Genomic DNA, 72,089 nt, shown 5'->3' with positions numbered 1-72,089 from the left:
CTAATTTTGAAAACCACCTGAACAATGGCAGAACAGGTCTTCCACAGCTAGTCATAGATGAGTCTACATCAAAAATGGTAGGACAGGTGGAAACATGGTTGAGAACCAAATACTCAGCAAAACGAATTATAATTGGGAAAGACATCACAAGCCTTAAGAAGCCAGATTATCAGACCCCATCCCAGGAACCCATGGCACTGGAGATCTGCACTGGGAAGATGTGTCCCTATAACATCTGGCTTTGAAAACAAGCAGAGTTAAATTGCAGGAACTTTAAAGGTCAGTGGGTCTAACTACAAGAGAGCTAGAAGGCAAGAGGAAACAGAGTCTACATCCTTTAAAAGACAGCATACTGGGGGCGCCTGGGTGGCTCAGTCAGTTGAGTGTCCAACTTCAGCTCAGGTCATGATCCCACAGTTCATGAGTTCAAGCCCTGGGTAGGGCTCTGTGCTGACAGCTCGGAGCCTGGAGCCTGCTTCAGATTTTGTGTCTCCCTCTCTCTCTGCCCCATCCCCACTCATGCTTTGTCTCTCTGTCTTAAAAATAAATTAAAAAAATTTAAAAAAAAGACAGCATACTGAGTAACTCAGCTGAGACACAGCACAAAATCAGCCATTCAAAAAATGCTTGGGGTACACATAAAGATTTATTGACTAATAACTAAATGTGGCAGAAGGGTTGGGATCTTCAAGAAACTTATCCAGAAACAAAAGTTCTGGTGGATGTTCTTTATCTTCCCCTCCTTCAGTCTAGATAACTGGACATTTGTGGGGGTCGGCATTAACACTCTCCATCAACCTTGCTAATAGCATATGCCCCATCCCTCTATTTCCTGGTGGACCCCCCACTTCCACTCAATATAACCAAGGCAGACATTATTTCAAAACAGATCCTGCTCCATCACATTCTGAAGATATCCCCAACCAGATCTCCACCTCTCCAAAGTGACTCTTGCAACTGGTGTGTGTGGGGAGCTGAAATAACTACACTAATGAGCAGTTCTGGCAGTGTGGTCTCTTAGCTGGCTGTTGAAGGAGCATGCTTTGTGCGTTGATGTGTCTGGAGGTATTATAGAGATGCTAAGTGCAGAAAATTAAGCTTACTGCCGGCCCCCTGCAACTGGCCTGCAGTAGCCTTAGAAATACATCACAAAGCAAAAAGAACAAACTCGGCAAAATGCACCAACAGCAGGCAAAGTGGATCCTTGCAGTTGGCTGGGCTGAAGGCAGTCATTGCTTAGCTACCTTAGAAGGGTGCACACAGCCCACACAGAAGACATCCATGGAGCACCTGGTTTTGGTGACTGGGGATATTGTGCTATAGGGCTCCACAGGACCTCTTCTACAAAAGTCTATTAATTGCAAGACCAGGAGATGTAGTTGACATACATAATACGTAGAAGCAAACACAGTGAGCTATATGAAATAAGGAAAGAGACAAATATGTCCTAAAGGAAAGAACAAGACCAAATCATAGTAAAAGAGCTAAATAAAATGGAAAAAAAAAAAAAAAAAACAATGTGTCTGATAAAGAATTCAAAATAATGATCATACATCCATTTATGTAGCAATTAGGAAAGACCTTGGGATTGAAGCTGATGTAGAGGAGATTAATTATTCTGACTTCCAATGCTTTGATAAAACTTCAGATGTGAAGCCTTCTGTCCAAGCATCTATGATTTCATATTGTTGAGCATTCATTGGATTCATGGGGATTGCAGCTTTCTATAAGTTTGCCGTGGCCAACTAAGAAAGAAGGCATATGCAGATTCCTACAGAAATTATGATTCTAAGAAACATTTTTGAGAAGATAATAAGGCTAATATATTTTAGAGTATAAAGTGATTTTGTAATATTAAGAATTACTTTGGGCTGAGTTTCATGGAAGTTTGTCACTGACTGTGCTCTTGAAAGATGAAACAATAATATTGGGTTATGGAATAGTTTCTCTTGCTAAATAAACAATTAAAAATTGCAATAGTCATAAAGATACTCACTGGAATTGAAGAAAGAGTGGACAAACTCAGTAACAACTTCAACAAAGAGATAGAAAATACAAAAAAATGTCCATTGAAAGCTGAAAATTTCAGGGGCGCCTGGGTGGCGCAGTTGGTTAAGCGTCCGACTTCAACCAGGTCACGATCTCACGGTCCATGAGTTCGAGCCCCGCGTCAGGCTCTGGGCTGATGGCTCAGAGCCTGGAGCCTGTTTCCGATTCTGTGTCTCCCTCTCTCTCTGCCCCTCGCCCGTTCATGCTCTGTCTCTCTCTGTCCCAAAAATAAATAAACGTTGAAAAAAAAAATCTTTAAAAAAAGAAAGCTGAAAATTTCAATAACTGAAAAAAATGTTTTAATGTTTATTCATTTTTGAAAGACAGAATGTGAGCAGGCAGAGACAGAAGGAAAGGGAAACACAGAAGCTGAAACAGACTCTAGGCTCTGAGCTGAAGCAGACTCCAGGCTCCAGCTCAGAGGCCGGTGTGGGGTTCGAACCCACAATCCATGAGATCATGACCTGAGTCAAAGTCAGATGCTTAGCCCACTGAACCAACGTGGTGCCCCAAATAAGAGAAATTTAAAAGTGCATAGAGGGAATAAAAAAAAAAAAAACAGATTAGAGGATGAACAAATGTGTAATATTTGAAGACAAGGTATGTAAAACAAACAACTTGAACATCAAAAAGAACAAAAAAGAATAATAAAAAATGAGAATAGGTTAAGGGAAGTCAGTGTCATCATTAAGAATAATAACAGCCATATTATAGGGATCTCAGAGGGAGAATAGAGGAGACAGAAAGCCTATTTGAAATAATAGCTGAAAACTTCCTTAATATGAGGAAGAGAACAGGTACCCAAGCCCAGAAGAACACGGAATCCCTAACAAGTTAAAGCCAAAAAGGTCCACAACAAGACACATAGTAATTAAAATGGTAAATATTACAATAATTAGATAATTTTTAAATTAACAGAGGAAAAAAAGGTTACATACAATGGAACCTCATAAGGTTATCAACCGAACTTTTTTTTTTTTTCAAAAGAAACTTTACAGTCAAGAAGATATTGGCATGATGCATTCAAAGTGCTGAAAGAAAAATACTACAACCAAAAATACTCTACCTGGCAAGGTTATCATTCACAATAGAAAGAGAGATAAATAGTTGCCATACAAACTAAAGTTAAAGGAGTTTATCAACAGTATCCCAGTCTTACAAAAAAATGTTAAAGTGATCTTTTTAGTGGAAAGAAAGTACCATAATTAGAAATGAGAAAATCATAAAAATAAAAATAATCATAGAAAAAAATCAAACATAGTCAAGGTAGGAAATTAACATTTATAAAGTCAGTATAGAGGTAAAAACACAAATGTAGTAAAATGAATTATATCTAGAAAAAAATTAGTTATGGCATTGACAAAATAAAAATGGGTAAAATAAGACATCATATGCATAAAATGGGGACAGGCAGCAAAAAATTTTGTGCTTTTAGAATGTCTTTGAACTTAAGCAACCAACTTAATATAGACTGCTATACACATAAAAATTTTTATATGAACCCAAATGCAACCACCAAAAAAACAAACCCACCCTATAATAGACACACAAAGAAAAAAAAACAATCCAAGTATAACACTATAGAAAGCCATGAAACCACAAGAGAGCAAGAATAAAAATATAATGTTGTGAAAGAGGCCAACATGGTAGAGAAGTAGTAGGTTCTCTACTTCCCGTGTCTCTCAAACAAAGAAGTGCTAAAGCCAAAGGACTTTGAACCCCAAGAGTCTGGGAGTAAAAGAGACTGAGTCAAAAAGGGAGAAACTGCTACATCCTTGATGGCTATAGGTGGGTGATTGTGAAATGAGGGAGATAAAACAGGCCATGTAGGCATGGAGGGGAGAGATCCCCTTTTGCAGAGAGACAAAGGGAAGAGGAAGAGCAGCCAGGGAAATGTAAGACTGTATCTGGACAAGAGATAAATCTTGAACTGGGACTGAGAGGGATCCCATCTCTAACTGGGGCTTTCTTCTGATTGGTACCAGCTGCCCTATTCTTGCACCTGGGGAGGAGAGGAGCCAGCCCTGGGTTCAGTGGTAGGTCAGGGACACAGTCCACAGTAGGACAAAGCAGTCCCATCCCTGGAATGCTGTGGGACAGGACAAAACCTGTCTGCCGCTGCCACCCCCAGTCTCCTCTAGGTGGTGAGGTCAGCAGCACAGTCTGAAGCAGGAAAAGGCCGTCCTTCCTGAAGTGCTATGGCACAGACAAAACCAGCAGGGAGCACATATCAGGCTGCACAGAGAGGTGTTCCCCCAGTGCCAGAGCACATGGAGGGACATTGAATCCTAGCCAAGTGGAGGATCAGGGGAGTCAGTGGAGTGAGAAGTACCACCTGTCTGTGCCCGGGGCACAGTGAGGACATCTTGAGCAGAGTGCACCAGGACCATGGAGAAGAGACTAGGGGATGGCCAATTTCCTGCCTCCCCCCCCCCCATACCACCAAGGGGGGTCCTCAGCGATGGGTCCCTGGGGGCTCATAGTGGATGTAGGACCAGCCTTCACCATTCCACGCCCCTCCACTCTGGGTAATTGCATATCTGCTGGAGCAGGATAGATGCTGTGGAAACAGATGGATCCATCATCCAGACCAGTGCTGCTGCATAACCTAGATTAATTCCAGGACAATTCTTGTTATTTAGATATATTCTCCCTTCCTTACTCTTCCCTCCTCTAGGCTGATTTATTCTGGTTGTTGGTTTGTTTAAGCAGACATATTTAACCCATTCTCTTGGTACATGTTCTACTCCTTCTGTACTTTCATTTCTCTCTCTCTCTGGAATAATCAAGCCATATAGTTTCTCCATGTGGGTATCTATTTCTTCATGTTATTTTATTTTATTTTTATTTTTTTTCTACCTCCTTTATTTTCCTTTCTCTCTCTCTGGATTAAGCCATTTAGTCTCTCTACCTGGTCAATGTTTATTTTCTCTTTGTCCCCGACCATCATTTCTCTCTTTGTATGTGCTCTTCCATCAGCACTGCCTCCACCCTGTTCTTTACTTGTAGATGGTGTTTCTGGTTTTGTGCTTTTGGATTGTTTGTGTGTGTGTGTGTGTGTGTGTGTGTGTGTGTGTGTTATTTGTCTGTGTGCTTGCATGTCTTTCTTTCCTGTTTGTTTGTCTGTTTGTTTTCCTTTCCAGGGCTACTTAAAGGAAAAATCAAAGTACACCTTGGGAGGGTCCAAAACATCATTACAAGTAGAGAAATAAAATAACCAAAATCCAACAACAGAGAGCCAGTAACACTCTCCAAAAAACACCTCCAGGAGGGCCAGGCCCTGGACAGTTAATGACTCCCATTAATATAGCAGTGCACACAGGTGCAGAGAACATAACAAGTTTTTAAAACTCATAAGGGATAGAAAACTAGCCAAAATGACAAAACAGAAGAATTCCCCTCAAAAGAAATTCCAGGAAGAAGTTATAGCTAAAGAATTGATCAAAAAAGATATAAGCAATATAACTGAACAAGAGTTTAGAATAAGAGTCATAAGATTAATCACCGGGCTTGAAAATTAAATAGAAAAACAGCAGAGAATCTATTACTGCAGAGATCGAGGAACTAAAAAATAGTCATGATGAAATAAAAAATGTTGCAAATGAGGTGTAAAATACAATGGAGGTGACCACAGCGTGGATTGAAAAGGCAGAGGGGAGATTAGGTGAATCAGAAGATAAAATTATGGAAAAAGAAGAAGTTGAGAAAAAGAGAGAGAACAAAACCAGGATCAAGAGGGGAGAATTAGAGAACTAAGTGATGCAATCAAAGGGAACAACATCCATATCATAAGAATACCAGAAGAAGAAGAGAAAGGGGCCCAAAGTGTACTTGAACAGATCATAGCTGAGAACTTCCCCCATCTGGGGAATGAAACAGACATTGAAATCCAAGACACACAGAGAACTTCCTTTAGACATAACTTGAATCGATCTTCTGCATGACATATTATAGTGAAACTGGCAAAATACAAGGATAAAGAGAGAATTCTGAAAGCAGATAGGGATAAACGGGCCTTAACGTACAAAGGTAGAAGCATGAGAGTAGTAGCAGACCTATTTAATGAAACTTGGTAGGATGAAAGGAATGGCAGGGAATCTTCAATATGATGAACAGGAAAAATATGCAGCCAAAAATCTTTTATCCACAGGTGGTCATTCAGAATATAATGAGAGATAAAATTTTCCCATAAAAACCAAAAACTGAAGGAATTCACTACCACTAAACCAGCCCTCCAGGAGATCCTAAGGGGGAGTCTGTGAGTGAAATGTGGCAAGGACCACAAAGTACCAGAGACATAACTACAAGCATGAAACCTACAGATAACAAAATGACTCTAAACCCATATATTTCAATAATAATGCTGAATTTAAATTGATTAAATGCTCCAATCAAAAGACATAGGGTATCAGAATGGAAAAAAAAAAAAAAAAAAGACCCATCTGTTTGTTGTATGTTAGAGACCTATTTCAGACATGAGGACGCCTTCAGGTTGAAAGTGAGGGAATGGAGAACTATCTATCATGCTACTGGAAGTCAAAAGAAAGCTGGAGTTGCCATACTTATATGAGACAAACTAGACTTTAAATTAAAGGCTGTAACAAGAGGTGAAGAAGGGTATTCAATAATAATTACAGCATCTGTCCATCAGGAAGAGCTAACAATTTTAAATGTCTATGCACCAGATTCAGGAGCACCCAAATTAAAAATAATAATAATAATAATAATAATAATCACCAACATAAGCAATCTTATTGGTAAGAATGTGGTGTTTGCTGGAGACTTTAATATTTCACTTACAACAATGGACAGATCATCTAGACACAAAATCAGTAAAGAAGCAATGGCCCTGAATGATACATTGGACCAGATGGACTTGACAGATATATTTTAACCCCAAATCCCAAAGCAGCAGAATATACATTCTTCTCGAGTACACATGGAACATTCTCCAAGACAGATCACATACTGGGTCACAAAAGAACACTCAAAAATATAAAAGAATTGAGATCATACCATGTGCACTTTCAGATCACAATGCTAATGAAACTTGAAATCAATCACAGGTAAAAGTCAGGAAAACCTCCAAAAGCATGGAGGTTAAAGTATATCCTATTAAAGAATGAAAGGTTGAATCAGGGAAACAGAGAAGAAATTAAAATATATACTATATACTGAAACAAATGAAAATGAGAAAAACAACAGCCCAAACACTTTGGGATACAGCAAAGGCTGTCCTAAGAGGAAAATAAATTGCAATCCAGACCTATCTCAAGTTACAAGAAAAATCTCAAATACAAAATCTAACAGCACACCTAGATAACTAGAAGCAGAATAGAAAGACACCCCAAACCCAGCAGAAGAATAGAAACAATAAAGATCAGAGCAGAAATAAGCAATACATATTCCAAAAAAACAGTAGAACAGATCAATGAAACAAGAGGGTTTTTTTTTCTTGAAAAACTAAACAAAATTGATAAGAGAGAGGACCCAAGTTGATAAAATTATGAATGAAAATGGATTTATTACAACCAATCCCTCAGAAATACAAACAATTATCAAGGAATACTGTGAAAAATTATATACCAACAAACTGGACAACTTGGAAGAAAGGGACAAATTCCTAAAAACCCATACACTACCAAAACTCAAATGGGAAGAAATAAAAAATTTGAATAGACCCATAACTAGTGAAGAAATTGAATCAGTCATCAAAAACTTCCCAAAACATGAGTCCTGGACCAGATGGCTTCACTGGGGAATTCTACCAGACATTTAAAGCCAACTTAATACCTATACCTTTCAAACTATTGCAAAAATTGAAATGGAAGGAAAACTTCCAGATCATTCTCTGAAGCCAGCATTACTTTGATTCCCAAACCAGACAGAGACCCAGCGAAAAAAAGAGAACTACAAACAATTATCCCTGATGAATATGTATGCAAAAATTCTCAAGATACTATGGAATCAAATTAACCAGCATATGAAAAGAACTATTCACCACGATCAAGTGGGATTCATTCTTGGGAGGCAGGGCTGGTTCAATGTTCGCAAATCAAGCAATGTGATACATACCATTAATACAAATAAAGGTAAGAACCATATGGTCCTGTGATAGATGGAGAAAAAGCATTTGACAAAATACAGTATCCTTTCTTGATGAAAACCCTCAAGAAAGTCTGGATAGAAGGAACATACCTAAACATCATGGAAGCCATTTATGAAAAACCCACAGCTAATATCATCCTACATAGGGAAAAACTGAGAGCTTTCCCCCTGATATCAGGAACACAACAGGGATGTCCACTCTTACCACTGTTGTATAACATAGTTTTGTAAGTTCTAGAATCAGCAATCAGACAAGAGGAAATCAAGGGCATCAAAATTGGCACTGATGAGTCAAGCTTTCACTTTTTGCAGATGACAGGATATTATACATGGAAAACCCAGTAGACTTCACCAAAAGTCTGCTAGAACTTATACATGAATTCAGCAAAGTTGCAGGATACAAAATTAATATACGGAAATCAGTAGCATTCTTATACACTAATAATGAAGCAACAGAGAGACAAATAAAGAAACTGATCCCATTCACAATGGCACCAAGAACCATAAAATACCTAGGAATAAACCTAACCAAAGATATCAAAGATCTGTCTGCTGAAAACTATAGAAAGCTTATGTAGGAAATTTAAGAAGATATAAAGAAATGGAAAACATCCCATGCTCATGGATTGGAAAAATAAATATCATTAAAAAGTCAATACTACCCAAAGCTACCTACACATTCAATGCAATCCCAATCAACCTTGCACCAGCAAGGTTCAAAGTAGAAAAAACAAGCCTAAAATTTATATGGAACCACAAAAGACCCCAAAGAGCCAAAGTAATATTGAAGAAGAAGACCAAGGCAGGCGGCATCACAACCCCAGACTTTAGCCTCTATTACAAAGCTGTAATCATCAAGACAGCATGGTATTGGCACAAAAACAGACACTTAGACCAATGGAATAACATAGACTCCAGAATGTAATAGAATAGAGACTCCAGAATTGGGCCCACAAAAGTATGGCCAACTAATCTTTCACAAAGCAAGAAAGCATATCCAATGGAAAAAAAATACAGTCTCTTTAAAAATTGGGTCCTGGGAGAACTGGACAGCAACATGCAGAAGAATGAAACTAGACCACTTTTCTTACACCATTTACAAAAAGAAACTCAAAATGGATGAAGGACCTGAATGTGAGACAGGAAACCATCAAAACCCTAGAGGGAAAAGCAGGAAAAACTTCTTTGACCTCAGCCTCAGCAATTTCTTAATTCACACATCTCCAAAGGCAAGTAAATCAAAAGCAAAAATGAACAATTGGGGCCTCATGAAGATAAAAATCTTCACTGCAAATGAAGCAATAAACAGAACTAAAAGACCACCTACAGAATGGGAAAAGATATTTGAAAAAGACATATCAGGTAAAGGGCTAGTGTCCAAAATCTATGAAGAACTCACCAAACTCCCACCTGAAAAACAGATAATCCAGTGAAGAAATGGGAAGAAGACATGAATAGACACTTTTCCAAAGAAGACATCCAGATGGCCAACAGGCACATGAAAAGATTCTCAACATCACTCATCAGTAGGGAAATACAAATCAAAACTACACTCAGATATCACCTCACACCAGTCAGAGTGGCTAAAATGAACTGATCAGGAGACTATAGATGCTGGAGAGGATGTGGAGAAACAGGAACCCTCTTGCACTGTTGGTGGGAATGAAAACTGCTGAATCCATTCTGGATAGCAGTTTGGAGGTTCCTCAAAAAATTAAAAAGAGGTCTACCCTATGACCCAGCAATAGCACTGCTAGGAATCTACCCAAAAGATACAAGAATACTGATGCATAGGGGCACATATACCACAACGTTTATAGCAGCACTTTCAACAATAGCCAAATTATGGAAAGAGTCTAAATGTCCATCAGCTGATAAATAGATAAAGAATATGTGGCTTAAATATATAATTGAATACTACTTGTCAATGAGAAAGAATAAAATCTTGCCGCTTGCAGCAACGTGGATGGAACTGGAGGGTATTATGCTAAGTGAAATAATTCAGGAAAGAAAGACAGATATCATATCTTTTCACTCATACGTGGATCTTGAGAAACTTAAAAGAAGACTATGGGGGAGGATAAGGGGAAAAATTACAGAGAGGGAGGGAGGCAAATGATAAGAGACTCTTAAGGACTGAGAACAAACTGAGGGTTGATGGGGGGTGTGGGAGAAGGGAAAGTGGGTGATGGGCATGCAGGAGGTAACTTGTTGGGATGAGAATTGGGTGTTGTATGGAAACCAATCTGACAAATTATATTAAAAAAATATAGTGTTCAGAAATAGGACAGTGTGTGGTAAACAGCAGAAAGAGTAAAGCAGGCAGCTGCTACTAGTGGTAACACTACTTCCCTTTATTTTAAGGGCAGGGAGTGGTGTAAAGGGAACCAAGAAAGCTGCCCAAATGGGTTATGGCCTTTTGTGAAGGAATGCAATCAACTCCTCAAACCCAGCCTGGTGAAGGTAGGGCCACCAATACTCTGAACTCTTCCCTCTGATCTGCCAGTGCCTCTTGTAGATCAAATTTAACAGGATGTCAGAATACAAGAGAATTGGGGTGATAAAGCCTGAGTAGGGGTCCATACTGGTCAAGAGAGGGCAGGGTCAAATATGGACTACCTAGCACAGACCCCATGACAGTGACCCATAGCATATGGGTGCTTTCTGTCCCAAGGCCACCAAAGGAGATTTGTCAATAACCTGTGAGGCTGAAGTAATATGTCTCCCTTTTGGGTCCAGAGATTTAAAACTGCATTCTTTCATTATGCATACCTTTGAGGTATTGTCAGAATTGGATTACATCTTCTTACTGATATTCTTCCACTTCTGTTCAAACTTCTACTATCTCTCACTTTAAATATTGCAATACTTTTCCAATTGGCCATAGATAATGTGCTCCTGATGCTGTCTTACTGTGTCTCCTATCACTTTTTCAATGAGTCTGGTGTCGCCTCATCAGTGTCCCTTGAACATGCTATGCCCACTTCTACACCCAAAGTCGTTTTTAAATTGTTCTTTTGTTTGAACAATATTTTCCTAAATGTACTGTCCCTCCTTTACTCATTACAGTCTCTGTTCAAATGACCTCTAATCAAAGATGCTTTACCAGGTCATACTGTATATGAAGGCATCCCATCTCTATCTTTCCTCCCTGCTTCTCTTTTCTTCATGTCACTTACCAGCATGTTACATATTGAGTATTTATTATTTCTCATATTCCACAACTAGAATTAAGTTCCATAAGAGTAGTGCTTTTCTTTTTTCCACTGCTTTAGCTCCAGTGCCTAAAATAACTCCTGCCATATAGTAGGTTCTCAAAAAATATTTCTCGGGGCGCCTGGGTGGCTCAGTCGGTTAAGAGGCGACTTCAGCTCAGGTCACGATCTCGCGGTCCGTGAGTTCGAGCCCCACGTGGGGCTCTGTGCTGACTGCTCAGAGCCTGGAGCCTGTTTCACATTCTGTGTCTCCCTCTCTCTGACCCTCCCCCATTCATGCTCTGTCTCTCTCTGTCTCAAAAATAAATAAACGTTAAAAAAATTAAAAAAAGTATTTCTCAAACAAAATGACCATAGTCTCTGATGTCATATTGACCTGAAATTTTATGAAGAAACCCTGATGTTTGTTTGTATGTCAACAAAAAGTTATTTGTCACCACAAAACTGCTCTCTTCCTTGATAATTTTCTCTTTCAAATTAGAGTTAGTGAGGCATGCTCAAAAACAATTGGAAAAAAAAAAACAAGACTTTGACCAATCACTCATGTTCTATAGTGATTTTAGTTTTCGAGATATTTCATATGTAATTTTGTATCCCTTTGACTTTTTATGTGCAAGTTGTAGAATTGGTGATTACAATCTACATATCTAATTTGTCAAGAAAGCCTCAGCTAATTTCTTGTGGTGATATGACTGATACTGCTATTTTTAATTGTCTCAAGTCAGAGAACCATTTGAAAAGTGTTTGTCTTCAAATACATCCTGCCCCCTCCCTGCTACAATTTAATGTTTATTTTCCATTTGTAGTATCTCAGAGTCTCTGTGCACCTGAGATTGTGGTCATCGTGTCCTTTTCATAAAAGTTTCATTTTCCTACATCTTAAACCCACGGAATTCAGTTTCCATATTAAAGCAATTTATTCAGTTACAAAATTTTATTTTCATAGTATATTTAGTAATGTGGTTGATTTTTAAATATTTTATTTATTTACAGAAGATATTTGAGTTGTTCCACAACAGATATATACATATAGGATATCTGTTAAAATGGAAGAAGAAAATTAAAATCATGAATATGAGAATGGGAAGAAACAAAAGAACCATGATTTAATTAGAATTGAATAATAATTCCTCTGAATAATCATGTACTTAACTACTTTATTTAATTATTTTCCCCTAAAGGATTAAGTCCTCTTGTGTAAAGGTGCTCCTCCAACAATAGTGTGTTAGAACCACATAGTTTAAAGTCCAAGATGAGTGCCTTCCAGAGATCCATCTGGAAAACTATTTGCTGTGAACTTCATATGGTTAAAATGTTCATTTATGAGTTACATATAAAAATAGAACTCTTTGTAAAAACTGTCAAACATAAATAACATGCTTTATGAACATATATGATTCACCAGAAACTCTTCAGCTAGCACTATTTCCTCATTTAAGTATTTCTCCCTTCCTTCCTAGCATCATCTTCTAAATTCAATCTTACCTGTGGATTCCCCTTAGAGTACCAGAATATTATGGCACCACCAACTGGGTAGTGACAGACCATTGTAGTACCTATTAAATGACCCACTCCTCCAATTTGAGATGAGTTAGAGATAGTTTTTATTTTATTTTATTTTTTAGAGAAGTGGTATTTTGAGTCAGTTTCAAGTGAAATTCTCAGGGTCCTTTCTTGAACCATATTCTCTCAGCCATTCCTCTAGTAATTCTGGAGGGGACTTTTTTAACATTGTTGGCACAGTTGAAATTTAACACAAATAATTTAAGTTTTTCCAAACTCAGCTTTGTAATACAATCTCTGAAATACAATGTCTAATTGATGGCTTCTGAGATATTTAAGAGAAAAATAATTAGGCTGTTAGTTCTCCTTCTGAGTGTTTCCTATTCACTAAAAAACTGTTTTCCTGTAATTTCACTCAGTCACTTCTAAAATAAAAAGGCAAGGGTGCGTGGGTGGCTTAGTCAGCTAAGTGTCTGACTCCTGATTTCAGCTCAGGCCATGGTCTCATGGTTTGTGGGATTAAGCCCCCCATTCAGCTCCACACTGTCAGCATGGAGCCTATTTGGGGTTCTTTCTCTCTCCCCCACCCTCTGTGTCCCTCCCCTGAGTGCACTGTCTCTCTCTCAAAATAAATAAAAATTAATTAATTAAGTAATTAATTAATTAATTTTTAAAAAGGAACACATGTAATAAATTCCTAGTGTTCTACCTATGTAGTATATTTTTGACATATATCAATATTTTAGAAAACTATGATGCATCCTGCTTAAAACTTCATTGTGTTATAAATATTTTCAATCATTCATATTTTATATAACAAATCTGAGTCTTGTTTACTTTCTCAACTACTGTGTGCTCAAAATATTTAAATTCTGAAGTATTCCAAACATAAAGTTCATTCTGTACTATCTTAAAAAATAACATTAGTTTTTGCCAGCCACCTTAAAGATTATTTTGCAAGATTATTTTGCAAGGTTGGTCTAGAAAAGGGGGTCAATAATTATATCAGTGACTCAAAAACTTTGGTAACCATGAAAATCACTAAAAGGTTTGCTAGTCAGATTCTTAAGCCCAATTTAACAGATTCTAGAGAGAGGGAAGATGGCGGCGTAGGAGGACGCTGGGCTCACCGCGCGTCCTGCTGATCACTTAGATTCCACCTACACCTGCCTAAATAACCCAGAAAACCACCAGAGGATTACCAGAACGGAGTCGCCGGAGCCAAGTGCAGACGAGAGGCCCACGGAAGAGGGTAGGAAGGGCGGCGAGGCGGTGCGCGCTCCACGGACTGGCGGGAGGGAGCCGGGGCGGAGGGGCGGCTCACCGGCCAAGCAGAGCCCCCGAGTCTGGCTTGCAAAAAGCGGAGGGGCCTGACGGACTGTGTTCCGACAGCAAGCGCGACTTACCGTCTGGGAGGTCATAAGTTAACAGCTCTGCTCAGAAAGCGGGAAGGCTGGAGGACAAAGGGAAGGAGAGCTGCTGAGCCCCCGGACGACAGAGCTCAGTTTGGTGGGGAACAAAGGCGCTCGCCAGCGCCATCTCCCCCGCCCATCCCCCAGCCAAAATCCCAAAGAGAACCAGTTCCTGCCAGGGAACTTGCTCGCTCCACGCAAACACCCAACTCTGCGCTTCTGCGGAGCCAAACCTCCGCCAGCGGATCTGACTCCCTCCTGCTGCCACAGGGCCCCTCCTGAAGAGGATCACCTAAGGAGAAGCAAGCTAAGCCTGCCCCTCCTGCCCCTGTGCACCTTGCCTACCCACCCCAGCTAAGACGCCAGATCCCCAGCATCACAAGCCTGGCAGTGTGCAAGTAGCCCAGACAGGCCACCCCACCCCACAGTGAATCCTGCCCATAGGAGAGGGGAAGAGAAGGCACGCACCAGTCTGACTGTGGACACAGCGGTGGGCTGGGGGCAGACATCAGGTCTGACTGCGGCTCCGCCCACCAACTCCAGTTATACACCACAGCACAGGGGAAGTGCCCTGCAGGTCCTCACCACGCCAGGGACTATCCAAAATGACCAAGCGGAAGAATTCCCCTCAGAAGAATCTCCAGGAAATAACAACAGCTAATGAGCTGATCAAAAAGGATTTAAATAATATAACAGAAAGTGAATTTAGAATAATAGTCATAAAATTAATCGCTGGGCTTGAAAACAGTATAGCGGACAGCAGAGAATCTCTTGCTACAGAGATCAAGGGACTAAGGAACAGTCACGAGGAGCTGAAAAACGCTTTAAACGAAATGCATAACAAAATGGAAACCACCACGGCTCGGATTGAAGAGGCAGAGGAGAGAATAGGTGAACTAGAAGATAAAGTTATGGAAAAAGAGGAAGCTGAGAAAAAGAGAGATAAAAAAATCCAGGAGTATGAGGGGAAAATTAGAGAACTAAGTGATACACTAAAAAGAAATAATATACGCATAATTGGTATCCCAGAGGAGGAAGAGAGAGGGAAAGGTGCTGAAGGGGTACTTGAAGAAATAATAGCTGAGAACTTCCCTGAACTGGGGAAGGAAAAAGGCATTGAAATCCAAGAGGCACAGAGAGCTCCCTTCAGACGTAACTTGAATCGATCTTCTGCACGACATATCATAGTGAAACTGGCAAAATACAAGGATAAAGAGAAAATTCTGAAAGCAGCAAGGGGTAAACATGCCCTCACATATAAAGGGAGACCTATAAGACTCGTGACTGATCTCTCTTTTGAAACTTGGCAGGCCAGAAAGAATTGGCACGAGATTTTCAGTGTGCTACACAGAAAAAATATGCAGCCGAGAATCCTTTATCCAGCAAGTCTGTCATTTAGAATAGAAGGAGAGATAAAGGACTTCCCAAACAAACAAAAACTGAAGGAATTTGTCACCACTAAACCAGCCCTACAAGAGATCCTAAGGGGGACCCTGTGAGACAAAGTACCAGAGACATCACTACAAGCATAAAACATACAGACATCACAATGACTCTAAACCCATATCTTTCTATAATAACACTGAATGTAAATGGATTAAATGCGCCAACCAAAAGACATAGGGTATCAGAATGGATAAAAAAACAAGACCCATCTATTTGCTGTCTACAAGAGACTCATTTTAGACCTGAGGACACCTTTAGATTGAGAGTGAGGGGATGGAGAACTATTTATCATGCGACTGGAAGCCAAAAGAAAGCTGGAGTAGCCATACTTATATCAGACAAACTAGACTTTAAATTAAAGGCTGTAACAAGAGATGAAGAAGGACATTATATAATAGTGACAGGGTCTATCCATCAGGAAGAGCTAACAATTATAAATGTCTATGCGCCGAATACCGGAGCGCCCAAATATATAAAACAATTACTCATAAACATAAGCAACCTTATTGATAAGAATGTGGTCATTGCAGGGGACTTTAACACCCCACTTACAGAAATGGATAGATCATCTAGACACACGGTCAATAAAGAAACAAGGGCCCTGAATGAGACATTGGATCAGATGGACTTGACAGATATATTTAGAACTCTGCATCCCAAAGCAACAGAATATACTTTCTTCTCGAGTGCACATGGAACATTCTCCAAGATAGATCATATACTGGGTCACAAAACAGCCCTTCATAAATTTACAAGAATTGATATCATACCATGCATACTTTCAGACCACAATGCTATGAAGCTTGAAATCAACCACAGAAAAAAGTCTGGAAAACGTCCAAAAGCATGGAGGTTAAAGAACACCCTACTAACGAATGAGTGGGTCAACCAGGCAATTAGAGAAGAAATTAAAAAATATATGGAAACAAACGAAAATGAAAATACAACAATCCAAACCCTCTGGGACGCAGCAAAGGCAGTCCTGAGAGGAAAATACATTGCAATCCAGGCCTATCTCAAGAAACAAGAAAAATCCCAAATACAAAATCTAACAGCACACCTAAAGGAACTAGAAGCAGAACAGCAAAGGCAGCCTAAACCCAGCAGAAGAAGAGAAATAATAAAGATCAGAGCAGAAATAAACAATATAGAATCTAAAAAAACTGTAGAGCAGATCAACGAAACCAAGAGTTGGTTTTTTGAAAAAATAAACAAAATTGACAAACCTCTAGCCAGGCTTCTCAAAAAGAAAAGGGAGATGACCCAAATAGATAAAATCATGAATGAAAATGGAATGATTACAACCAATCCCTCAGAGATACAAACAATTATCAGGGAATACTATGAAAAATTATATGCCAACAAATTGGACAACCTGGAAGAAATGGACAAATTCCTGAACACCCACACTCTTCCAAAACTCAATCAGGAGGAAATAGAAAGCTTGAACAGACCCATCACCAGCGAAGAAATTGAATCGGTTATCAAAAATCTCCCAACAAATAAGAGTCCAGGACCAGATGGCTTCCCAGGGGAGTTCTACCAGACGTTTAAAGCAGAGATAATACCTATCCTTCTCAAGCTATTCCAAGAAATAGAAAGGGAAGGAAAACTTCCAGACTCATTCTATGAAGCCAGTATTACTTTGATTCCTAAACCAGACAGAGACCCAGTAAAAAAAGAGAACTACAGGCCAATATCCCTGATGAATATGGATGCAAAAATTCTCAATAAGATACTAGCAAATCGAATTCAACGGCATATAAAAAGAATTATTCACCATGATCAAGTGGGATTCATTCCTGGGATGCAGGGCTGGTTCAACATTCGCAAATCAATCAACGTGATACATCACATTAACAAAAAAAAAGAGAAGAACCATATGATCCTGTCAATCGATGCAGAAAAGGCCTTTGACAAAATCCAGCACCCTTTCTTAATAAAAACCCTTGAGAAAGTCGGGATAGAAGGAACATACTTAAAGATCATAAAAGCCATTTATGAAAAGCCCACAGCTAACATCATCCTCAACGGGGAAAAACTGAGAGCTTTTTCCCTGAGATCAGGAACACGACAGGGATGCCCACTCTCACCGCTGTTGTTTAACATAGTGCTGGAAGTTCTAGCATCAGCAATCAGACAACAAAAGGAAATCAAAGGCGTCAAAATTGGCAAAGATGAAGTCAAGCTTTCGCTCTTTGCAGATGACATGATATTATACATGGAAAATCCGATAGACTCCACCAAAAGTCTGCTAGAACTGATACATGAATTCAGCAAAGTTGCAGGATACAAAGTCAATGTACAGAAATCAGTTGCATTCTTATACACTAACAATGAAGCAACAGAAAGACAAATAAAGAAACTGATCCCATTCACAATTGCACCAAGAAGCATAAAATACCTAGGAATAAATCTAACCAAAGATGTAAAGGATCTGTATGCTGAAAACTATAGAAAGCTTATGAAGGTAATTGAAGAAGATTTAAAGAAATGGAAAGACATTCCCTGCTCATGGATTGGAAGAATAAATATTGTCAAAATGTCAATACTACCCAAAGCTATCTACACATTCAACGCAATCCCAATCAAAATTGCACCAGCATTCTTTTCGAAACTAGAACAAGCAATCCTAAAATTCATATGGAACCACAAAAGGCCCCGAATAGCCAAAGTAATTTTGAAGAAGAAGACCAAAGCAGGAGGCATCACAATCCCAGACTTTAGCCTCTACTACAAAGCTGTCATCATCAAGACAGCATGGTATTGGCAGAAAAACAGACACATAGACCAATGGAATAGAATAGAAACCCCAGAACTAGACCCACAAACGTATGGCCAACTCATCTTTGACAAAGCAGGAAAGAACATCCAATGGAAAAAAGACAGTCTCTTTAACAAATGGTGCTGGGAGAACTGGACAGCAACATGCAGAAGGTTGAAACTAGACCACTTTCTCACACCATTCACAAAAATAAACTCAAAATGGATAAAGGACCTGAATGTGAGACAGGAAACCATCCAAACCTTAGAGGAGAAAGCAGGAAAAGACCTCTCTGACCTCAGCCGTAGCAATCTCTTACTCGACACATCCCCAAAGGCAAGGGAATTAAAAGCAAAAGTGAACTACTGGGACCTTATGAAGATCAAAAGCTTCTGCACAGCAAAGGAAACAACCAACAAAACTAAAAGGCAACCAACGGAATGGGAAAAGATATTTGCAAATGACATATCGGACAAAGGGCTAGTATCCAAAATCTATGAAGAGCTCACCAAACTCCACACCCGAAAAGCAAATAACCCAGTGAAGAAATGGGCAGAAAACATGAATAGACACTTCTCTAAAGAAGACATCCGGATGGCCAACAGGCACATGAAAAGATGTTCAGCGTCGCTCCTTATCAGGGAAATACAAATCAAAACCACACTCAGATATCACCTCACGCCAGTCAGAGTGGCCAAAATGAACAAATCAGGAGACTATAGATGCTGGAGAGGATGTGGAGAAACGGGAACCCTCTTGCACTGTTGGTGGGAATGCAAATTGGTGCAGCCGCTCTGGAAAGCAGTGTGGAGGTTCCTCAGAAAATTAAAAATAGACCTACCCTATGACCCAGCAATAGCACTGCTAGGAATTTATCCAAGGGACACAGGAGTACTGATGCATAGGGGCACTTGTACCCCAATGTTCATAGCAGCACTCTCAACAATAGCCAAATTATGGAAAGAGCCTAAATGTCCATCAACTGATGAATGGATAAAGAAATTGTGGTTTATATACACAATGGAGTACTACGTGGCAATGAGAAAAAATGAAATATGGCCTTTTGTAGCAACGTGGATGGAACTGGAGAGTGTGATGCTAAGTGAAATAAGCCATACAGAGAAAGACAGATACCATATGGTTTCACTCTTATGTGGATCCTGAGAAACTTAAAAGAAACCCATGGGGGAGGGGAACAAAAAAAAAAAAAAAAAGAGGTTAGAGTGGGAGAGAGCCAAAGCATAAGAGACTGTTGAGAACTGAGAAAAAACTAAGGGTTGATGGGGGGTGGGAGGGAGGAGAGGGTGGGTGATGGGTATTGAGGAGGGCACCTTTTGGGATGAGCACTGGGTGTTGTATGGAAACCAATTTGACAATAAATTTCATATAAAAAAAAAACAAAAAAAAAACAGATTCTAATGATGTTCATCTGAGATGGGTGCAAAATTAGCATATTTTGTGAAGTCAGCAAATGATTCTAATGCAAAAGGTCAGAAAACCACTCTTTGGAAGCACTGACATAGATTGAAGATTGTATTTTTCCAGGATTAAGAAGAATTAAAATTATGTTAGGGAGAAAAAAGAAATACTGGTAACTTTATTTGATTCCTGATGATTTATCATGGGACTCATTAATTAATTTTACCAGGGAATTATCCTGAAGCACAACCTAAATTCTAGGTGATTATTTTGCATTCTAGATATGCAGACACTGGCCTTTCTTTTATGGAATCAATATGATGCTTTGGAAATAATAAAATTCACATTACCATCAATTGTAAATCATGAAGAGAATTGATGTATACAGTCCCTTGTTCTTTATCAGCACATCATCTAGAACAATTGGACAGAAATTTTTAGATACAGGGAGGAAAAGATAAACATTTTTTTTTTCCTTCAGATAAACTCAGTAAGATTAGTTGACTTTACCAGGGTTTGAAGGGATTATTATTTAACAGACAAAATGTCCCTTTGCTGGTACATCTTTATATTGCCTACGGCTGATATTGGGATTTCTGCCATTTACCTGGAGGACTGACACTGCCCCATTAACTTTTTCAGTGCACTTAGAACTTCCTTGTTCCTGAGAAAGTAGGCAAGAGGGTTTAGGAGAAGGGTGAGGACAGTTCCAAACAGAAAAAGACCCTGATTTAACTTTGGAGTCTTGGCAGAACCAGGTCTCATGTATATGCACAAACCTGGACCAAAATAGAGACCCACCACACAGAGATGAGAGGAGCAGGTGGCCAGAGCCTTGTTCCTACCTTCTGGGGAGTTCATTCAGAGTACAGCAAGGAAGATGAGAACATAAGAAGACAAGATGAGAGATAAGGGCAGGAGCAGAACAAGGATGCTTGTTATAACCACTGCCTTCTCATAGGCTGAGATATCCTCACAGACGATCCTAAGCACAGCCATAACTTCACAGAAGTGGGGAATTTCTCTGGGGCTGCAGATATTAAAATGCAAGGTAAAAGCCGTGTGGCCCAAGGAAGTAAGTGCCCCTCCAACCCAAGACATAGCAATCATCTGTAAGCATACCCTAAGATTTATAATGGCTGGGTACCGAAGAGGATCGCATATGGCTACATAACGATCAAAACACATGAGCGTTATAAGGATGCATTCCGCAATGGCCACAGTCAGGGAGAAGAAAATTTGAGTCCCACAAGCCAAGAATGATATGCTCCGCCATCCGGAGAAGAAGTTGGTGGCCATCTTGGGGATGATGCTAGAGGTCAAAGTTAAGTCCATTAAGGAGAGCTGACTGAGCAGGAAGTACATGGGGGTGTGGAGATGGGAGTACAACCAAATGAGGAGGATCAGAAGAGTGTTGCCAGTGAAGGTTGCAATGTAGATCAGGAGAATGATGGAGACCATGGCTGAAATGTATTTAAATTCAGGGAAGAAGCCCAGGAGGATGAAATCTGTGGGTTTTGTCTCATTCCCGCTCCTCAAGGTTGTCTGTAATGCTAACAGGAAGAGAGGAGATTAAAAAAGGAAGAGAAGAGATTTTTTTTTAATATCGTAGAAATGAAGCATTTTCTTATTAAAGTTTAAGAATAATATTGTAATAACAATGGCAAATATGAAAATAATCATCCATGATCACTTGAATCAGTTTTTAATATTTCTTTCTACATTACTTATCCATGCCCTAATGTACTTCTAGAAACCAGAGTGTATGTATTATAATGCATTCCATTAATTTTATTTTATGAGACTTATTTTCATATATTAAAATAAACTTTGGATAAATGTAGTTGTTTTTTTCTTACAATTGTAAAATTTGATGATGTGTTGATAAGTCATAATTTCCAACTGCCCATTGTCCAGTTTTTCATAACTTTAGAAAATTATGCTATTTCCATTCTCATCTTCTCAGTGATTTCCTTAATATAAATTATATTTATATATAATATAAAAATATAAATATATATTATATAAATACATACAAAATATTATATATATATATATATATATATGTAGTATATTTTTGAGAGAGAGAGTGAGCACAAGAGAGGGAAGGATGGAGACAGAGACTGGGACACAGGATCCAATGTAGGCTCTGTGTTGACAGCAGAGAGCCAGATGTGGGACTTGAACTCACCAACAGTGAGATCATGACCTGAGCCAAAGTCCCACACTTAACTGACTGAGCCACCCACATGTCCCAATAATATTTTTGAGGAAAAATTATAGATTTTGTTTTCCCATGAAAAAAAATCACTGTTAATTTAATTTATAGAAGGATTTTTCAAAATTTTAAAATACTTCTACTTTAGTCAAGCCTTTTGGCTCTGGGCTCTTAGGGGACATTATAATTTAGGAGAAAATTGATCATTAGGCCTGTGCTTTGTGTTACACACATTTATGGTTATTTAAGTTTTTAATCTAATTGGTCTGATTTTCTATCCAGGGAAACTACTCATTGTATTTACATGGTTTATAGTAAATTCAGATTATGTATTAATGAGGGAGAAAGTTTTATTTCTATATGAGCTTGTAGGGTTCTTGCTCTTATAGAATTTGTACTGTCTTTAACCTCTAGCTACAGCTGTTATGCCATTGATGGGTGCAGAGAAAAACTTCAGGTCTCCTTTCTTTCAAGTTTACTAACTTTACCCTTTTTAGATTATCTTAGCTCTATTTAATCCTCTTTCTAGATATCTATAAAACACTCTAAATATCTATACAACTCTTGCTGAGTCTATAACAAAAGGGAACACACCCATCTCTTTGTATGGGACTCCTATAACCTTATTACAAAAACCTGGCGATGATAGTACAAGAAAGAGAAATTGTATTCTTGCAAAAAGTTTCCAAATTATTTTTAAAAAGAGTAAATTGACCCTAATTGTGTATTAAAAAAAAACATAATTACCTGAATTTAATGTAAGGCAAGATTAATATCAGAGTATTTCTAAAGTTAGTTCACCAATTAGAACAGATTAAATTTTAAAAAATGATATGCCTTTTGCATTAGTTACAAAAGCTTGATAGAATTTACTAAATCATGATTTAAAAACCTACCTAAGTAACGTGTAGAAAATAAGAGACTCCAATATCCTATTCTATTATCTCCTTGGAAAACTGTGACATTCATTCATGACATTCTTGAAAATATCATTTCTAAATTGTTAGGATACTCCCCTCTTCTGAAAGCTGTGTATGTATGTGTGTATGTATGTATGTATGCCAACTGTAAGAGGGAGATCCAAGTTTCCTTTGTTAATTACAAAAAGGACTAAAAGAATCTGTTGCCCGCATCCACCCAGTACCCTCTCCTTAGAAACAGTGTGTTCAAATATTAGGTCATTGATTACTTTTCTAATACTTGTGCAATTTGATTTCAATTCACTGCTTCTTTCCAGATACTTCATTTTGATTTGCTCACCAAAAATAGTAACGACTTTTGGATGCAGAAATTATGACAACAAAAATATCCAAGTCTGTTCTCCCTTTGCTCACACTAAGAGCCTCAAACTTCTTGTGAAGAATGAAAAAGCCTCTGTGGGTTGGTACTGCCAGAAATAGGCATCTGTTTTCATATATCCATACTTTATTACAGCATTCTATGTTGATCGCCTTCAAATCAATTGATCACATGCGAATCAGACCTGCCTTCTGTCACTGGGTGTTTGATTGACTTGATGAGTTAGCCTGCTTTTAGATATGGAGATAGTTTAAGATAAAAATAATAATAGTAATAATAATAATAATAATGACAAAACTTGCCATCATGCATCTTACTTTCTCCTGCCTTGGAGTGAGTCTTGGTGTAACCAGTGGGTTGTCTGTGCTTGATATAGAGTCATCAGATGGCAGGGAACTGAATCTTCAGACTGGCTAGATGTTTCAAAGTTGTCTAACTTCTCAGAAAAGCAAAGCAGCGTTCTGTGACTTCAGTGCTATGTTACACAGTTTCTGATTCCTAGCTCAAGTGCTGTTTCCTGAAGCTTTTGGGTATCCATAAGCTTGGCTAAATTCTATTATAAAATTTCCTTACAAATTCTATTCATTATAGCCTGGGCTGAAACCTAAATTTCATCATTGTCTGTGATTATATATTTTAACGTATGCCTTGTCCCTTAAACCATGAGATTTATGATGCAAGGAACTGTCTTTGCCACATTCCACCTTTTCTCTTTAGATCCTTCATGTTGCATTCAGTGAAAATGAGTTAAATACATCATCAGCTTAGGGATGGAATACTAGATATTGTGCATGGACCAAGTAAATGTTTTTAGCACAAACATTTTTCTACCAGAAATTATTGCTTTATTTTGACTTATGATCCCTTATAGGCTTTAAAGCACTTTCCAGCATTTTATTTTGTTGGAATATATAGAAGGGGGTGTCCACTTGAGAAATGATATAAAGTACCAGGTCACAGTCAAATAACACTGTCCTATTTCTGAGCAAATTATCCATTTCCCAAGTTGAGCCTTACAAACACTATTGATAAATATGTGTTAGCATAAACCTATTTTCACAATCCAGAAAAATTGAGTTACTTCCTCTATCAAGGTGCTTACCTTGTAATTTTTGTTCAGTCATTAAAATTTCTTAGAAAATATAAAATGTTCAAAATTCCTATTGCCAATTAATATTGAATGTATTGTTAAAGAAGAAAACATAAACTATTTTAGTAGGAAAAAAACAAGTAACTCTGTAGGACTTGATAAACTGTCTCTCCTCAGCCTGTTGCTTTGTGAGCAGAGCTGGGATCTGCCTAATTCCTCAGTGCCCTGGGGTTTAGTGTGGAATGTCTTCTCAGACCAAACACTGCAGCTTCATGACAGCCCTTCCAGTTTCTCATTAAGAGCTGTGGTATTCAAATGTAGCAATCTTCTCCCCATGATACAATTAAAGTTTTTCAAAACTATCTATTAGAACAGGCTTAGATTCTTTTTTTTTTTTTTTGTCATCACTTCTATTATTTTCCCAGAGGTCCAATTTATAATTCTCTTTGTCTTTAAGTCATTAATCCCATACAACCATTAAACAAGTTATTGATTTTTTTTTCCTTTCTAACATCTCTTATTTTCTCCTTACTTTGTATTCCCAGAACTAACACTCTAAAACTATTTCCCCTTTCTAGAATCATCTCCTTTACCTTATCTTCATAGCTACATTTTCCATTTTCTTCAAGGTCAGATTTAAGTTTGACTTCTCTAGGAAAGTCTTCTTTTATGTCCACAGTGGATAACAACATATTTTTCTTAGTTAATTATTATATATATCTTTTGGCTTATTACCTACATTGTATTGTTACTGGTCTCTTAACATGCTCTTACAGTTAATAACAAGATTTTAAACTCTGGAAAGCCTAGGATTTTGCCTCAGTTTTCCTTTCGTTTCCTATTCCTGGTAGGTTTATTCTTACATTTCATTAAATCAATGAATGCTATACTATATGCTTTAAATTAAAAGTGGAAAAAAATGAATTCACTAAACCTTGTTAAAATGAAAGAATCTAGGGGTACCTGGGTGGCTCAGTCAGTTAAGTCTCCCACTTTGACTCAGGTCGTGATCTCATGGTGGCTCCTGAGTTTGAGCCCTACATCAGGCTCTGTGATCAGCCTGGAGCCTGCTTCAGATTCTGTGTCTCCCTCTCTCTCTGCCCCTCCCCTGCTCATGCTTTGTCTCTCAAAAATAAATAAACATTAAAAATTTTTAAAAAGGAATATGAGGAAATTGTTTGGAGAGAATTTATTTCTTTCCACATACTTCTTCTCTCTTTACTAACCCTACAGTCACCTTTGTTACTGCTAATATGGCCACATTTGAGCTTCAATCAAGTACTTTTGGCCACCCAATCCAATCACGCTACTTTTTAATATATTTTCCTCTTACAAATGGATCCAAATAGATCCCTGATTCAAAAGAAAATCAAATGATTCATCAAACTAGATACTTTTAAAATGTTAATAATATTTTAAAATAAACTTTTTATTTTTTGAACAGTTCCAGATTTATAGAGCAGTTGACAAATAGTACAGAATTTCCATACATCCTTCATTCAGTTTTCTATATTGTTAACATCATACATTACTATGGAACCAACATTGGTTCTTTAGTAAAACTAAGAACCAATATTTGTACATTAATATTAACTAAAATCTATACTTTATTCAGATTTCACCCATTTTCCATAATGTACTTATCTTTTTTCAGATTTTTTTTAAGGAGATCACATTGTATTTAGTCAGCATGTCTCCTTAGGCTCCTCTAGGCTGTGAGAGTGATTCAGTCCTTGTTTTTAAAGCCTTGACCATTTTGCGGAGTACTGACAGGTGTTTTTAGCACATCCCTCAATTATTTTTTGCCTGATGTTTTTCTCCTCATTAGACTAACATTATAGGTTTGGGGAAAGAAGATTGCAGATGTAAAGTGCTCTTGTCATGTCATGCTAGGGGTACATGATGTCTACATGACTTATCACTGATGATGTTAATCTTAGTCACTTGGCTGATAGTGCTTGTAAGATTTCTCCACTGTAAAGTTACTCCCCCCTTCCCTGTTATATGTCCTACTCTTTGAAAACAAGGCACTAAGTGCAGTTCGCATTCAAGGTGGGAGGCAGGCTAATGTTCACCTTTTTTGAGGGGTGGACTATCTACATTAATTATTTGGAATTATCCTATACAGGAGCTTGGTTTTCCTTCCTTCCTCCCTCCATCTCTTTCTTCCTCCCTTCCTTCTTCCCTTCTTTCTTCCTTACTCCCTCCATCCTTTCCTTCCTTCCTTCCTTCCTCACTCCCTCCTTCCCTTTACCTTCCTTCCTTTCTTCCTTCCTTTCTCACTCCCTCCTTCCCTCCCTTCCTCCTTCCTTTGTTCTTTCCTTCCTTCTCTCCTTTTCTTTCTTCTTTTTTTCCTTCCTTCTCATAGTGATTCATTTATGTCACTATGAAGTCACAGACTTCATACTGTGGAAAAACCATATTTTTATTTTCCATTCTTTGAAAAAATAACAAGTGCTATGTATAGCCCTTAACTACGTTTTTTAACATTAAATTTTAAGATATGTATTTACATGCAGTTATGAAAAATAACACAGAATGATCCCATTTATGCTTCACACACTTTCCCCCAATTACAGTCAGGAATTGATGTGATCCACTGACTTTATTCACATTTCACCAGTTTTATATCCATTCATTTCTATGTTTGTACATTATATGCAATTTTCCCCATGTGTAAATTTGTGTGACTACCAACATAGGCAAGATACAAAATAATTCCAGAACAGGAATCCCTCATGCTACTTTTTTTAAATAGTAACAGCTACCTCATTCTCTCCTCTTCCGTAGCCCCTGACCCACTAATCTGTTTTCCATCTCTGTAGTTTTGTTATTTCAGTAACATTGTATGCATTGGGTAATATATTGTGTGACTGTATGATATTTGCTTTTTTTTCCCCATCTAGTATTATTCCTTTGAGATCTATTCAAGTTGTACATTATATAAGTCACTAATTTACTTTAATTGCTAAGTAGTAATCCATGCTATGGATGTATCACAGTTTAACTATTCACCTGTTGAAGAAAATTTAGGTTAGTTTTGGCCATTAGAATTAAAGCTGCTGTGAGTACTTATGGGTTTTCTTGTGCAAACATAAGTCTTTATTGTCTAAGATACATACTCAAAAGTGCAATTGAAGGATGATAATTCCAGAATGGCTATGCCATTTTATATTCCTCAAACAAATGTGTGAGATATCTGAATTTTCTACCTTCTTTCCATCATTTGTTGTCACTACTAATTCTTTTAGTTCTTCTTGTAGGTGTGAAGTATATCTTGTGGTTTTAATTTACATTTGTATAATGGCTAATGGTGTTGCACATTTTTTCATGTGTTTGTTTGCATCTATGAATCTTCTTTAGTAAAATGCCTGTTCATGTCTTTTGTTTAGTTTCTAATTAGATTATTACTATTGAATTAAAAATCTGTTATATATTGGTCTCCTAGGTAGCTCAGTCAGTTAAGGGTTTGACTTTTGATTTCAGCTCAGGTCATGATTTCATGGTCATGAGATAAAGCCTGACATGGGGCTCCCCATTTGGCATGGAATCTGCTTAAGATTCATTCTCTCCCTCTCCCTCTGCCCCTTCCCTAATAGCACCTTCTTTCTCTCTTTAAGAAAAAAAAAAAGTCTGTTATATATTTTGCTATAGTCCTTTGTCAGATGTGTAGTTTACACATATTTCCTCCAAGTCCATAACTGTCTTTTCACCCTCATAAAAGGGTCTCTTTCATTGTAATAAGAACACATAACATAAGATTTACACTGTCAACAAATTTCTAAGTGCAAAATACAACATTGTTAACTTCAGGCATACTGTTGTACAGCAAAGGTCTAGTTCATCTTGTATAATTGAAACTTTATATCTGTTGAGGAGCCATCATGTTCCCTTCCTCCAGCCACTGACAACCACAATTCTGCTATCTGTTATATGAGTCAGACAATTTTAGATACTGCATATAATTGGAATTATACAGTATTTGTTCTTTTGTCAATGAATTATTTCATTTTGCATATGTTCTCCAGGTTCATACATATTGTCACATATGAAAGAATTTCCTTATTATTTTCTTTTTCCATTTGTCTGTTGGTATACATTTAGGTTGTTTTTACTTCTTAGCTACCATGAATAATGCCACCTTCCACAATTATGAAAGTGCATATTTTTCTACAAGATCCTTATGTCAAGTTACTTTGGATAAATACACAGAAGTAGGATTGCTAATCATATGGGAGTTTTATTTTTAATATTTTGAGAAATTTCCATAGTGTTTTACATGGAAGCTGTGTCATTTTGTATTCCAATCAACAGTATACAGTGGTTTCAATTTATCCAAATTCTTACCAAGATTTGTTATTTTCTGTTGTTGTTATTATTATCATTGTTGTTGTTGTTATTTTGGAAACTGGCCACCATAACAGGGATGAGGTAATATTTCTTGGTTTTTATTTGCATTTCCCTTATGATGAGCATCAGGGAAGGACATTGAATTCCTCTTCATATAAATGTTGCTATGTCCTCATAGAGAAATGTTTATTAAATTCCTTGCCCACTTTTGGGGCACGTGGGTGGCTGAGTGGTTAAGTGTCTGACTTCAGCTCAAGTCATGATCTCATGGTTCATGAGTTTGAGACCTACATCAGGCTCTGTGCTGACAGCTCAGAGACTGAAGCCTGCTTTGGATCCTGTGTCTCCCTCTCTCTCTTGCCCCTCCCCTGCTCATACTCTGTCTCTCTCAAAAAATAAATAAACATTAAAAACATAATTAAAAAATCCCTTGCCCATTTTTGAGTATTTTATGTTTTCTTTTCTCTTTCTTTCTTTCTTTCTTTCTTTCTTTCTTTCTTTCTTTTGTTCTTTCTTTCTTTCTTTTTCTTTCTTTCTCTTTGTTTTTTTGAAGGAGTGTTTTTTTTTAATATATATTTGTAATTTGTTTCATCAGACATATTGAAAGAATATTTTCTCCCATTCTGTAGCTTGCCCTGTACTTTGCTGATTATTTTCTTTTGGTGCAGATGCTCTTATTTGATGTGATCTTACTCATCTTTTTTTTTTTTTTTTCTTTTGTTGTCATATACAAGGAATAATTCCCAAGATAAGTGTTATGAAGATTCCTCCTATGTTTTCTTCCAGGGGTTTGACAGTTTTAGGTCTCACAATTTTTCTCCTTTTTATTAAATTTAAACTTTAATTAACTTATGGTGAAATACTGGTTTCAGGCATAGAATTCAGTGATTTACCACTTACATTCAACACCCAGTTCTCATCCCAAGTGTCCTCCTTTGTACCCATAACTCATCTAGCCCATGCCCTCCTCACCTCCCTCCATCAACCCTCATTATGGTCTCTATCATTAACAGCCTCTTGTAGTTTGTTTCCCTCTCTTCTCTCCCCCCGTGTTCCCATACATTTATTTGTTTTGTTTCTTAAAGTCCGCATATGAGTAAAATCATATGGTATTTTTTTAATCTGATCAACTTAGTTCACTTAGTATAATACATTCTAGCTCCATCTATGTCATTGTAAATGGCAAATTTTCATTTTTTATGGTAGAGTAATATTCCATTACATTTAAATGTATATATTTACACACACACACACACACACATACACACACACACGCACACATATATATATATAATATATATATATTATATATATATATAATATATATTATATTATATATATATAATATATATATATTATATATATATATATAATATATATTATATATATATATATATATAATTGTTTCTTGATTGCTTTTTCTGTCTAGATGATCTGCCCATTGCTGTATTATATCATAATTATGGGGTATATCCATAAAGAAGAGCTAACAATTATAAATGTTTATGCACCTAATTTGGGAGAACTCAAATATATAAAACAATTAATCACAAAAATAAGCAATCTTATTGGTAAGAATGTGGTAATTGCAGGGGACTTTAAAACTCCACTTACAGCAATATACAGATCATCTAGACTAAAAATCAATCAAGAAACAATGACCCTGAATGATACACTGAACCAAATAGACCTGACATATATATTAACTTTTCATCTTAAAGCAGAAGAATACACATTATTCTTGAGTGCACATGGAGCATTCTCCAAGATAGATCACATACTGGGTCACAAAACAGCCCTCAAAAATATAAAAGAATTGAGATCATACCATGCACATTTTCAGATCCCAATGCTATGAAATTTGAAAACACCACAGAAAATTTTACAAAACTCCAAATGTATAGAGGTTAAAGGACATCCAACTAAAGAATGAATGGGTCAACCAGGCAATTAAAGCAGAAATTTTAAAAATATATGGAAACAAATGAAAACAAAAGCACAACAGTCCAAACCCTTTCGGAGGCAGCAAAGGCAGTGATAAGAGAAAAGTACATTGCAATCCAGGTGTATCTCAAGAAACAAGAAAAATCTCAAATACAAAAGCTAACAGCACCCTTAAAGGAACTAAAAGCAGATTAATAAAGAAACCCCAAGGCCAACAGAAGAAGAGAAATAATAACAATCACAGCAGAAATAATATAGAATCCAAACAAAAAAAACAGATCAATGAGGTGAAGAGCTGTTTTTTTTGTTGCAAAAATAAACAAAATTGATAAACCCCTAGCCAGACTTCTAAAAAAGAGAGACGTCCCATAGATAAAATCACTAATGAAAATGGATTTATCACAACCAATCCTACAGATAACACAATGACTCTAAACTCATACCTTTCAATAATAGCACTGAATGTAAATGGACTGTATGCTTCAATCAAAATACATAGGGTAACAGAATGAATAATAATAAAAAAAATAAGACCCATGTATTTGCTGTCTACAAGAGACCCATTTTAGACGTGAGGACACCTTCAGATGTGTCCTCAAAATGAGGGGAAGGAGAACCATATATCATGCTATTGAAAGTCAAAAGAAAGCTTGAGTAGCCATATTTGCATCAGACAAACTAGATTTTAAAGGTTGTAACAGGAGATGAAGAAGAGAATTATATCATAATTATGGGGTCTATCCATCCAGAAAAGCTAACAATTATAAATGTTTGTGGACCTAATTTGGGAGAACCCAAATATATAAAACGATTCATCACAAAAATAAGCAATCTTATTGATAAGAATGTGGTAATTACAGAGGACTTTAATGATATATTATCTGTATCTGTTTTGATCAATTCTTTAGCTGTCATTTCTTCCTGGAATTTCTCTTTAGGAAAATTTTTCCTTTTAATAATTTTGGCTAGTCTTCTGTCCCTTATGTGTTTTAAAAGCTTGTTATGTGCTTTGCACCTGCAAGCACTACTATATTAAAGAGGGGCCATACACTGTCCAGGGACTGGCCCTACAGGAGGTGATTTTGGAGAGTGTTACTTGATCTCTGTTATTTTGACTTTGATTACTTTATCTCCCTACTCATAGTGATATTTTGGTCCTTCCACCAGATTGCTTTGATTTGTTCATTGAAGTAGCCCTGGATAGGAAAACAAACAAACAAAAAACAGAAAATAAAAAAGCACACACAAACACACACACATAAACAAACATTAAAAAAAAAAAAAAACAGAAACACCAGCTATAAGCAAACAACATTGATGATACAGTGCTGATGGAAGAGGCCTTATCCTATACAAAGAGAGAAATGACAAGGGCAGAGGAAAATAAAATAAAATAAAAATTGACCAGACCGAGAAACTATATGGCTTATTCCAGAGAAAGAGAAAAGAGAATAAAGAAGGAGGTGTAGAACATGTATCAAGAGAATGGATTAAATACGTCTGTTTAAACAAACCAACAATCAGAGTAACCAGACAAGAGGAGGGAAGAGATAAGGAGAAAAGTAAGGAAGAATGTATACAATAAAAATTGTCCAAGAATTAAATCAGGCAATGTAACAGTGCTGGTCTGGAGGAGGGGCTGTCTAATTTCTCAGTGTCAATCCTGCTCTTGAAGATATGCAGTTACCAAGTGTGGAGGGGCATGGTTTGGTGTAGGTGGGTACTGCCTCCACTGTGGGCACTTTGTCCATTCCCTGATGCCCCACCTTGTTGGTGATGGGGAGAAAAATGGTGACAACCCTGTCTCTCCTCCATAGACCAGGTGTCCTAAACCACTCTGTTCAAGCTGTCCTCACTGTGCCATGGGTGTAAACGAGGCAATCTGCCCCCCTCTTCTGACTCCCATGCCTCCCTGGTGCTTGGCTTGGATTTAAACCCTGATGTCTTAGAGATTCCCACTCCGTGCATCCTGGTTCTGAGTAAGAGATGTCCCACAGCCTCACAGTGCAGAGAATGTGTGGCTTATCACACTCTGCTGACTCCCATGTGTTGCTGGCATTCCGCTGGGACTTCAACTCTGATGTCTTTAATGTTACCACTCTGTCTGCCCCGGTTCAGGAAGTTTCACTCCTTTGAGCTGATATATACCTTCTTCCCACAACACTCCAGGGAGGGGATCCCTTTCTCCTACTGTGGACTGCACCTGTGAGCTAGTTACTGAGCCTGGGGCTGGCTCCGCACCTCTCCAGGTATGTGAACAGGGCAGCCATGCTGAGTCCAGAGAAAGCACTGCAGTTAGAGATTGGATCTTTCTCCTTATTGGTCGCTGGTTTTTCTCTTGTCCAGATACAGTCCTATATTCCCCAGCCTCTCTTTCTCTTCCCTTTGTCTCTCTGTAGAAGGGGTCCCTCCCCTCCATTTGTTTGATCTTTCTCAGTTCACAATCACCCACCCATAGGTGGCCTGTCAGGTTGTCCCAGTGGGTCCCTGGAAGTGACTCTGTCACTTTGCTTCCTGGACTCTTACAGTTCAAACTCCTTTGGTCTCAACACTACTTTGAGAGATGAGGGAACATTGGATTCTCCTACTTCTCCATCATGTTGGCCCCTCCTCTTTAATTTCCTTTTTGTATGACTTGTTAGTTTTAGAAACGCAACTGAGTTTTAAGTTTTGATTTTTCAATCTGAAAATTTGCTTATTTTTTTTACTCTATTTCATTTTTTAATGGTTTTTAAAGCTTTGCACATATAATATATTGTCAGTTACAACCAGAAATAACTTCTCTTCTGATTCGAATGAGTATTATTCTGTTTCTTTTTTTTTAACGTTTATTTATTTTTGAGACAGAGAGAGACAGAGCATGAACAGGGGAAGGGCAGAGAGAGAGGGAGACACAGAATCTGAAACAGGCTCCAGCCTCTGAGCTGTCAGCCCAGAGCCTGACGCGGACTCGAACTCACGGACCGTGAGATCATGACTGGAGCCAAAGTCGGACGCTTAACCGACCAAGCCACCCAGGCGCCCCTATTATTCCATTTCTTGACTAATTGCCTGGTCTAAAACTTGCAGACCTATATTGAATAGAAGTAGTGAGAGTGAGCATTTTCTTTTCCTAGTTCTTGATCTTATTTTATTTATTTTATTTTTATTCATTCATTCATTCATTTTGAGAGAGACAGACAGAGACAGGGTGTGAGTTGGGGACGGGCAGAGAGAGTGAGAGAAAGAGAATCAAGCAGGTTCTATGCCCAGCACAAAGTACCATTCAGGGTTCAAGGTCATGACTGTGAGATCATGACCTGAGCCAAAATCAAAAGTCAGAAGCTTAACCAACTGAGCCACCCAGTTGCCCCTTTTTAAAAATTATTATTATTATTATTATTATTATTATTATTATTTGACAGAGAGAGTAGTTCCTGATATTAAAGGAAAAGTTTTTCACCATTAAGTATGATGTTCACTGTGGACTTTTCACATATCACCTATATTTTGGTGAGATATTTTTTTTCTATTCCTAAATTGATGAGTTTTTATCATGAAAGGGTATTGAATTTTGTCAAATCATTTTTCTGCATTTATTGAGATGATGTAATTATTTTTATTCTTTATTTGTTTAACATATGTTAATTGATTGATTTGGATTCTTAACTGATGGAATTAATTGACTTGGATAGGTTGAACCATTCATGCACTGCAGTAGTAAATATCCCAAGTGAGCTGTTCATGGTGTATGTTCCTTTTAACGTACTGTTACATTGAGTTTGCTAGTGTTTTGTTGAGGATTCTTATGTCTATATTAATCAAGAATATTGATCTGTAGTTTTCTTTTGTTGTAGTGTCTTTGTTTAGCTTTTACATGTGATTAATGATGAACTTTTAATCTAAATTTGGAAGTGTCCCCTTCATTCTATTTCTTAGAAAACTTTGAGATGGACTACTGTTAATTCTTCTTTAAATACTTGGGAAAAGTGACCAGTGAAGCCATCTGGTTCTGGGCTTTGTTTTGTTGGGAGATTTTAAATTGTTGGGTCAATCTTCTCACTCGTTATTAGCCCATGCAAATTTTCCACTTTCTCTTGATTCTTGGTAGATTTCTTGTTTCCAGAAATGTATCCATTTCTTTTAAATTACCCTATATGTTGGCTTGTAATCATTTATAGTAATCTCTTAAAATTCTTTGTATCACTGTGGCATCAGTTGTAGTGTCTTTCATTTATAATTTTAATAATTTGAATCATCTTTTTCATACCTAGTTTAACTAAGGGCTTTCCAATTTTGTTTATCTTTTCAAAAAGCCAACTTTTAGTTTCATTAATGTTTTTCTATTGTATTTCAGTTTTCATTTTGTTCTTTTCTGCTCTAATCTTATTGTCCCCTTCTTTCTATAGCTTTGGCCTTATTTTTTTCTACTTTTCTAAACCTTTCAGCTGTAAGTTTAGCTTATTTGAAATATTTTTTTTATGTAAGATTAATAAAATTCCATCATTGTACTGCTATTGTTGCATCATGTAACTTTTGGTGTCTCGTGTTTTCCTTGTTTTTGTTTTTTTGTTGTTGTTATTTACTAACTTCAATTTTGATTTCGTCTTTGACTCACTTGTTCAGAAGTGTGTTATTTTATTTGTATATATATTGTTTCCTGTCTGTTATTGATATCTAGTGACATCACCGTTTGGAAAATATACTTGGTATGATTTCAATATTCTCATAGTTTTAAGGAATGTTGTTTTTCTTGTCACTTAAAACATGATATATCCTTTAAAGTGTTCCATAAACACTTATGAGAAATGTATGTTCTACTGCTTTTGGGAATAATTACTTGTATACATCTACTAGGCTTATTTTTTTTTCCTATAGTATGTTAAAATCTTCTGTTTCCTTATTAATTTTTCTCTTGGTTTTTCTATCCATTATTAAAAATGAGATACTTAATTTTCCTATTACTTGTTTTGTTATTTATTTCTCCTTCAAGTCAATGTTTACTTATACATTAGATGCTCTTATTTTAGGTGCAAACATATTTATAATGTTTATATCTTCCTCATGAACTTATTATTATTACATAATGACCTTTTTTCATTTCATGTCAGTTTCTTCAAATAAAGTTTATTATGTCTAGTATAAATACACATTCTTGCTCTCCTTTGGTTATCATTTGTACAAATATCTTTTGCCATCACTTTAGTTTCAGCCTATGTGTGTCTTGTCGACAGCATATCCTATTTTATTTTTTATTTTAATACTTTGAGTCATTCTGCCTTTTCATTGGAGAGTTTAATATATTTGGTTTAAAATAATCATTAATATCTATGAAATTGTTATTGTCATTTTTTAAGTGTTTTTCATCTGTCTTTTAGATAATTTGTCTCTCTTTTTCTCTCTTGCTGCCTTTTATAATTTGTTGATTCTGGGAAATGATGCACTGATTTGTTTTCTTGTTATATTGTGTACATTCTAGAGATACTTTCTTCATGGTTATCATAAAACTTAAGTAAAACTTTATATAGTTATAACTATCTGTTTTAAGTCGATAGCAACTTACTTTAATTGCAAATGAAAACTATAATTTGACTCATTTCTACACTTTATATTATTGATGTCACAATTTACATATTTTTATATTGTGTATCCAATAACATGCTTTCAGTTATTCTTCTTATTATTTTTTTAATTAAATTTTATAGTAAATTTAAAAATGAATTTCACACCACTGTTATAGTATTACAGTAGTCTATACTTGTCTATAGATTTATCTTAACCAGTGAATATTAAATTTACATGCATTACTATGGTTTTTAAGCTTGTTTCTATTTCAAGTTTAAACATTTCTAAGAGAGAGATTTGATGGAAGATGACAGATTAGGAGAATACCCACAGACATAATGAGGCAACAAATGCACCTATCCAATGAACTCTGAAAACAATCTGAAGACTCTCAGAATAGATCATCCACAGTTAATTAAATAGAGAAGGCCAGATAGGATTGCCTGGGTGGCTTGGTCAGTTAAATGCCCTACTCTTGTTTTTTGGCTCCTGTCATGAACTCACAGTTCATGAGTTTGAGCCCCTCAACAGGCTATGTGCTGACAATGTGGAGCCTGCTTGGGATTATGTCTCCCTTTTTCTCTGCCACTCTCCCAAATGCTTTCTATCTCTGTCTCTCAAAATAAATAAAACATAAACTTAAAAAAGAGAGAGAGAGAAGGCCAATTGAAGAGTGTAAAAGAGGAAGAGATGTGGTTGTAAATTAAACTCAAGCCCAACTAACCAAAAACAAAAGGGACATCACAAGCATAGAGATGTGAAAGAATAAGACCCACACCTGAAGCCCCTGGAAACTGGGACCTTCACAGGTAAAATTCATTCCCATGATGTCTGGTTTTGAAAATCAACAAAGCTTAACTCCAAAAGCTTTAAAATTTGGTGGGTTCTAACTCCAGGAGTTATAAAATTCAGTGATCTTGAGGAAACTAAGTAGTGTAACAGGAAGACCCTAGCCTTGTCTTCTCCCTTGAACACAACTAGATAATTATCAAATCATTCTGAATATCCAAGAAATAAACCTTCGGACGGACAGAACAAACCCCACAGCTAGGGGGAGAGAAGAGGCCACATTGATGAAGGTAGGAAGTGCAAAGTTTGGGGGAGATATGAATCATAGTGCTACAGAAGGGGGGGGCTTGATCTAAAGAAAGATGAGAGAGACACGATCATACAGGGGAACACATAATGAGAACACTTCCCAGTCATTGGCTGAAAAAATTAGAGAAGTTAACTTTTGCAAGTTTTTGCAACCAATGGGGCTTAATGACTGGAGTTTTAAGGTTCAGCAGCCTTGACTGAGATAAAGCCATGGGGGTATGGCCCTGCTTCTGGAGAGAAGGCAGACAAACAACCTGGAAGCAGATGTTGTGATCTGAAGAAAGCCTGAGGCACACACGTGGAGATTATTGGATCTTCTTGGAACACATCTGTGAAAGGTAACATTCACAGAGCCTCCTTTCGAAGGACAACAAAGCTTTCCAGTGCCATTTTTCTCCCCCATCCCTCAGCATAATGTAAAACCACCTTATAGGGGCAGTGCAACTCCCACTCTGGCTGCCTAGACTGCTTAGTCCGAGTCCCATGTCCCTGAATTCTGGTGAGACTTCCCTTCTTGGTCAAGGTTCAGCACAGTCTCAGGTCAGTGAGAGCCTCCCCAGGAGGTCTGCACAGGCCCCTCCACACACCAAATCCCTAGATCCTGGAGTTTTGAAGTTAGTTGGCTTTGCTGGGATAAATCATGGGGAGTGTTGCAGTACTCCTGGTTAAAAGGCAGGGCAACAGCCTGGAGGAAGACAGCATGAAGGGAGTGATTTGGGGGTGCCTTGGACACACAGGATGTTTGCTTTCCATGGGGTGCTTTCCTGAGAGTGATAAGCATGAAGAACCCACTCTGGGAACAAAGCAGATGACTGGAAATATTTCTCTCACCCACATCTCAGGATAAACACAAAATAACCTTGGTACCACAACTCTGACACAAATCAGCTTACACCAGATCCCATACATCTGTACTCTGCCAATAGTGCCTTTCACGTTCAAATTTCCTCAGAAGGACAGGTGGGCCACTTCTGCAGAAGACCAGTAGAAACCACACCCACACCAAGTCTCCCAACCAGAGAATTCTGCAAGGCTTCAATTTTATTGGAAGTAACATTATATCTCATTTAACAAACAGACCAGAGAACACCTAGTTAAAACTCAACACACTCTAGCCAAAGAGAAAACACTGTGCACTGTAGGCAAGGAGGGCCTCTGTAGATTGCTGGACTGAAAGACAGAGCAGCCAAAACACACCAGCACAGTACACCCAGCACACATCAGAGACACTCCCTGAAGTGCCAAGCCTGGGACACTATATGACCTCTTCTTCATAAACCCATTATTTTCATGAGAACAAAATATAACAGGCTTTCCTAACACACATAAGAACATAGAGACCTAGACAAAATGCCAAGACAGTGAAATTTATCTCATAAGAAAGATCAAGAACATTTCACGTCCATGGATATAATAGAAAGAAATATAAGTAATGTGCCTAATGGAAAATTTAAAGCAACAATACTAAGGATGCTAGCTGGGCTTGAGAAAAGAATGGAAGATTTCAACGAGGCCCTTACTGCAGAGTTAAAAAAAAAATTAAAAAAATCAGTGAGAAACAAACACTGCAATAAATGAGATTCAAACCTGACTGGATTCAATGAACACAGGATTGGAAAAGCAGATGAAAAAATAAAGGATATAGAATATAAAATAATGGAAAATAATGAAGCTGAACAAAAGAGAGCAAGAAGAAGAATGGAACACAAGAACAGACTTAGTGAACTGAGTGACTACATCAAATGTTGTAACATTTGTATTTTAAGAGACATAGAAGAAAAAGAGAAAGAAAAGGGGGCAAAAAAGTTATTTGAGAAAGTCATAAGTAAAAACTTCCCTAATCCAAGGAAGGAAACAAACATCCAAATCCAGGAGGCACAGAGACTCCCATCAAAATCAACAAAAGAAACAAAACACCAAGCCATATTGTAATCACGTTTGAAAAATATACTCATAAAGAAGAATTCTTAAAAGTACCAAGAGAAAATAAGCCATTAATTTACAAATGAAGACCAAAAAGGCTAACTGGAGATTTCTAAACAGAAACTTGGCAAGCTAGAAGGGAGTGGCATGATATATCAATGGGCAAATGGGAAAAAATCTGTAACCAACAATACTCTGTCAAGAAAGGCTATTATACAGAATAGAAAGAAAGAGTTTCCCAGTCAAAAACAAAACAAAACAACCAACAAAGAAACAAAAATTAAAAGAGTTTGTGACCTTTAAACCAGACATACATGAAATATTAAAGGGGTGCTTTAAGTGGAAAGGAAAGACCAAAAAAAGAAAAAAAAAAAAAAGACAAAAACAAGACAGGAGCATAGAAAATCTCCAAGACAATAACAAATTAAATAATGAGATAATAAATACATATCTATGAAAATTGTCCTGAATGTATATAAACTAAATGCTCCAATCCAAAGACATAGGGTGTCAGAATGGAGAGAGTGTGTGTGTGACAGAGAGAGAGAGAGATTTATAAGCTTCCTATAAGAAACTCATTTTAGACCAAAAGATACCTGAGGATTGAAAGTGAGAGGATGGGAAGATGGTGGCCTAGAAGGATGCTGGGCTCACCTCGTCCTGCTGATTGCTTAGATTCCACCCACATCTGCCTAAATAACCCAGAAAACTGCCAGAAGACTAGCAGAATGGACTCTCGCAGGCAAGCATAGAAAAGAGGCCCATGGAAGAGGGTAGGAAGGGCGGAGAGGCGGTGTGTGCTACACGGACTGGTGGGAGGGAGCCAGGGAGGTGCAGGGGCAGCCAACTGGGCAAGGCAGAGCCCCTGAACTCTGGCTTGCAAAAGCAGAGGGGTCAAACTCTGAGTTCTGACAGCTAGTGGGACTTAAGATCTGGAATGTTAAAAGTCAACAGCTCTGCTCTCGAGAGTGGGAAGGGTGAAAGGATGCTGGGAGGGAGACGGGTTGAGTCCCTGAAGGACAGAGCTCAGCAGGGAAACAAAGGCACTGGCAAACACCATTACTCTCTCCCATTCCCCAGAAATGCCAAAGGGAACCAGTTCCCATCACAAAACTTGCTTGCACCGCACAAAGGTCCAACACTGTGCTTCTGTGGATCCATCTCACAGATGGGTCTGCTTCCCTCCCAGTGCTACAGGGCCCCTCCCTCAGGAGACCACACATGGCAAAGCTAGTTAAGCCTGCCCCTCCCACCCCTGTGCACCTTGTGGATACACCCTGTCAAATATGCCTTTGGCAGATCCCATAGAAGCAGCATCACAAGCCTGGTAGTGTTCAAGCAGCCCAGATAGGGGCCACACCACTCCACAGTGAGTCCTGCCAATAGGAGAGGAGAAGATAAGGTACAAACTAGTCTGATTGTGGCCCCAGCTGTGGGCTGGGGACAGACATAGGGTCTCACTGTGGCCCTGCCCACCAACACAAGTTTCTCCAGACAGCACAGGGGAAGTGCCCTGCAATTTGGAAATACCACAAGAATTACCCAAAATGACAAAACAGAATAATTCTCCTCAAAAGAAACTCCAAGAAGTAGTGACAGCTAACGAATTGATCAAAACCAATTTAAGCAATATAACAGAATAAGAATTTAGAATAATAGTCATAAAATTAATCACTGGGCTTCAAAAAAGCATAGAGGACAACAGAGAATCTATTGCTACAGAGATCAAGGGACTAAGAAATAGTCATGAGGAACTTAAAAATGCTATAAATGAGGTGCAAAATAAAATGGAGGTGCCCATAGCACAGATTTAAGAGGCAGAGTTGATGATAGATGAATTAGAAGATAAAATTATGGAAAAAGAGGAAGCTGAGAAAAAGAGAGATAAAAAAATCCAGGAGTATGAGGGGAGAATTAGAGAACTAAGTGATACACTCAAACAGAACAATATCCCTATCATAGGAATTCCAGACAAAAAAGAGAGAGAGAAAGGGGCTGAAGGTATACTTGAACAAAACATAGCTGAGAACTTCCCTGATTTGGGGAAGGAAACAGGCATTGGAATCCAAAAGGCAGAGAGAACTCCCTTCAGACATGAATTGATCTTCTGCACAAGATAACATAGTGAAACTGGCAAAATACAAGGATAAATAGAGAATTCTGAAAACAGCTAGGGATAAACGGGCCCTAACTTACAAAGGTAGCACATAAGGGTGGTAGCTGCCCTATGTACTGAAACTTGGCAGGCCAGAAAGGAATGGCAGGAAATCTTCAATGTGATGAACAGAAAAAAATATGCAGATAAGAACCCTTTATCCAGCAAGTTTGTCATTCTTCTTTTTTTTTTTTTTTCTAAATGAAATTTATTGTCAAATTGGTTTCCATACAACACCCAGTGCTCATCCCAAAAGGTGCCCCCCTCAGTACCCATCACCCACCCTCTCCTCCCTCCCACCCCCCATCAACCCTTAGTTTGTTCTCAGTTCTCAACAGTCTCTTATGCTTTCGCTCTCTCCCACTCTAACCTCTTTTTTTTTTTGTTCCCCTCCCCCATGGGTTTCTCTTAAGTTTCTCAGGATCCACATAAGAGTGAAACCATATGGTATCTATCTTTCTCTGTATGGCTTATTTCACTTAGCATCACACTCTCCAGTTCCATCCACGTTGCTACAAACGGCCATATTTCATTTTTTCTCATTGCCACGTAGTACTCCATTGTGTATATAAACCACAATTTCTTTATCCATTCATCAGTTGATGGACATTTAGGCTCTTTCCATAATTTGGCTATTGTTGAGAGTGCTGCTATGAACATTGGGGTGCAAGTGCCCCTATGCATCAGTACACCTGTGTCCCTTGGATAAATTCCTAGCAGTGCTATTGCTGGGTCATAGGGTAGGTCTATTTTTAATTTTCTGAGGAACCTCCACACTGCTTTCCAGAGCGGCTGCACCAGTTTGCATTCCCACCAACAGTGCAAGAGGGTTCCCGTTTCTCCACATCCTCTCCAGCATCTATAGTCTCCTGATTTGTTCATTTTGGCCACTTTGACTGGCGTGAGGTGATACCTGAGTGTGGTTTTGATTTGTATTTCCCTGATAAGGAGCGACGCTGAACATCTTTTCATGTGCCTGTTGGCCATCCAGATGTCTTCTTTAGAGAAGTGTCTATTCATGTTTTCTGCCCATTTCTTCACTGGGTTATTTGCTTTTCGGGTGTGGAGTTTGGTGAGCTCTTTATAGATTTTGGATACTAGCCCTTTGTCCGATATGTCATTTGCAAATATCTTTTCCCATTCCGTTGGTTGCCTTTTAGTTTTGTTGGTTGTTTCCTTTGCTGTGCAGAAGCTTTTGATCTTCATAAGGTCCCAGTAATTCACTTTTGCTTTTAATTCCCTTGCCTTTGGGGATGTGTCGAGGAAGAGATTGCTACGGCTGAGGTCAGAGAGGTCTTTTCCTGCTTTCTCCTCTAAGGTTTGGATGGTTTCCTGTCTCACATTCAGGTCCTTTATCCATTTTGAGTTTATTTTTGTGAATGGTGTGAGAAAGTGGTCTAGTTTCAACCTTCTGCATGTTGCTGTCCAGTTCTCCCAGCACCATTTGTTAAAGAGACTGTCTTTTTTCCATTGGATGTTCTTTCCTGCTTTGTCAAAGATGAGTTGGCCATACGTTTGTGGGTCTAGTTCTGGGGTTTCTGTTCTATTCCATTGGTCTATGTGTCTGTTTTTGTGCCAATACCATGCTGTCTTGATGATGACAGCTTTGTAGTAGAGGCTAAAGTCTGGGATTGTGATGCCTCCTGCTTTGGTCTCCTTCTTCAAAATTACTTTGGCTATTCGGGGCCTTTTGTGGTTCCATATGAATTTTAGGATTGCTTGTTCTAGTTTCGAGAAGAATGCTGGTGCAAGGTTGATTGGGATTGCATTGAATGTGTAGATAGCTTTGGGTAGTATTGACATTTTGACAATATTTATTCTTCCAATCCATGAGCAGGGAATGTCTTTCCATTTCTTTAAATCTTCTTCAATTACCTTCATAAGCTTTCTATAGTTTTCAGCATACAGATCCTTTACATCTTTGGTTAGATTTATTCCTAGGTATTTTATGCTTCTTGGTGCAATTGTGAATGGGATCAGTTTCTTTATTTGTCTTTCTGTTGCTTCATTGTTAGTGTATAAGAATGCAACTGATTTCTGTACATTGACTTTGTATCCTGCAACTTTGCTGAATTCATGTATCAGTTCTAGCAGACTTTTGGTGGAGTCTATCGGATTTTCCATGTATAATATCATGTCATCTGCAAAGAGCGAAAGCTTGACTTCATCTTTGCCAATTTTGACACCTTTGATTTCCTTTTGTTGTCTGATTGCTGATGCTAGAACTTCCAGCACTATGTTAAACAACAGCGGTGAGAGTGGGCATCCCTGTCGTGTTCCTGATCTCAGGGAAAAAGCTCTCAGTTTTTCCCCGTTGAGGATGATGTTAGCTGTGGGCTTTTCATAAATGGCTTTTATGATCTTTAAGTATGTTCCTTCTATCCCGACTTTCTCAAGAGTTTTTATTAAGAAAGGGTGCTGGATTTTGTCAAAGGCCTTTTCTGCATCGATTGACAGGATCATATGGTTTTTCTCTTTTTTTTTGTTAATGTGATGTATCACGTTGATTGATTTGCGAATGTTGAACCAGCCCTGCATCCCAGGAATGAATCCCACTTGATCATGGTGAATAATTCTTTTTATATGCCGTTGAATTCGATTTGCTAGTATCTTATTGAGAATTTTTGCATCCATATTCATCAGGGAGATTGGCCTGTAGTTCTCTTTTTTTACTGGGTCTCTGTCTGGTTTAGGAATCAAAGTAATACTGGCTTCATAGAATGAGTCTGGAAGTTTTCCTTCCCTTTCTATTTCTTGGAATAGCTTGAGAAGGATAGGTATTATCTCTGCTTTAAACGTCTGGTAGAACTCCCCTGGGAAGCCATCTGGTCCTGGACTCTTATTTGTTGGGAGATTTTTGATAACCGATTCAATTTCTTCGCTGGTGATGGGTCTGTTCAAGCTTTCTATTTCCTCCTGATTGAGTTTTGGAAGAGTGTGGGTGTTCAGGAATTTGTCCATTTCTTCCAGGTTGTCCAATTTGTTGGCATATAATTTTTCATAGTATTCCCTGATAATTGTTTGTATCTCTGAGGGATTGGTTGTAATCATTCCATTTTCATTCATGATTTTATCTATTTGGGTCATCTCCCTTTTCTTTTTGAGAAGCCTGGCTAGAGGTTTGTCAATTTTGTTTATTTTTTCAAAAAAACAACTCTTGGTTTCGTTGATCTGCTCTACAGTTTTTTTAGATTCTATATTGTTTATTTCTGCTCTGATCTTTATTATTTCTCTTCTTCTGCTGGGTTTAGGCTGCCTTTGCTGTTGTGCTTCTAGTTCCTTTAGGTGTGCTGTTAGATTTTGTATTTGGGATTTTTCTTGTTTCTTGAGATAGGCCTGGATTGCAATGTATTTTCCTCTCAGGACTGCCTTCGCTGCGTCCCAAAGCGTTTGGATTGTTGTATTTTCATTTTCGTTTGTTTCCATATATTTTTTAATTTCTTCTCTAATTGCCTGGTTGACCCACTCATTCGTTAGTAGGGTGTTCTTTAACCTCCATGCTTTTGGAGGTTTTCCAGACTTTTTTCTGTGGTTGATTTCAAGCTTCATAACATTGTGGTCTGAAAGTATGCATGGTATGATTTCAATTCTTGTAAACTTATGAAGGGCTGTTTTGTGACCCAGTATATGATCTATCTTGGAGAATGTTCCATGTGCACTCGAGAAGAAAGTATATTCTGTCGCTTTGGGATGCAGAGTTCTAAATATATCTGTCAAGTCCATCTGATCCAATGTCTCATTCAGGGCCCTTGTTTCTTTATTGACCGCGTGTCTAGATGATCTATCCATTTCTGTAAGTGGGGTGTTAAAGTCCCCTGCAATTACCACATTCTTCTCAATAAGGTTGCTTATGTTTATGAGTAATTGTTTTATATATTTGGGCGCTCCGGTATTCGGCGCATAGACATTTATAATTGTTAGCTCTTCCTGATGGATAGACCCTGTCACTATTATATAATGTCCTTCTTCATCTCTTGTGACAGCCTTTAATTTAAAGTCTAGTTTGTCTGATATAAGGATGGCTACTCCAGCTTTCTTTTGGCTTCCAGTAGCATGATAAATAGATCTCCATCCCCTCACTCTCAATCTAAAGGTGTCCTCAGGTCTAAAATGAGTCTCTTGTAGACAGCAAATAGATGGGTCTTGTTTTTTTATCCATTCTGATACCCTGTGTCTTTTGGTTGGCGCATTTAATCCATTTACATTCAGTGTTATTATAGAAAGATATGGGTTTAGAATCATTGTGATGTCTGTATGTTTTATGCTTGTAGTGATGTCTCTGGTACTTTGTCTCACAGGGTCCCCCTTAGGATCTCTTGGAGGGCTGGTTTAGTGGTGACAAATTCCTTCAGTTTTTGTTTGTTTGGGAAGACCTTTATCTCTCCTTCTATTCTAAATGACAGACTTGCTGGATAAAGGATTCTCGGCTGCATATTTTTTCTGTCTAGCACACTGAAAATCTCGTGCCAATTCTTTCTGGCCTGCCAAGTTTCAAAAGAGAGATCAGTCACGAGTCTTATAGGTCTCCCTTTATATGTGAGGGCACGTTTACCCCTTGCTGCTTTCAGAATTTTCTCTTTATCCTTGTATTTTGCCAGTTTCACTATGATATGTCGTGCAGAAGATCGATTCAGGTTACGTCTGAAGGGAGTTCTCTGTGCCTCTTGGATTTCAATGCCTTTTTCCTTCCCCAGTTCAGGGAAGTTCTCAGCTATTATTTCTTCAAGTACCCCTTCAGCACCTTTCCCTCTCTCTTCCTCCTCTGGGATACCAATGATGCGTATATTATTTCTTTTTAGTGTATCACTTAGTTCTCTAATTTTCCCCTCATATTCCTGGATTTTTTTATCTCTCTTTTTCTCAGCTTCCTCTTTTTCCATAACTTTATCTTCTAGTTCACCTATTCTCTCCTCTGCCTCTTCAATCCGAGCCGTGGTGGTTTCCATTTTGTTATGCATTTCGTTTAAAGCGTTTTTCAGCTCCTCGTGACTGTTCCTTAGTCCCTTGATCTCTGTAGCAAGAGATTCTCTGCTGTCAGCTATACTGTTTTCAAGCCCAGCGATTAACTTTATGACTATTATTCTAAATTCATTTTCTGTTATATTATTTAAATCCTTTTTGATCAGCTCATTAGCTGTTGTTATTTCCTGGAGATTCTTCTGAGGGGAATTCTTCCGCTTGGTCATTTTGGATAGTCCCTGGCGTGGTGAGGACCTGCAGGGCACTTCCCCTGTGCTGTGGTGTATAACTGGAGTTGGTGGGCGGAGCCGCAGTCAGACCTGATGTCTGCCCCCAGCCCACCGCTGGGGCCACAGTCAGACTGGTGCGTGCCTTCTCTTCCCCTCTCCTAGGGACGGGATTCACTGTGGGGTGGGGTGGCCTGTCTGGGCTACTTGCACACTGCCAGGCTTGTGATGCTGGGGATCTGGCGTCTTAGCTGGGGTGGGTAGGCAAGGTGCACAGGGGCAGGAGGGGCAGGCTTAGCTTGCTTCTCCTTAGGTGATCCACTTCAGGAGGGGCCTTGTGGCAGCAGGAGGGAGTCAGATCCGCTGCCGGAGGTTTGGCTCCGCAGAAGCGCAGAGTTGGGTGTTTGCGTGGAGCGAGCAAGTTCCCTGGCAGGAACTGGTTCTCTTTGGGATTTTGGCTGGGGGATGGGCGGGGGAGATGGCGCTGGTGCGCGCCTTTGTTCCCCACCAAACTGAGCTCTGTCGTCCGGGGGCTCAGCAGCTCTCCTTCCCTTTGTCCTCCAGCCTTCCCGCTTTCTGAGCAGAGCTGTTCACTTATGACCTCCCAGCCGCTAAGTCGCGCTTGCTGTCGGAACACAGTCCGTCAGGCCCCTCCGCTTTTTGCAAGCCAGACTCGGGGGCTCTGCTTGGCCGGCGAGCCACCACTCCGCCCCGGCTCCCTCCCGCCATTCCGAGGAGCGCGCGCCGCCTCGCTGCCCTTCCTACCCTCTTCCGTGGGCCTCTCGTCTGTGCTTGGCTCCGGCGACTCCGTTCTGCTAATCCTCTGGTGTTTTTCTGGGTTATTTAGGCAGGTGTAGGTGGAATCTAAGTGATCAGCAGGACGCGCTGTGAGCCCAGCGTCCTCCTACGCCGCCATCTTCCCTCTCCCGCAAGTTTGTCATTCTTAATAGAAGGGAAGATAAAGGTTTTCCCAAACAAAGACTGAAGGAATTCATAACCACTAAACCAGCCCTACAAGAGATCCTAAGGGTACTTTGTGAGTGAAATGTGGCAAGGACCACAAAATACCAGAGACATCACTACAAGTATGAAACCTACAGATATCACAATGACTCTAAACCCATATCTTTCTATAATAACACTGAATGTAAATGGACTAAATGCTCCAACCAAAAGACATAGGGTATCGGAATGGATTAAAAAAAAAAAAAAAAGACGAATATAGTTGTTGTCTACAAGAGACTCATTTTAGACCTGAAGACACCTTCAGATTGAGAGTGACGGGATGGAGAACCATCTATCATGCTACTGGAAGTCAAAAGAAAGATGGAGTAGCCGCACATATATCAGACAAACTAGACTTTACACTAAAGGCTATAACATAACAAGAGATGAAGAAGGGCATTATATAATAATTACAGGTCTATCCATGAGGAAGAGCTAACAATTATAAATGTCTATGTGCCAGATATGGGAGCCACCAAATATACAAAACATTTAATCACAAACATAAGCAATCTTATTGATAAGAATGTGTTACTTGCAGGGGAATTTAATACCCCACTTACATCAATGGATAGGCCATCTATACACAGGATCAATAAAGAAACAAGGGCCCTGAATGATACATTGGATCAGATGGACTTGACAGATATATTTAGAACTCTGCATCCCAAAGCAACAGAAGATACTTTCCTCTTGAATGCAGATGGAATATTCTCCAAGATAGATCACATACTGGGTCACAAAACAGCCCTTAATAAGTATAAAACAATGGAGACCATACCTTGCACACTTTCAGACCACAATGAAACTTGAAATCAACCAAAGGAAAAAGTCAGGAAAAACTCCAAAAGCATGGTTGTTAAAGACCATCCTACTAAAAAATGAAGTGGTCAACCAGGAAATTAGAGAAGAAATTAAAAATATATAGATATATATATATGGAAACAAATGAAAATGGAAATACAACAATACAAATGCTTTGGGATGCAGCAAAGGCAGTCTTGAGAGGAAAATACATTGCAATCCAGGCCTATCTTAAGAAACAGGAAAAATCCCAAATATAAAATTTAACAGCACACATAAAGGAAAGAGATGAAGGACAGCAAAGACACTGCAAACCCAGCAGAAGAAGAGAAATAATAAAGATCGGACCAGAAATAAACAACATAGAATCTAAAAAAAAACAAAAAAAAAAAAAACAAAAAAAAAAAACTGTAGAGCAGATCAATGAAAGTAAGAATGAAAGTAAGAACTGTGTTTTTCTTTAAATAAAGGAAATTGATAAACCTCTAGCCAGGCTTCTCAAAAAGAAAAGGGAGATGACCCAAATAGATAAAATCATGAATGAAATAGAATTATCACAACCAATCCCTCAGAAATACAAGCAATTATCAGGGAATACTATGAAAATCTATATGCCAACAAACTGGACAACCTGGAAGAAATGGTCAAATTCCTAAGCACCACACACTATCAAAACTCAAACAGGAAGAAACAGAAAACTTGAACAAACCCATAACCAGTGAATTAATTGAATAAGTTATCAAAAATGTCCCAACAAATAAGAGTCTAGGACCACTTGGCTTCCCTGGGGAATTCTACCAGACATTTAAAGCAGAGATAATATCTATCCTTCTCAAGCTATTCCAAGAAATAGAAAGGGAAGGAAAACTGCCAGACTCATTACATGAAGCCAGCATTACTTTGATTCCCAAACCAGACAGAGGCCCAGCCAAAAAGAGAACTACAGGCCAATATCCCTGATGAATATGGATGCAAAAATTCTCAACGATATACAGGCAAGTCGAATTCAACAGCGTATAAAAAGAATTATTCACCATGATCAAGTGGGATTTATTCCTTGGCTTCAGGGCTGATTCAACATTCACAAATCAATCAATGTGATACGTCACATTAATAAAAGAAAAGATAAGAACCATATGATCCTATCAATGCAGAAAAAAAAATTTCACAAAATTCAGCATCCTTTCTCAATAAAAAATCCGCGAGAAAGTCGGGATAGAAGGAACATACTTAAACATTATAAAAGCAATTTATGAAAAGCCCACAGCTAATATCATCTTAATGGGGAAAAACAGAGCTTTCCCCCTGAGATCAGGAACACGACAGGCATGTCCACTCTCACCGCTCTTGTTTAACATAATTTGGAAGTTTTAGCATCAGCAGACAACAAAAGGAAATCAAAAGCATCAAAATTGGCAAAGATGAAGTCTAGCTTTCACTTTTTTCAGATGACATATTATACACGGACAACGTGATAGACTCCACTAAAATTCAGCTAGAACAGAAACATGAATTAAACAAAGTTGCAGGGTACAAAACTAATGTACCGTAATCCTTTGCATTTCCAGACACCAATAAAGAAGCAACAGAAACACAAATAAAGAAACTGATCCCATTCACAATGGCATCAAGAATCATAAAATACCTAGGAATAAACTGAACCAAAGATTTTAATTATCTGTATGCTAAAAACTATAGAAAGCTTATGAAGGAAATTGAAGAAGATACAAAGAAATGGAAAAACATCCCATGCTCATGGATTGGAAAAATAAATATTGTTAAAAAGTCAATACTACCCAAAGCTATCTACACATTCAATGCAATCCCAATCAACCTTGCACCAGCATTCTTCTCAAAGTAGAACAAGCAAGCCTAAAATTTATATGAAACCACAAAAGACCCTGAAGAGCCAAAGTAATATTGAAAGCAGGAGGCATCACAATCCCAGACTTTAGCCTCTATTACAAAGCTGTAATCATCAAGACAGCATGGTATTGACACAAAAAACAGACACAATGGAATAGAATAGAGACTCCAAAATTGGACCCACAAAGGTATGGCCAACTAATCTTTGACAAAGCAGCAAAGAATATCCAATGGAGAAAAAACAGTCTCTGTAAGAAATGGTGCTGGGAAGGGTACATGGGTGGCTTAATTGGTTAGGCGTCCAACTTTGGCTCAGGTCATGATCTCATGGTCCATGAGTTCAAGCTCCGTGTCGGGTTCTGTGCTGTCAGTTCTCAGCCTGAAGCCTGCTTCGGATTCTGTGTCTCCCTCTCTCCCTTCCCCTCTGCCACTCACACTCTGCCTCTCTCTATTAAAAAAAATGAACAAATGTTAAAAAAAATAAAAAAATAAACGGTGCTGGGAGAACTGGACAGCAACAGAAGTAAACTGGACCAATTCTTACACCATTAACAAAAATAAACTCACAATGGATGAAGGACCTGAATGTGAGACAGGAAACCATCAAAACACTAGAGGAGAAAGTAGGAAAAACTGACTTCAGCCACAGCAATTTCTTACTTGACACATCCCCAAAGGCAAGGGAATTAAAAGCAAAAATGAAGTATTGGGACCTCATCAAGATAAAATGCTTCTGCACTGCAAAGGAAACAATCAACAAAACTAAAAAGCAATCAACGGAATGGGAAAAGATATTTGCAAATGACATATTAGACAAAAGGCTAGTGTCCAAAATGTATAAAGAACTCACCAAACTCCACACCCAAACAACAAATAATCCAATGAAGAAATGGGCAGAAAACATGAATAGACACTTCTCTAAAGAAGACATCCAGATGGCCAACAGGAACATGAAAAGATGCTCAACGTCGCTCCTCATCAGGGAAATACAAATCAAAAACACCCTCAGATACCACCTCACGCCAGTCAGAGTGGCTAAAATGAACAAATCAAAAGACTACAGATGTTGGCGAGGATGTAGAGAAATGGGAACCCTCTTACACTGTTGGTGGGAATGCAAACTGGTGCAGCTGCTCTGGAAAACAGTGTGGATGTTCCTCAAAACATTAAAAATAGATCTACCCTATGACCCAGAGATAGCGCTGCTAGGAATTTACCCAGAGGATACAGGAGTGCTGATGCATAGGGACACTTGTACTCCAATGTTTATAGCAGCACTTTCAACAATAGCCAAATTAGGGAAAGAGACTAAATGTCCATCAACTGATGAATGGATAAAGAAGTTGTGGTCTATATATACAATGGAATACCACTTGGCAATGAGAAAGAATGAAATATGGCCCTTTGTAGCAACGTGGATGGAACTGGAGAGTGTTATGCTATGTAATAAGTCATACTGAGAAAAACAGATACCATATGTTTTCACTCTTAAGTGTATCCTGAGAAAGTTAACAGAAGACCATGGATGAGGGGAAGGGGAAAAAAAAGTTACAGAGAGGGAAGGAAGCAAATCATAAGAGACTCTTAAAAACTGAGAATTAACTGAGGTTTGATGGAGGTTGGGAAGGAGGGGAAAGTGGCTGATGGGCATTAAGGAGGGCACCTGTTTGGATGACCACTGGGTGTTTTATTGACACCGATTTGAGAATAAATTTCATTAAAAAAAATAAAGTGAGAGGATGGAGAAAAATGTATCTTGCAAATGACCACCAAAAGAATGCCAGAGTAGCAATAATTATAGCAGAGAAATTAGATTTTAAACCAAATCTGTAACAAGAGGTGACGAAGGGCACTATGGCATAATAAAGGGGATATCTAAAAAGATGTAAAAATTGTAGATGCTTATGCACCCAGCATAGAGCACCCAAATATGTAAAACAATTCAAAATGAACATAAATAAACTAGCTGATAATAATACAATAATAAGGACATTAAGTCCCCAAAAACGTCAATGGGGAGATCATCTATACAAAATATCAACAACAAAATATTGATTTCAAAAGCACACTGGACTAGATGGACTTAACAAACATTTTCAGAAATAAAAAGAAACATCCTTTTCAAGTATACATTGGGCTTTCTCCAGAATAGATCACATGTTAAGTCAGCAATCAGGCCTCAGCATGTACAAAAACATTGAGGTCAAAACATGAGTATTTTCTCAACATAAGGCTATGGAACTTGAAATCAACCACAAGAAAAAAAAAATAGAAAGACCAAAAATACAGGAAGATTAAACAACATGCTAATAAACAATTAATGGGTCAACCAGGAAATCAAAGTTGAAGTGAAAAAATACATAGGAACAAATTAAAATGGAAATACGGTGGTCCAATACCTACCTGTGAGATGCAGCAAAAGCAGGCAAAAGAGGGAAGTAAATAGCAATACAGTCCAAAGTCAAGAAGCAAGAAAAATCTCAAATATAACATTACACCTATTGGAGCAAGTAAAAGAACAAACAAAGCTTAAAGCCAATAGAAGGGAAATAATAAATATTAGAACAGAAATAAATGATATAAAAACTAAAGCAAAAATATAAAGAAAAACAAAAAACAAAAACAAAATAAAAGAAAAAACAAAAAGAAACAATAGGAGACATCAATGAAACCAGGAGTTCTTTATTTTGAAAATGTTAATAAAATTGATAAATACCTATCCAAACTTATAGAAAAGAAAAAAAAAGATGCAAGTGAATAATATTTCTAATAAGATAGTATAAATAACCAATGCCACAGAAATGCAAACAATTATAAGAGAGTATTATGAACAACTATATGCCAAAAAATGGACCACATCCACAAAATGGATAAATTCCTAGAAAAAAATATAAACTACCAAAACAGGAATAAATAGGAAACTTGAATAGGCTGACAACCAAAGAAATTGAATCAGTAATCAAAAACGGCAAACAAAAGGCCAGGACCAGATGGCTTTACATGAGAACTGTACCAAACAATTAAAGAATTAATACTGTTATTCTCAATCTACTCCAAAAAATACAAAAGGAAGGAAAACTTCCAAATTTATTCTATGAGGCTATCTTTACTCTGATACCACAACCAGTAAGGACTTCCCAAAAAAGGGAACTACAGGCCAATATCCCTGATGAACACAGATGCAAAATTTTTCACTAAAATGCTAGAAAATCAAGGGGTACATGAGATGCTCAATAAATTAAGCATCCAACTCTCGATTTTAGCTCCAGTTATGATCTCATGATTTGTGAGTTTAATCATGCTCTGTGCTAAGAGTGAAGAGCCTGCTTGGGATTTTCTCTTTCTCCTTCTCTATCTGTCCCTCCTTTCTCTCTCTCTCTCTCTCTCTCTCTCTCTCTCTCTCTCTCTGTCAGAATAAATAAATAAATAAATGAATAAATAAATAAATAAATAAATAACTTAAAAAAAATCTACTAACAAATTGAAGCCAACAGTGTATTAAAGGAATCATTCATAAGTATCAAGTGGGATTTATTCCTGAATTGCAAAGGTGGTTTATTTTTTCAAATCTATCAATGTGATACATGAAATTAATTAAAAAAGGAATAAGGGTCATATGATCCTTTCAATAAATGCAGAAAAGCATTTTATAAAGTACAACATCCTTTCATGTAAAAACCTTTAACAAAGTAAGTTTACAGGAGACATACTTCAACATAATAAAGTCTATATTAAAAAAAAAAAAACAACTTATAGTAAATGGGGGAAAACTGAGAGGTTTTCCACTAGGGTTAGGAACATGACAGGGTTTCCATTCTCAACACTGTTATTTATCATAATAGGGGAGTCTGAGTCTCAACAATGAAAAAATCCAAATAAATAAAAGGCATCCAAATCAGCAAGGAAAAAGTCAAACTTTCACTATATGCAGATGACATGATTCTCTATATAATGAATCCAAAAGACTCCATCAAAAAATTGCTACAACTAATACATAGATTCAGTAAAGTTTCAGGATACAAAATCAGTGTTCATAAATTTATTGCATTTCTATATTCTAATAATGAAGTACCAGAAAGAGAAATCAATCAATCTAATTTACAGTTGCATCAAAACTCAATAGATACCCAGGAAAAAGCCTAACTAAAGAAGTAAAAGATCTGTACCCTGACTGCTATAAAATGCTGATGAAAGAAATTGAAGAACACACAAATAACTGGAGAAACATTCCATGGTTTTGGATTGGAAGAACAAATATTGCTAAATATCTATAATACCAAAAGCAATCTACATATTTAATGCAATCCATATAAAAAATGCCACCAGAATTTTACACAGAGCTAGAACAAACAACCCTAAATTTGTTTGGAATCACAAAAGACCCCAAATACCCAAAGCAATCTTGCAAAGAAAAGCAAAGAAGGAAGCATCATGATTCTGGACATAAAATTATATTACAAAGCTGTAGCAATTAAAACAGTATGGAACTAGCTATTTTGGGGTCTTTTGTGGTTCCGTAAAAATTTTAGTATTATTTGTTGTATTTCTGTAAGTATATATATACATATATATATATCAACAATGTATAAATATATGTATTTATATAAATATTATATGAATTTATATATATTATATACAATACCTTATTTATATAAATATAAATATAAACATATATATATATACACATTGTTATTTCTGTGTATTTTTTCATATCTATTGCAGGCTTTTGATTTGAAGTTACCTTACATTCATACACAACATATTATGCATATATCAGTCTATATTAAATTGATGGTTCCCTAATGCAAAGGGGTTGCATTAAATATGTAGAATGATTTGAGTAGTGTAGACATTCTAACAACATTGATTCTTCTGATATATGAGCATGAAATTTATTTTATTTGTGTCATCTTCAATTTCTTTCACCAATTTTGAATTTTATTTTTTTAATACAATTTACTGTCAGATTGGTTTCCATACAACACCCAGTGTTCATCCCAACAAGTGCCCTCCTCCATGCCCATTACCCACTTTCCCCTCTCCCTCACCTCCCATCTACCTATAGTTTGTTCTCAGTCCTTATGTGTCTCTTATGGATTGCCTCCCTCCCTCTCTGTAACTTTATTTTCCCTTCCCCTCCCTCATCGTCTTCTGTTAAGTTTCTCAAGATCCATATATGAGTGAAAACATATGGTATCTGTCTTTATCTGCCTGGCTTATTTCACTTCGCATAATACCCTCCAGTTCCAACCACGTTGCTGCAAAAGGCCAGATTTCATTCTTTCTCATTGTCAAGTAGTATTTAATTGTATATATAAACTGCATCTTCTTTATCCATTTGTCAGTTGATGGACATTTAGGCTGTTTCCATGATTTGGCTATTGTTGAAAGTGCTGCTATAAACATTCTGGTACATGTGCCCCTATGCATCAGCACTCCTGTATCCTTTGGGTAGATTCCTAGCAGTGCTGTTGCTGGGTCATAGGGTAGTTCTATTTTTAATTTTTTGAGGAACCTCCACATTGTTTTTCAGAGTGGCTGCACCAGTTTGCATTCCCACCAGCAGTGCAAGAGGCTTCCCCCTTCCCCACATCCTCTCCAGCATCTATAGTCTCCTGATTTGTTCATTTTAGCCACTCTGACTGGCATGAGGTGATATCTCATTGTAGTTTTGATTTGTATGGCCAACTAATCTTTGACAAAGCAGGAAAGAGTATCCAGTGGAAAAAAAGTCTCTTTAACAAATGGTGCTGGGGAACTGGACAGCAACATGCAGAAGAATGAAACTAGACCACTTTCTTACACTATTCACAAAAAATAAACTCAAAATGGATGAAGGACCTGAATATGAGACAGGAAACCATCAAAACCCTGGAGGAAAAAAGCAGGAAATACTCTCTTTGACCTCAGCCACAGCAATTTCTTACTTGACACTTCTCCAAAGACAAGGGAATTAAAAGCAAAAATGAACTATTGGCACCTCATGAAGATAAAAAGCTTTGCACTGCAAAGGAATCAACCAACAAAACTAAAGGCAACAGACAGAAAGGGAAAAGATATTTGCAAATGACATAGCGGATAAAGTGCTAGTGTCTAAAATCTATAAAGAACTCACCAAACTCCACACCCGAAAAATAAAGTCATCCAGTGAAGAAATGGGCAGAAGACATGAATAGACACTTTTCCAAAGAAGATATCCAGATGACCAACAGACACATGAAAAGATGCACAATGTCACTCTTCACCAGGGAAATACAGTTTTATAGTACAGGTCTTTCACCTGCTTTGTTAAGTTTATTCCCAGGTATTCTATTATTTTTAGTGCAAATGTAAATGGGAGTATTTTCTCATTTCTGTTTCTGCTATTTTATTATTAATGAATAATAAGGCAATCATTTTTGTATATTGACTTTTATCCTGAAAATTTACTAAATCTGTTCTCGTAGAGATTTTTGCTGGAGACTTTAGGGATTTTTATATGTACTATCATGTCCTCTGCAAAGAGTAAAATTTTTACTTCATTTTTATGAGTTTGGATGGCTTTTATTCATTTTTCTTGCCTGATTTCTGCAGCTAGTACCTCCTGAGCTACATTGAATGAAAGTAACCAGACAGAATATCCTTATCATTTTCCCGGTCTTAGAGAAAAAGCTGTCAGATTTTCACCATTGAGTATGATGTTAGTTGTGGCTTTTTCATAATATGTTGAGGAATGTTCCCTCTATACCTACTTTCTTTTTAAATTTTATTTATTTATTTATTTATTTATTTATTTATTTATTCATTCATTCATTCATCCTTCCATTCATTCAGAGTAAATGGGGGAGGAGCAGAGAGAGGGAGAGAGAAAATCCCAAGTTTGAACTCACAAACCAAGAGATCATGGCCTGAGCTGAATTTGAGAGCTTAACTGACTGAACCACCCAGGTGCCCCTAAACCTACTTTCTTGAGAGTATCTTTCATAAATCAGTTTTGTAGTTTGAATAATGCTTTCATGCATATATTGAGATGACCATATGATTTTTCTTTCTCTTCTTAATGTAATATATCAGATTTATTGACTTGTAAACATTATACCATGCTTGCATCTGAGGAATACATCTCACTTGGTTTTGGTGAGTGAGGTTTTTTATTAATGTGCTGTTAGATTCAGTTTGCTGGGGCACCTGGGTGGCTCAGTCAGTTAAGCATCTGATTTCAGCTCAGGTCATGATCTCATGATCCATGGATTCCAGTCCCATGTTTGACTCTGTGCTGACAGCTCAGAGCCTGGAGCCTGCTTTGGATTCAGTGGATTCCTCTTTCTCTACCCCTCACCCATTCAAGCTCTATCTCTTTCTTTCTCAAAAATGAACACTAATTTTTTTTAAAGATTCAATTTACTAATATTTTCTTGAGAATTTTTGCATCTATGCATCTATGGTCACCAGAGAGATTGGCCTGCAGTTTTGTAGTTTCATGTTTTTTTTTTTTTTTTTAATCAGGAAATTCTGTCTTTGTAGAATGAATTTGGAAGTTTTACTTTCTTTTTAAACTTTCATAATTGTTTGAGAAGAATAAGTATTAACTGTTCCTTAAATGTTTGATAGCATTCCACTCTTAATTCACCAGGTACTGGACATTTGTTTATTGAGAGTGTATTGGTTATTGATTTAGTTTCATTGCTGATAATTGGTCTGTTCAAATTTTCAATTCCTTCCTGATTCACTTTTAGCAGGAATCCATTTCTATTAATTTATCTATTTATTTTACGTTGTCCAATTTGTTGGCATACAATTTTTCATAAAATTGTCATACTCCTTTGTATTTATGTATTGTCAGTTATTTCTCCTAATTTATTCTACTATATTTCTTTTTTTAATTTTGTTAATGTTTATTTGTTTTTGACAGAGACAGAGCATGAGTGGGGGAGGGGCAGAGAGAAGGAGACACAGAATCTGAAGTAGGCTCCAGGCTCTGAGCTGTCAGCACAGAGCCTGATGTGCGGCTCAAACTCACAGACTGCGAGATCATGACCTGACCTGAAGTTGGACACTCAACCGATCTGACCCACACAGGCGCCCCTATTCTACTTTATTTCTGATTTTATTTCTTTGACTCTTCTCTCTTTTTTCTAGTGAGTCTCACTAAAGTTTTATTAATTTAATCTTTCCAAAAAACTACACTCCTGTTACTTACCTGTTCTGTCGTGTGTGTTTGTGTTTTTTTTTGTATAGTTGTGTTATTTTAGCTTTAATTTATTTCTACTTAATTTTTATCAAGTTCTAACTTCTACTGGGTTGTACTTTGCTTATTCTTATTTTTCTAGCTCCTGTAGGTGTATAGTGTTAGGTTGTATATTTGAGAGTTTTCTAAGTTTCTTGAAGTATGCCTATATTTCTACAATCATGCCTCTTACAACAGCTTTTGCTGTAACAAAAATAGTTTGGATATCTGTGTTTTTTAGTTTATTTAGTATCCAAGAATTTTTATTTTGAATTCTTGGATGATCCATTCATTGTTTAATGCATGTTATTAAGCCTTAATATATTTATTATATTTCCAGATTTTTTTCTTGTGCTTGCACTCTAGTTTCATATCACTGTTTTGGAAATGTTTCCTAATATAATTCCAATCTTATTAAAATTTTTGAGACTTATTTTATGGACTAACATATGATATATTATTGAAAATGTTCTATATGTACTTGAAGAGTGTGTGTTCTCTTCTTTTGGATGGAATATTCTACATATTCCAATGTCTCATTCAAAGCCACTTTTTCCCTGTTGATTTTGTTTTTGCATTGATGTAAGTTAGCTCTTAATGTCCTCTACTATTATTTTATTACTGTAATTTTCTTTATTTATGAGTATTAACAATTTCTTTATGTACCTTGGTACACACATGTTAGGTGCATAGATATTTGCAATTATTACATCCTCTTATTGTATTGTTTTTTTTATCATTATGTAGTGTCTTTCTTAGTATCCTACTACAGTCTTAAAAAATATATTTTGGATTGTTTTAGGAAGATAACTGAGTAGGAGGAACTGAAACCGACTCTGTCCTACATTTAAAAATAGATACCATCCACATATAAATCAATAAACTGAAGAGTGTCCCAAATCTAGAAGAAGAAACTCCACAACTAAATACAGAGAACAAGCTTCATCTGAAAGGTTAGGAAAGTCAAAAAGGTGGAGGGAAGCTGCCTGCAAGAGGTAGGGGAATGAATGCATTAAGAGAGCAGGGAAATAGGCTCTTGCACCAGGAAGTTCACACGGGAAAGACTAATTCCCACAAAGTTTGGCTTTGAAAACTGGAAGGGCTGAATTGTGTTTGGGTAACCACTGGTACTTGGAGCCTGGAATTTCAAATGTCAGCTGACTCAACACTAGGTGAGCCTGGAAGGCAAGTAATAGCTGAGTCTCCATTCTTGATGAGACAGCAGCCTTCTCTGAGAGGCAACATAAAAACAACAGCTTACACAACACTGAGGACAAACAGGAGCAATATCTTTTCTACTGGATTCAGAGTCTGTTGAGGGACTTCTACAAAATGGAGGGAATAAGCAGGTGCCATTTTGCTCCATCATCCCTTACCATAAATATTTGTCTATCTGCAGATAGATGAGCTTCATAGACACTTGCTACCTTTGTGCTAACACTGTGCCACATCCAAGAGTTCTCCTGAGGGTTGTCTCACTCCCATCCTGCTAGACTTGGCCATAGGCTAAGGGAAAATTTTGGTAAAGCCTTGTGTGACCTGCACACCCTCTGGGTACCCTGTTCTCACCTTGCAGTACTCAGCCACCATGACCAGCCATTCCAAACTATTGACAAGATCCACGACCAGTAGAATAGACTTAGGTAATTCAGTGACTTCATCAAATATATTGACATTTGTATTATGGGAATCCTAGAAGGAGAGAAGAGAGAAAAGAGGGCAGAAATTAAAAAAAAAAATGTTTATTTATTCTTGAGACAGAGAGAGAAAGAGCATGAAAAGGGTAGGAGCAGAGAGAAGGAGACACAGAATCTGAAACAGGCTCCAGGCTCTAAGCTATCAACACAGAGCCTGATGTGGTGCTCGAACCCATGAACTATGAGATCATGACCTGAGTAGAAGTCAGATCTCAACTGACTGAGCCACCCAGGTGCTCCAAGAGGGCAGAAATTTTATATGAAGTAATAATAACTGAAAACATCCCTAATCTGAGGAAAGAAACACATATCCAGATCCAGGAGGCACAGAGAACTTCCATCAAAATCAAAAAAAGACATACCATAATTAAACTGGCAAAATACAGTGATAAAGGAATAAATTTAAAGCAACAACACAAAGGAAAACAGTAACTTTCAAGGGAAAACCCATCATGCTAGTGGGATATTTTTCAAAATAAATTTTCCAAGTCACAAGGGAGTGGAATAATATATTCAAAATGTTCAATGGCCAAAATGTACAACCAAGAATACTCTATCCAGTAAGGCCATTATAGAAAATAGAAGTATAGATGAATAGTTTTCCATATAAACAAATACTAAGGGACTTCATGACCATTAAACCAGTCCTGAAAGAAATATGAAAAGTGTCTCTACCAGTGGACAGGAGAGACCAAAAGTGAAAGTATATAAGTAGGAAACAAAAAAAAATCAGTAAAAATAAACATTTCTCTAAAAAATTAATCAATGAACTCACAAAATAAAAGGACATAAAATATAACAACATATACCTGAAATGTGGAGGAGGGGTAAACATTGTGTTCAAACTTAAGTGAATATCAACGTAATATAGACTGCTATATGCAGAAGTGATTCTATACAATCCTAATGGCAACCATATTTCAATAGATACTTATCAATATGCAAATATTAAGGACAAAGGAATCCATGTATATCATAAAACATCAGCAAAACATGAAAGAGACAAGAAAAGATCAGAGAAAATCTTCAAGAACAACAAAAAATACGAAAATAACAATAAATACATAATTACTTTAATGTAAATGGACTAAATGCTCCAATCAAAAAACATAGAATTATAGATTACAAAATGGTTAAGAAAAGAAGACCCATATATATGATGCCTACAAGAGACCACGTTTAGACCTAAAGACACCTGTGAATTGAAGGTCATTGGATGAAGAAATATCTATGATGCAAATGTATGTCAAAAGAAGGCCAGAGTAGCAATGCATGTATGACATAATAGACTTTAAAACAGACTAAGAAAAAAAAAAAAAAAAGGTCACTACATAAAATAAAATAGACAATCCAACAAGGAGATACTTACAATTGTAAATATTTTTGCATCCCAAAGTGAAGCATCTATATACAGAAAGCAGTTAATAAAAAATAAAAATAACTAATTGATAATAAAATAACAGTAGGGGAATATAACACCTCAAGTACAACAATGGACAGATCATCTAAATTAAAAAAAAAAATCAACCAAGAAGTAATGGCTTTAAATGACACACTGGAATAGAAAAATTTAACATATATATTCAGAACATTCCATACTAAAAGAGCACAATGCATATTATTTTCAGGTGCACACAAGGCATTTTCAAGAATAGATCACATATCCTATAAAATATCTCAACAAATTCAAGAAGATTGAAGCCATACCATGCATCTTTTTAAACCAGAATGTTATGAAGCTAGAAGACAACCACAAGAGAAAAACTGTGAAAGACTTCACACAAAGAGAAAGAGTGATACATACGTGAAGATTACAAAACATGCTACTAAATAATGAATGGGCCAATTTGGAAATCAAAGAATAAATTAAAAAGTACATGGAAACACATAAAAATATAAACACAATGGTCCAAAACCTCTGAGATGCACCAAAAGCAGTTCTAAGAGGAAAATTTAGAGAAATATCAGCCAACCTCAAGAAATTAGAAAAATCTCAAACAAACAAACCTTACATCTAAATGAGCTAGAGAATGAACAACAAACAAAACCTAAAACCAACAGCAGAAAGGAAATAATAAAGATTGGAGCATAAGTAAATGATATAAAGTTTTAAAAAATAGAACAGATCAGACTGTGGCCCAGGGGCAGCGGGCGCTGGGACTTGCACTGACTCCATCCCGAGAAGGTGTTCGGTAAAGATTCATTTAATAAATAATTGAATGAATAAATGAGTGCATTTATTATATAAATTATATCATTATATCAATGAGAATAAATACTAGTTCTTGGGATCCTGGGAAGATGGCGGCACAGGAGGACGCTGGGCTCACCAAGCATCCTGCTGATCACTTACATTCCACCTACACCTGCCTAAATAACCCAGAAAACCACCAGAAGACTAGCAGAATGGAGTCTGCAGAGCCAAGCGCAGATGAGAGGACCACAGAAGAGGGTAGGAAGGGCGGTGACGTGGTGCATGCTACACGGACTGGGGGGAGGGAGCCTGGGTGGAGAGGCAGCCCTCAGGTCAAGCAGAGCCCCTTAGTCTGGCTTGCAAAAGCAGAGGGGCCGGACAGAGTGTGTTCTGACAGCAAGCAGGACTTGACATCTGGAAGGTTATAAGCTAATAGCTCTGCTCGGAGAGCAGGAGGGGTGGAGGACAACGGGAGGTAGAGTCGTTGAGCCCCTGATGACAGAACTCAGCTTGGCAGGTGACCAAAGGTGCTCACCAGCGCCATCTCCCTCGCCCATCCCTCAGCCAAAATCCCAAATGGAACCAGTTCCTATCAGGGAACTTGCTTGCACCTCCCAAACACCCAACGCTGTGCTTCTGCGGATCCATGCCTCCAGTGGGCCTGACTCCCTCCTGGTGCTGCAGGGCCCCTCCCAAAACGGATCTCCGAAGGAAAAGCGAGCTGAGCCTGCCCCTCCCGCCCCCCTGCACCTTGCTGATCCACCCCAGCTAATATGCCAGATCCCCAGCACCACAAGTCTGGCAGTGTGCAAGTAGCCCAGACAGGCCATGCCACCCCACAGTGAATTCTGCCACTAGGAGAGGGGAAGAGAAGGCACAGACCAGTCTGACTGTGGCCCCAGCTGTGGGCTGGGGGCAGACATCAGGTCTGACTGTGGCCCCGCCCACCAAGGCAAGTTATTCAAGACAGCACAGGGGAAGTGCCCGCAGTCCCGCACCACTCCAGGGACTATCCGAAATGACCAAACAGAAGAATTCCCCTCAAAAAAAGTCCCAGAAATAATGACAGCTAATGAACTGATCAAAAACGATTTAAACAATATAACTGAAAGTGAATTTAGAATAATAGTCATAAAATTAATCGCTGGGCTTGAAAACAGTATAAAGGACAGCAGAGAAGCTATTGCTACAGAGATCCAGGGACTAAGGAACAGCCAGGAGGAGGTAAAAAATGCTATCAATGAGCTGCAAAATAAAATGGAGACAACCACAGCTCAGATTGAAGAGGCAGAGGAGAGAATAGGTGAACTAGAAGATAAAATTATGGAAAAAGAAGAAGCTGAGGAAAAGAGAGATAAAAAAATCCAGGAGTATGAGGGGAAAATTAAAGAACTAAGTGATGCACTAAAGAGAAATAATATACACATAATTGGTATTCCAGAGGAGGAAGAGCGAGGGAGAGGTGCTGAAGGTGTACTTGAAGAAATAATAGCTGAGAACTTCCCTGATCTGGGGAAGGAAAAAGGAATTGAAATCCAAGAGGCACAGAGAACTCCCTTCAGACGTAACTTGAATCGATCTTCTGCACGACATATCATAGTGAAACTGGCAAAATACAAGGATAAAGAGAAAATTCTGAAAGCAGCTAGAGATAAATGTGCTCTAACATATAAAGGGAGACCTATAAGACTCGTGACTGATCTCGGTGCGCCTGGGTGGCTCAGTTGGTTAAGCGGCCAACTTCAGCTCAGGTCATGATCTCACCATCCGTGAGTTCGAGCCCCGCGTTGCGCTCTGTGCTGACAGCTCAGAGCCTGGAGCCTGCTTCCGATTCTGTGTCTCCCTCTCTCTCTGACCCTCCCCCATTCATGCTCTGTCTCTCTCTGTCTCAAAAATAAAATAAACGTTTTTAAAAAAAGAAAGACTCCTGACAGATCTCTCTACTGAAACTTGGCAGGCCAGAAAGGAATTGCAGGAGATCTTCAATGTGATCAGCTGAGAATCCTTTTTCCAGCAAGTCTGTCATTTAGAATAGGAGACATAAAGGTCTTCTCACACAAACAAAAACTGAAGGAATTCGTCACCACTAAACCAGCCCTAGAAGAGATTCTAATGGAGATCCTGTGAGACAAAGTACCAGAGACATCGCTACAAGCATGAAACCTACGGACATCACAATGACTCTAAACCTATATCTTTCTATAATAACACTGAATGTAAATGGACTAAATGCACCAACCAAAAGACATAGGGTATCAGAATGGATAAAAAAACAAGACCCATCTATTTGCTGTCTACAAGAGACTCATTTTAGACCTGAGGACACCTTCAGATTGAGAGTGAGGGGATGGAGAACTATTTATCATGCTACTGGAAGTCAAAAGAAAGCTGGAGTAGCCATCCTTATATCAGACAAACTAGACTTTTAATTAAAGGCTGTAACAAGAGATGCAGAAGGGCATTATAGAATAATCACAGGGTCTATCCATCAGGAAGAGGTAACAATTATAAATGTCTATGCGCCAAATACAGGAGCCCCCAAATATATAAAACAATTACGCACAAACAGAAGCAACCTTATTGATAAGAATGTGGTAATTGCAGGGGACTTTAACACTCCACTTACAGAAATGGATAGATCATCTAGACACACGTTCAATAAAGAAACAAGGGCCCTGAATGATACCTTAGAACAGATGGACTTGACAGATACATTTAGAACTCTGCATCCCAAAGCAACAGAATATACTTTCTTCTTGAGTGCACATGGAACATTCTCCAACATAGATCACATACTGGGTCACAAAACAGCCCTTCATAAGTATACAAGAATTGAAATCATACCATGCATACTTTCAGACCACAATGCTATGAAGCTTGAAATCAACCACAGGAAAAAGTCTGGAAAACCTCCAAAAGCATGGAGGTTAAAGAACACCCTACTAAAGAATGAATGGGTCAACCGGGCAATTAGAGAAGAAATTAAAAAATATATATATGGAAATAAACGAAAATGAAAATACAACAATCCAAACGCTTTGGGACGCAGTGAAGGCAGTCCTGAGAGGAAAATACATTGCAACCCAGGCCTATCTCAAGAAACAAGAAAAATCCCAAATACAAAATCTAACAGCATACCTAAAGGAAATAGAAGCAGAACAGCAAAGACAGCCTAAACCCAGCAGAAGAGAAATAATAAAGATCAGAGCAGAAATAAATAATATAGAATCTAAAAAAAAAAAACAAAAACAAAAAAAACTCTAGAGCAGATCAATGAAACCAAGAGTTGGTTTTTTGAAAAAATAAACAAAATTGATAACCCTCTAGCCAGGCTTCTCAAAAAGAAAAGGGAGATGACCCAAATAGATAAAATCATGAATGAAAATGGAATTATTTCAACCAATCCCTCAGAGATACAAGCAATTATCAGGGAATACTCTGAAAAATTATATGCCAACAAACTGGACCACCTGGAAGAAATGGACAAATTCCTAAACACCCACACTCTTCCAAAACTCAATCAGGAGGAAATAGAAAGCTTCAACAGACCCGTAACCAGCTAAAAATTGAATCAGTCATGAAAAATCTACCAACAAATGAGAGTCCAGGACCAGATGGCTTCCCAGGGGAGTTCTACCAGAAGTTCAAAGCAGAGATAATACCTATCCTTCTCAAGCTATTCCAAAAAATAGAAAGGGAAGGAAAACTTCCAGACTCATTCTATGAAGCCAGTATTACTTTGGTTCCTAAACCAGACAGAGACCAAGTAAAAAAAGAGAACTACAGGCCAATATCCCTGATGAATATGGATGCATAAATTCTCAATAAGATACTAGCAAATCGAATTCAACAGCATATTAAAAGAATTATTCACCATGATCAAGTGGGATTCATTACTGGGTTGCAGGGCTGGTTCAACATTCACAAATCAATCAACATGATCCATCACATTAATAAAAGAAAAGATAAGAACCATTTGATCCTGTCAATCTATGCAGAAAAGGCCTCTGACAAAATTCAGCAACATTTCTTAATAAAAACCCTCGAGAAAGTCGGGATAGAAGGAACATACTTAAAGATCATAAAAGCCATTTATGAAAAGCCCATAGCTAACATCATCCTCAATCGGGAAAAACTGCAAGTATTAAAAAAATGTTAATACTGATATAAATTAAACTATACTAATAAGTATAGTTCAGTATAGGTCTGATGGACATTTACCATATAAATGAAAATAAGAAGAAAGTTTGGTTAGCAATACTTATACTGAACAAAAGATAACTTAAAGACTGCAGCAGGAGACAAAAAGAACACTACATGATGAAAAAAGAAACAAACAATGGGATATAATGATTATAAATATTTATGCACCCAACATGGTAGATCCTAAATACATAAAGCATCTATTAACAGACATAAAAAGAGAAATTGACAGCAATACAATAATACTAGAACATGTTAGCACCCAATATGCATCAATTGAGAGATTACCCAGTGAAAATCAAAGAGCAAACAGTGTCTTAGAATGACATGTTGGACCAGATGGACCTAACAGATATATTCAGAACATTCTATCCAAAAACAGCAAAACACACATTCTTTTCATGCGCACATTAAACATTCTCCAGAATAGATCACATTAGTACACAACACATTTCTCAATAAGCAGAAAAATTATTAAAATAGTAATGTTTATTTTTTCTGACCACAGTAGTATAAAACTGGGTGCAAATACAAAAATAAAAAAAAAACTGGAAAGACACAAATACATGGGGGCTGACCAACGTGTTACAAAACAATGAATGGGTCAACTAATAAATCAAATAGGAAACAACAAAAATATATGGAAACAAATGAAAATGGAAACACAATGGTTGTGTTGAACCATTCAATCATTGATCCAAATGGACACCTGTGTGACTAGGTTGGTTAAACATCTGACTCGTGATTTTGGCTCAGGTCATGATCTCATGGTTGGTGGGATCAAGCCCCATATTGGCCTCTGTGCTGGCAGTACGGAGCCTAATTGTGATTCTTTCTCACCTTCTATCTGTGCTGCAACCCCACTCATGCTCTCCCCCACCTCTCAAAATCAATAAATGAATTAAAAAAAATAAGAAACCAAATCATTGAAGTGCAACAAAGCTTTTCTAAGAAATATTAGAGCAATACAGGCCCATCTCAAGAAACAAGAAAAATATAAAATAAAAAAGCTAATCTTACATCTAAAGTAGTTAGAAAAAGATAAATAAACCCGGAAGCCATTATAAGGAAACAATACTAAAAATTAGAGCAAAAATTACAGAAATAGAGACTTTAAAAAAGTCAATAAAACAGATTAATGAAAGCATTAGTTGGTTCATTGAAAGGATCAACAAAATTGATAAAATTTTTCCCAAAATCATCAAGAAGAGAAAAAGATACAGAGACAGATACACATACACAGAGAAAACCCAAAGAAATAGAGGAGAAATAACTGCCATCACAGAAATACAAAAGTTTGCAACAGCATGGTATGAAAAATTACATGCCAAAAAATTAGACAACCAAAATAAATGCATACATTTCTAGAAACATATCATCTTTCAAAACTAAATAAGGAAGAAATAGAAAATTTTAACAGAATAACAATTAAATAAAATCAATAACCATAAAATTGCCAATAAACAAATGTCCCGGATCAGATGGCTTCCCAGATAAGTTCTACCAAACATTAAAAAAATGTTAATACTGATATTAATTAAACTATACTAATAAGTTGAAGAGAAGAAAGGCTACCAAATTTATTATACAATCCAAGACACTACAATAAGAAAACTAACCAACCAACCAACCAACCACAAAGCCAGTATCTCTGAGGAATATAGATTAAAAAATCTTTAAAAAATATTACCAAACTGAATTAAACAATTTCTTTTCAAAAAATTCACTATGAGTATGTGGGATTTATTTTATGCATGCATGGGTGGCTTTATAATTGCAAATAAGTGAACATGATATATTACATTAATAAGAAAAATAATTAAAACCTGTATGATCATCTCAACAGATGCACAAAGAACATTTAACAGAGTAATTTTTTTTCAAAATTTTACTTAAATTTTAGATAACATACAGATAATAAATAATATTGTTTTCAGAAGTAGAATATAGTGATTCATCTATTACATAACACTCAGTGCTCAACAAAAGTGCCCTCCTTAATACCGATTATCCATTTAACCCATCACCAACCCACCACCCTCCATCAACCTTCAGTTTGCTGTTTATCATAAAGAGTCTTTTGTGTTTTATTCCCCTCTCTCTTCCCTCCTTTCCCATATGTTCATCTGTTGTGGTTGTTAAATGCCACATATGAGTAAAATCATATGGGATTTGTCTCTCTCTGACTTACTTCGCTTAGCATATACACTCTAATGCCATCTACATCCCTTTTAATGGCTAAGTAATATTATATATATGTATATATATATATAGTGCATGTATATATATAATATATATTAATATATAATATATATTAATGGCTGAGTGAATATATATAGTGCGTGTAATATATATAATATTATATATATGTATATATAGTGCATGTGTGTGTATAGCAATATATATTATATTATATTATATTATATTATATTATATTATATTATACTTATTATATTATATATATATACACACATATATACTGTGTGTGCATATAGCAATTATAAATATTTATACACCCAACATGGGAGATCCTAAATACATAAAGCATCTACTAACAGACATTAAAAGAAAAATTGACAGCAATACAATAATGCTAGAACATGTTAGCACCCCATATGCATTAACTGATAAATTATCCAGTAAGAAAATCATATACATATATATAATCACATATTTTTTTAATTTAAATTCAAGTTAGTTAACATACAGGATAGTCTTGGTTTTCAGGAGTAGAATCCAGTGATTCATCTCTTATGTATGACACCTAGCAGTCATCCTGAGAAGTGCCCTCCTTAATGCCTATCACCCATTTAGCCCATCCACCCATCCACCTTGCCTCCAGCAACTCTCAGCTAGTTTTATGTAGTTAAGAGTCTTGCATGGTTTGTTCCCTCTCTGTTTTCACCTTATTTTTCCTTCCCTTCCCATGTGTTCATCTGTTGTGTTTCTTAAATTCCACATATGAGTGAAATATTATATTTGTCTTTCTCAGACTGACATATTTCACTTAGCATAAGACACTGTAGTTCCTTCCATATTGTTGCAATGGCAAGATTTCATTTGTTTTTATTGCTAAGTAGTATTCCATTATGTGTTGTGTGTGTGTGAGTGTGTGCGTGTGTGTGCACGTGTATTCCCCCACATTCATCAGTTGGGGGAAATTTGGGCTCTTTCTGTAATTTGGCTATTGTTGATTGTACTGGTATAAACATTGGGGTGCATATTCCCCTTCGAATCAGCATTTTTGTATCCTTTGGATAAATACCTCATAGTGCAATTGCAGGATCATAGGGTAGCTCTATTTTTAATTTTCAGAGGGACTTACATACTGTTTTCCGGAGTGACTGCCCCAGTTTTCATTCCCAACATTGCAGAAGGGTTCCCCTTTATCCACATCCTTGCTAAAATCTGTTGTTTCCTGAATTGTCAATTTTAGCCATTCTGATAGGTGTGAGGTAGTATCTCATTGAAGTTTTTATTTATATCTCCTTAATTATGAGAGATGTTGAGCATTTTTTTTCAACTATAACTTAGCCATCTGGATGTCTTCTTTAGAAAAGTGTCTGTTTATGTCTTCTGCTCATTTCTTCACTGGATTGTTTGCTTTTTGGGTGCTGAGTTTGGTAAGTTCTTTATAAATTTTGGATACAAACCCTTTATCTGATATGCCATTTGCAAATATCTTCTCCCATTCAGTCGGTTGCCTTTTAGTTTTGTTGTTTTCTTCACTGTGTAGAAGCCTTTTATCTTGATGAGGCCCAAATAATTCATTTTTGCTTTTATTTTCCTTGCTTCCAGGGAAATGTCAGGTAAGAAGTTTTTGCAGCTAAGGTCAACAAAGTTGCTGCTTGCTTTTTCCTCTATGATTTTGATGGTTTCCTGCAACACATTGAGGTCTTTCATTCATTTTGAATTTATTTTTGCTTATGGTGTAAGAAAGTGGTTCGGGGCGCCTGGGTGGCGCAGTCGGTTAAGCGGCCGACTTCAGCCAGGTCACGATCTCGCGGTCCGTGAGTTCGAGCCCCGCGTCGGGCTCTGGGCTGATGGCTCAGAGCCTGGAGCCTGTTTCCGATTCTGTGTCTCCCTCTCTCTCTGCCCCTCCTCCGTTCATGCTCTGTCTCTCTCTGTCCCAAAAATAAATAAACGTTGAAAAAAAAAAAAAAAAAAAAAAAAATTTAAGAAAGTGGTTCATGCTCATTCTTCTGCATGTCACTGTCCATTTTTCCCAGCACCATTTGTTGAAGATGCTGCCTTTTTTTTTTTTTCATTGGATACTCTTTTCTGGTTCATCAAAGATTAATTGGCCATACATTTGTGAGTCCATTTCTGGGTTCTCTTTCTACTCTATTGATCTATGTGTCTGTTTTTGTGCCAGTACCATACTGTCTTGATGATTACAGCTTTGTAATAAAACTTGAAGTCTGAAATTGTCATGACTTCAGTATTGGCTTTCTTTTTCAACAATAGTTTGGCTAATTGGGGTATTTTCTGGTTCCATACAAATTTTAAGATTATTTGTTCTAGCTCTGTGAAGAATGATGGTGTTATTTTGATAGGTGTTGCATTGAATATGTAAGTTGATTTGGGTCCTGTAGACATTTTAACAATCCATTTGTTCTTCCAATCCATGAGCATGGAAAGTTTTTCCACTTATCTGTGTCTTCTTCAAATTCTTTCATAATCTTTCTATAATTTTAAGCATACAGATCTTTTATCTCTTTGGTTATCTTTGTCCCTAGGTATCCTATGACTTTTGGTGCAACTTTAAATGGGATTTATTTCTTGATATCTCTTTCTGCTGCATTATAGTTGGTGTATAGAAATGCCACCAATTTTTGTATGTTGATTTTATATACTGTGACTTTGCTGAATTCATGTATCACCTCTAGTAGTTTTTTGGTGGAATCTTTTGGTTTTCTATGCAGAGTATTATGTCACATATGAAGAGTGAGTTTGACTTCTTCCTTGTCAATTTGGATGACTTTATTTCTTTTTGTTGTCTGATTGCTGAGCTAGAGATTCTAATGCTATGTTGAACAACAGTGTTGAGGGTGGACATTCCTGTCATATTCCTTATCTTAGGAGGAATGCTGTCAGTTTTTCCTCATTGAGGGTTATATTAACTGTGGGCCTTTCATATATGGCTTGTATGATGCTGAGTTATGTTCTTCTATCCCTACTTTCTGGAGGGATTTTATCAAGAAAGGATGCTATATTTTATCAAATGCTTTTTCTGAATCTATTGGAAGGTTCGTATGGTTTTTATCCTTTGTTAAGTGATATGGTATATCATACTGATTTATTTGTGAATATTGAGCCAGCCCTGCATCCCAGGAATAAATCTCACTTGATCATGGTTAATAATTCTCTTGATGTACTGTTGAATTTGAT

At 37.5% G+C, this 72,089-nt stretch overlaps 1 protein-coding gene across 1 annotated transcript; it reads right to left on the bottom strand.

Moving 5' to 3' along the window:
* Window positions 1-20,519: 20,519 nt before the first annotated feature.
* LOC112856846 (olfactory receptor 2M5-like) lies at window positions 20,520-63,039 on the bottom strand. Its single transcript, XM_086717093.1, is given in 3 exon segments — window positions 20,520-21,469; window positions 60,152-60,296; window positions 63,031-63,039. Coding segments are annotated over 3 exon segments (1,104 nt in total).
* Between the last annotated feature and the right edge of the window lie 9,050 nt (window positions 63,040-72,089).

This window comes from Puma concolor, chromosome A1, assembly GCF_028749965.1.
Source record: "Puma concolor isolate L17-30 chromosome A1, mPumCon1.1.hap2, whole genome shotgun sequence".
NCBI lineage: Eukaryota > Metazoa > Chordata > Mammalia > Carnivora > Felidae > Puma > Puma concolor.
The sequence above is the reverse complement of the archived record's forward strand: the minus strand, read 5'-3'. Positions and strand labels throughout refer to the sequence as shown.